General features: G+C 44.2%; 1 protein-coding gene across 1 annotated transcript; it reads right to left on the bottom strand.

The window, feature by feature from the left end:
- Positions 1 to 17,405: 17,405 nt before the first annotated feature.
- On the bottom strand, positions 17,406 to 58,762 carry gad3 (glutamate decarboxylase 3). Its single transcript, XM_041184156.1, has 14 exons — positions 58,738 to 58,762; positions 52,699 to 52,941; positions 49,750 to 49,840; positions 47,064 to 47,176; positions 43,890 to 44,005; positions 42,497 to 42,576; positions 40,675 to 40,729; positions 32,081 to 32,197; positions 30,630 to 30,694; positions 30,444 to 30,522; positions 27,844 to 27,993; positions 24,666 to 24,773; positions 20,394 to 20,483; positions 17,406 to 17,579 (listed from the first exon to the last, which is right to left on the bottom strand). The coding sequence occupies exons 2-14, from the start codon at positions 52,892 to 52,894 to the stop codon at positions 17,406 to 17,408; spliced, it is 1,434 nt and encodes a 477-aa protein (XP_041040090.1). The 5' UTR covers positions 52,895 to 52,941; positions 58,738 to 58,762.
- Between the last annotated feature and the right edge of the window lie 13,327 nt (positions 58,763 to 72,089).

Here is a 72,089-nt window from a genome sequence, read left to right as displayed (position 1 = left end):
AGGCAACATATTCCAGATCCTAACCGCTTGCTGTGTGAGAAAGGTTTTCCCTCATATCAACATTGCTTCTTTTGCTAGTCACTTTAAACCTGTGCCCTCTCATTCTCGATCCTTCCACCAGTGGGAACAATTCCTCGCTACCTACTCTCCACACCCTTCAAGCTTTTGAATGCCTCTATCAAATCTCCTCTCAACCTTCTCTTCTCCACGGGAAACAGTCCCAACTTCTCTGATCTTCCTATGTAGCTAAAATTCCTCATCCCTGGAAACATTGTCGTGAATCTTCTCTGCACCCTCACCCTAATACCTATTTTTACTAAGTAAACATTTCTATGATCTGAAGGCAAACCTAAAGCCTTAATGTGCTCTGTCCAAATTCATGGTCATGACAGAGAACAATGGACCATTGATTAACGCTGTATATCATTTGTGTAACTGTCAACCATAATGATAATCACACTTTTAAGTACATTAACTCCTATGGGGTAGAATTTCAAATGGCTCTCTCAACTCTCCTGCCAAAACTTTGGCTGAAGTTTGGAGGAAGCTCTGAAGAAACACAAGGAGTAGCTGTTTGAGTCTCAGTGCCAGTGTTCGGCTGATAAGCCGCTCTTACAGTTTGAGATGAGGAAAGAGAGAGATCAGGAGAAGACACCCAGAAATTACATACTGCATGACTCAGCACAGCTCAATTGAATATCCAGCTCCTACTTTCCCCTTGTCCATGAAATGCCCCTGAGTGGGGAATAAGTTTAAAATTTCTTTGGGTGTAAAGATGTTGGTTTTCAAGCAAAGATGTCCTGAATTTGGAGTGTAAATCAGACATGGCAATGTTCTAAAATACACATTAAGTCCTAGTAGAATTGGCAGCGGGCAATAAACATGCCTGCCATCAAAGTGCATGCAAATTAATGGAAAATGACAGCCAAAGCTGTTGTCGCAGAGGGTCTGTCTAAAACTTTCCGGTCCCGTTTGTGTTGGGAGTCATGGCAGGGGGAGAACAATATGGCGAGAAGGCCAAAGATTGGTTTCACACTGTGGTGACAGCACAGTGGGATCATCCAATGCTGTCTGTCATGGCCGGAATGCCAATCCTGCTGGAGGCTGGTGTGAACCCGCTTTGCACCCCTGCTAATGGGATACAACGTTGAGAATGCGGCAAGTGGGGAGGTCGGTGTAAGGGAAGGAGTTCGGAAAGGGGGAAGGAGATCGGAAGGGGGAAGGTGTTTGGAGAGGGGAAAGAGTCCAGGAGAGGAAGGAGTAAGGGTGGAAGAGGGAGTAACTGAGGGGGTGTCCAGGTGAACGTGCAAGGAAGGGGTCTGTGGAGTCAATGGCTGCTTGTTAGGGAGTGAACGGAGGGTGGGCATGGTAGGAGGGAATGGCGATTTTGAGAGGGGGCAGAGGGAGTAAGAAGTCTGGGAGGGCGAGGGTGCGATGGTAGCTGTAGAAGGGCTGACCGGGGTGGTTGGTAGGGACTTGAAGGCAAACACAGGCCCTGGAGGTGAGAAGGGGAGGGTGGGACGGTCAATGTGGATGGGAGTGGGATTCTCAAGGTTGTAAGGTGCGTGCACGTTCATCTGGACATCCTGGAAAGAAAGGTGTTGGTGTTGGTAGGTGATGGCGGGGAGGTGAAGGTGATGCCGGGTGGTCCACAGTGATGGGGGAAAGGACATGGGTGACTGGGGGAGGGGAAAGGACATTTATTTCATTGCTATTTGTGGAACCTTGCTGTGTGTAAATTGGCTGCTGCCTCTTCTACATTTATACCTTGAAAGTAATTAATTGGCTGTAAGACATTTTGGACAACCTGAATGGTGCTATATAAATGCAAGTTCTTTTTTTTCAGTATAACCAGAGGGGTCTGTAAAAGTTTATATACAGTCTGCAAAAGTTGTATACAGTAGGTGAATGTCCCTTATTTTGGAGCACTAGGACTTTCTTTGACTTGAACATATTAACCTGATGAGATTGTGGCTCCAATCTGTAGAATTGTGCCCGCTCTGCAGTACGTTGTGAGATAATTTGCCACAGCAACAATGAGACATTTTAGTGTGAGGAACAAGCAAAGTGGTGATAATGACATTTATTCCAATGAGTGACTGACAAACCCGACAATGAGCCAGGAAATAAATGATCTACTAAATATTAGAGATAATAGTCGCTTGGTGGTACAGAACTTGAGTATTGCTGAAAAATAGACATGCTATCAAAGCTTTTCATCTTGCACACATCAGGATATCTCGCAAGAAACTACCAACTGTAACGGTGAAAAACAATTTATACTGTATGAGAAGAGAGTGCTGATTGGTTGGTAAGTGGAAATGATTGTTGGAGGCATTGCCATGGAGAATGCAGCATGGAACAGTTAACTGCCCAGCTGTGTTCAAATTCAAACTGAGCAGGTCGACTCTGATTGGTCAAGGCATTGCCCTGGGGAATGACCCAGTGAATGACTGTTCTCTGAGGTTTTGCTTTGTTGAAAGAGGCGCAAAGTGTGTACATGTTCCTTCGGTCTGCAAAGGATGGGGTCCTGTGTGACGAACATGCGTGGCTTTGCCATGAGTGAGTGAGCCTGACTGACATCATGAAACTGGTTTTCAGTGTAATTCTCAGCATAATCAGGATTGTTTGGCAGGTGTTGTCTGCTGAATCACATCTAATGTTGGACACTATGGGCTGTGCCCACTGACGTCGGCCATGTTTGGTGGCATGAGCGGACAATATGGCAAGAAGGCCAAAACTCGGTTTCACGACATTGTGAAACCAGTTTGTGATTGTCTGCTCAGCATGTCGATGGCAGGTTTTGTCTCCCACCATCGGACGTTGGGAACCTCATCGTAATACATCTGCATATCATTATAACCCAGCCCGCTGGATTGTCTGCCTACATTGGCGTGACACAACAGCACATAAGCAACATGCACCTGGCGAGCTGCACTTCATTCGGGACTTTGAGGTTTGTTTGCCTACCTTTCTTCAGGCAGCACTCACAGTCATCAGCGCCAGGATTCACAGGCAGCACCACATGACTTTTAGGGGGCTCACGGGCAGGTATCTACCTACCAGACCAGCCATAAGGCTGCAGGGCTAGGGCTTGCTCAGGGAAGAGGGAGAAATGGCTTCAAGCAAGGGAAGCGGCTGCAGAGCGAGGGTTGTAGTGGGGAAGGGGGTCAATTCCAGGGTTTGTGTGGGGGGCACATGTTGATCTGTGCAAGTGGCCTCAAGATGGTGAGGACTGAGGAGGCAGTTTCCAGAGGAGATGAGGCCAGGTGGAGATGGGAGGGTGCATGTGAAAGAATGAGTGGTGATGTCTCTTGAGCTGGCAATGAGTGAGATGCCAGGGCATGTGCCTGAGTGTGTGAGTTTAGAATGATGAGATGGTTGCCTTACCTTGGCAGAATGGATGAGGTCATTTGTCCCCTATCGACATTGGATGACCAACTGCCTATGTGCAGCACTGGCACTGATCAGCACTGCCATCACCTCCCAGGCGGGACTGGTAATGTTGCTGCTCCTCTTGCAGCCAAAGTAGGGGTAGAGTACATCACAGCGAGCCTCTACGTCAACCAAAAGGTGCTCGAGGGGACGTGTCACTGAATCTGGGGCTGCAGTCTTTTTGCCTTTTGGGGCCATCCTGTCTTCTGTGCAGCAGGCATGGGCTGGAAGCACTGAGAAGCCTGCGTGTGGCTGCACTTTAAATAAGGTGCCCGGTGTGATGAAGCGGTAAGGTGATGATATGGTGGGCGAATGGGAGGCCACCCACCATGGAAACGGCATGTTTCCTAGGAATGGATAATTAATGCAGCGGCTTTGGGACAAAATAGCGTGAAAAGCCGCCATTGTAGCAGGTGGGTAATACACCATTTTATCCGCCCACGACCGCACTTAGGGCTGAATCGACCCAGAGTTGCACTATGTTCTGAGCTTTGCAAGTATGGGCTGGTTGGGTACAACCAGCACTTTGCCTGCTGAGAGCAGCTGAAGGGTCATGCTGTTTGATATGATCTTGCCAATCATTGGGACGCATGGCCTACATACCTGGTCACTGAAGGTGGGTGTGGCAGGAGGGAATGGTGTGTATGAGAGGGGGCAGACAGAGCCAGAAGGGTGGGACAGCGAGGGTGCTGGCGCTGAAACTCATACACCACTTTGCTCATTTGTCTGATAGGTGGAATGTCTTTTTGGCTTGAGGGCAGCATCCTGCTAGTGGACAATACCACTCGTGTTGATAATGCACAGTAGCAGCGTGAAATGGCTAGCTTCACCTGTCACTCAAATTTTTGAGACACCTTACCCTTCCGGGGGTTGGGTCTCCTGCTGTTCCTCATGCTAGAGTGTTGGCCTTTTCGGCAACCTCGTAAATAGGACCTGAGCTATTTGCTCACCGTGCAAGCTTGATGTTGAAATAGGACACGTCAAAGCCATCCTGTGGGATATTGGCTACCCTGATCAGATCATCGCTTGCTGTGTATCGCGCAAACTCATGAATGGACCCAAGGTTGCCACTTTCAGTCATGAAAAGTGCCCAGTCTACATCTGATTACCCTGGAAGATGGAAAGCTTTGATAGCATGTCTCTTTCTTTTAGCAATACTCAAATATTAGAAACCGCTATTCTATAAATAAAACCTTCACGAGTGCATTTTAAAACAAAAGTGGTGATTTTTTGTTTGAAAACTTTGCAGATATTTTCACTGTTTTCCCACACATATATATACAAGCTTTTGTCAGGTGCAACCACTGTCTCACAGCAACAGCTCCTGAATGAATCATGTGCAGAGTTCCTGGGCAATTAATTTTCAGACCAAGTAGGCGAGAGCCTGATTTCAATTCACATTCAAGAAATAAAAAAAAATTTAAAATAAGTTTAGAAAGGGCCCCATCGTTAAGTTTTAAAAGTAACCAGTGGACATCGCATATTTTTAAAATGTGGTTTGACACCTGGCTGCATTTTAATGCATTATTGTGATCTTATTCAAGAGCTCGTGCAGGCCAACAAACACAGGGGAGGTGATAGGCGAGCAGAACTCATGAGATCTGTGCAGCAGAGTTATGGATGAGCTCAACTTTCCAAGAGGAGGACAGCGACCAGGCGAGCATTGGAATATTCCAAACTCGATGTAACAACAACTCATTACAGACATTGTTGACTTTGGTGCTGGCTGTTTCCAGCCAATTCCAATCGCTGACTTGTAGATAAGAATTTTGGCTGTGGAGATTTGAAGCCATTCATCATAATTGGCAACCTGTTGTGCAATTTAACCAATCAGTGCTCTGTGTGGAGCTGTCGCAGCAGGACTGTGAATAGATCTGCTCTCGTTGTTATGATGTTGTGATGTTTAGAATTCGTACTCTGCAATTGAAGGAGCTAAAATTTCTCATGTTTAGAGGAGAGGTTGTATATAGCTACTGCTATGTAGATATTTGTTAGTTGGGAGGCACAAGGACTAAGTTGGACCATCTTGCCTCTGTCAGTATTGAGTCTTAGTAAGCAAGTGCATTGTGCAAAAGGAGCCGTGCAGACGAGAGGTATCCAACTTTCATTTTCTGAGTAACTCACCTTCTGACTCCCCAAAACTTTTCCACCATATACAAGCCCAGAGTGTGATGGAATACTCTCCACTTGCCTGGATGAGTGCAGCTCTAACAACACTCTAGAAGCTTGATGCCATCCAGGACAAAGCAGCCTGCTTTACTGGCACCCCATCCACAAACAATCACTCCCTCCATCACCAGCACACAAACTGACAGCAGTGTGTACCAAATACAAGATGCACTGCAACAACTTGCCAAGCAAGTCTTTCAACAGCACCCTCCAAACCCGTGACCTTTACCACTTAGAAGGGCAAGGGCAGCAGGCACTTGGGAACATCATCACCTGTAAGTTCACTTCCAAGTCACTCACCATCCTGACTTGGAAATATATCGCCGTTCCTTCATTGACGCTGGGTCAAAATCCTGGAACTCGCTTCCCAACAGCACCGTAGGTGTACCTACACCATATTGACTGCAGCGGTTCAAGAAGAAAGCTCACCACCACCTTCTCAAGGGTAATTGGGGATGGGCAATAACTGCTGGCCCAGCCAGCAAAGCCCACATCCTGTAAGTGAATTTTAAAAAAGCACAGTTTTCCCCTTGTGTTCTAGATGCCAGTGGAACTCTTGAGCTGCTCTTAGCTCTTAAGTGGTGATGTTCATAGGTACCTGGATTGGCAGGTGTGGAATTGGTTTTAGACCAGGCACCTGGACCAGCTTCCTGCAGACAGTGAAATATATTCTGGTTCGATATTCCAGCAGTCGCTCACACTCATTGCTCCTGCGACAGTTTGGACTAAGCAGGTGCCGTTGCTAAATCAGACTGGTGGCTTCTGGGATTGGGCGAGGGAGGTGGCCATCCAACCAGAAGCCAGTGATTTTGGAAACACAGGGTCCTGGAAAGGTGCAAGGCAGACTGGCAGCAAAGAAATGCAAGAAGATTGAAAAGGTTCGAACATTCAGGAGGAGGAAATTCTTCCTATCATTTCAGTGACAGACTGACACCAGTCTCAGAGAAATGGCACCAACAGGTGAAAATAGCCATTTACACAATTTGTCCCAAATTAATGGCAAGAAATTGGAAGAATTCCAATAGAATTTTTAATGGAAATTAAGTTAAGCAGGAAGATCCACTGAAGTGGGGAGGCGTTTTACCTTTATTATTTTTATATCAATTTTGTCAATTGAAGTAAGTGAATCTGATCATAATTGCGGCTCCGTATGTTTACCGTAGCTCAATAATCCAAATGATGGTTCCCTCACCGTCATTAACTGAGTCCACCTTCAATGAGATTGAAAATAGATACACGTTCAAAAGGCAGTGGTTCCGATCACAAACAGTTGCTATGATTACGTCCTTGTGCTGTGTCACCATACCAGTGGATTAATGACAACGTAGGTCACTGCCTATGAAGCAGGATACACATACCACTTACGGGAGCAAAAGACACCACTGAATGTAAGAGGTCAGGTATAGCAGACCTGAATTTGTAGCAGTCGGACTCTCTATTCCCACCATCCCTTGCCAACCACCCATCCACCCGCAACCCTCCAGAAAGTGTGAGCACTGAAAGAGTAACATTCTCTTGCCTGACCCATATTTACCAGCCTGAATCCAGATCTGATTTAAACAGCAAACAAGTACAATATTGATTTGTATTCTCATTACGAAAATCAATTGTGCGAAAGCATGGAATTGAATCTCTTCCTTGCGCTGTCCAAGGGGAGGTATGTACAGCTTCACTTCATTAACCGAATAGCATTGCATAGTCTGAGATTGAATTGGCTGTGGGAATCCACAATCCAGGAAGATAAATAATGATCTAAAGTGACAGACTCTATTTTATATTATTGACTAACTTTATGAGAAACATGCAGCAGGCATATTTGATGGTTACAGCTGGAAACATTACGGTATTACGATCCAATTTTGCCAAATCTCTGTGTTACTCCATTAAGGTTAAGTACTTTGCTTATGCATGGTGATGGATTTGTACATGGGAGAAATTTGACTGGAGTTAATTTTAATGTCTGAAGTTCTCTCATTATACTTAAATTAGCCCAGAATTATCCCTGCAAAGCAATACTCAGATAAATAAACTGTCACAGCCAGTCATTAGCGTACAGTGTAGATCTGAAGAGATATCTGCATAACCCAATAAACTAGCAAAAACTGACATAGCCCCAGAAAAATTGACGATTCAAGAAAAAACTGACTTAAAGCAGTTCTAAGTGTAAAGTTTTGACAAGAACTGTTGCGTTGTTGAGACTGAATAAGTTAAATACTATTTTTATAAAAATGTAAGGAACAGGAGCAGGACCAGGCCATTCGGCCCCTCAAGCCTGCTATGCCATTGAATAAAATCATGGCTGATCTGATGATTGTGGCATTAACTCCACTTGTCTGCCTGCTGTTCATTTCCACTTCAAAAATTCTTGCTTTTACCCTAACTCTTTGATGATTTAAACCTTGCCGTCAGACTGTCTTCAGTTTAATTAAATTAGTCACACACACACACCATACACACCATACATACAGCCCCCATAACCTGCTTCACAGTATCCCACAATAATATTGGAAAAAATGATATTTTCTTTACGAAGACGAAAAGCTTTTGCAACATGTCTCTCTTTTCAGCAATAAAATAAAAAATGGTGGAAATAGTTGGCAGGTTAGTCTGCATCTGTGCAGAGCGATATATCTGTGGCAAGCGAGAGAGAGAGAGAGAAAGGGTTTCTCACTCCACATACACTACCTGACCTGCTAAGACTTTCCAGCACTTTCTGCTTTTCTTATCCTCTTAGTCTTATATAATATGACTGGCCATCACTAGACTGCAGTGAAACATGACACCTTAATTTTACAGAGTCACCAATGGACATTTCTTTGTGATATATCATTGATGGTTTCACTCCTGTGTCAGGACTAGGACTTCTGAAGGATTTTATTGTTAAGGGAGTTTAACAATGGCAGAGACCACAGAGAAAACATTTCAGGCCGATGACCCTTCACCAGCTGTGATGAAAGGTCACAGGCCTGAAACATTAACTTTCTCTCTTCACAGACACTGCAAGACCTGCTGAAAATTTCCAGCACTTTCTGTTTTTATTTCAGATTTCCAGCATTTGAGGTACCCTGCTTTTCCATCAGTTTGTTATCTGATTCAAGTCTGAGTATGAAATTTAACATTGGGCAGAATTTTATGGCTCTCTCACGGTGGGATGGAGCCTGAAAATGCGGTGAGCCATTCAAAAGTCCATCGAGAAAAGTCCAATTATCCAAATATAGATTGGGATAGAAATAGCGCAAAGGGACAAGAGGGATGAGAATTCCTGGAATATGTTCAAGGTAATTTCCTTTAGCAGTATGTTTCTGATCCAACGAGAGGGTGAGGAACTGTTTGACCTGGTTCTGGGGAATGAATTGGCTCAAGTGGATCAAATATCAATGGGAGAGCATTTAGGGCACAGTGACCATTGTATCATAAGGTTTAGGTTGGCCTGGAGAAGGACAAGGAAAATTCCAGAGCAGGGATAATTAATTGGGGAAAAGCCAACTTCGATGGAATAAGAATGCAATTGAGTCGAGTGAGTTGGAATCAAGTGTTGGCAGTAAAGACGGTGGCCAATCAGTGGGCCACTTTCAAAGAAAGAGTGTTGCAGGGAATGTCAAGGTCTTTCCCTTGAAGGGGGAAGGTAGGATAAATAAATCAGGAGCACCCTGGATGACAAAAGAAATAGAGGTGAAGATGAAAAGGAATAAGTGGACATATGATAGATGTCAGGTAGAAAATACAATGGAGAATCAGGCTGAACATAGAGGACCAAAGCGGAGGTGAAAAAACTAATCAGAAAACCAAACAGAGAGCACGAAAAGAGACTGGCAGCTAATATAAAAGGGAATCCCAAGGTCTTCTATAAGCTTATAAGTAATAAAAGGCTGCTAAATGAAAGAGTAGGGACAACTAGGGATATAAATGGGGACATGTATGTGGAGGCAGGAGATATAATGGAGTTATTAAGCAAATACTTTGCATCTGTCTTTACAAAGGAAGAAGATGCTACTCAGGCCAAGGTGAGAGAGGAGGTAACTGGTACACTAGAAGTGTTTACAACTGAGAAAGAGGAGATGTTAGAAATGTATCTTTACTTAAAATAGATAAGGTGCCAGGACCGAATGAGATGCATCCAAGGGTAGAGAGAACTGAGAGTGGAAATTGCAGAGGCCCTGGCCTTTAGATACAGGGGTGGTGCCAGGGGACTGGAGAATTGTGAATGTTCCAGGCATTTGTCTGCAACAAAGCACCTCTCCACTGAAGAGTCTATGGAGATGGGTTTTTGAGTTCGGATATAGGGGATTATATGAGAAAATATACTTCCTAAATTATTTAAGAGTTTATTAAATAATTGAACATGCAATTCACTTTTGATGGTAATTCAGTTGCAACATTGACAGTTCTAGGAAAGGTAAGTATAATCGTTGCTAATAGAGAATCCAAGGGCCAAATTTGCTGCTCCTGAAACTAAATGCCATGGTGGGCGGGTTCTGTGTCATGATTTCTCACTCGTTCGAATGGTGGGAAATTGTGCCTGATTCTGCACTAGGAAGCTCATTAATTATGCACAGGCAAGTAGCTCTCAAAGCACCTGGCAAGACAGACACTGATTCATGCACCTCGCTGTAACCTGACAGAGTCGAAGGTCTGGACGCCATATTTAAATGCCACCCCAGTACACACATTGCACTCTCTGCAGCCCAGCCCAGTCTCCAGGAGACCCACAGAGATGTCTCTCAACCAGAGAAGGTGGCTGCAGGCCAGAGGAAGAAGGCTTCACCCAGCTTCTGCCTCGACACCCTCCAGGCCTTGATCTGAGGAGTGCAGCAGCATAGAGATGACCTTTATCTCAGGGATGGCTCCAGAAAGCATACCAGGCTCACCTTCCTGACCTGGGAGTCCATAGCAGAGGAGGTCAGCGTGGCCACCATGCCCACACCACCATCCAGTGCAGGAAGAGGATGAATGATCTCATCTGCTCCACCAGGGTAAGTCATCGTTCAACTCCCTCTAATATCAAACTCTCATCTTGGCATCATGCACTCAAAGGGCTACTCTCTTCAGGGATCTCACACAACCATCATCACTGACTGAGTCACGGAAACTTTCACTTCACCACCATCTCATCCATCATGTTGCTTACACTCTATCCTCAGCCCTTTCTGGAGGGTTCCCACACACAGGGGCCATGCATGTTTCCCAGCCTCTGTTCCACCCCTCTCATCACATTCCTTCCTCTTGTTTTCATCGATGGCAAAATGGCCCACAACAGACAGGAAGGGTCACCAACTGGGGGAGGGAAGGCCTACAACATACCCCTCACCCAGTTCAAAGAGGATGCTGACGAGCTGGCTCCTTTGGGGAGTGGGAGGTCCACGTTTGTACAAGCAACCTGGTATGGATGACACCTCCATGAGTTCATCACATCCTGACATTCACAGAGAGTGACATGCAATCTTGTAATCTGCCTGTCCATGACTAAAACTCTTCTCTCTCTTATAGGCATCAGCAGATCTAGGCAGGCGAGGAGGGCTAACATAAACCCCAGACCAACTTGGATGAGGAAGCCACCGAGGAAGAATTGTCACTGCGCTCACCCGCACCTCCCTACCAGCGCAGAGACACACACTTCGGTGGGTCATAGCTCTAGATTAGACTCAGGTTCATCTACTGGAGAACACCTCACTGACACGTCCCCGCAGCAGTCGGAGGCAGGGACAGCCCAGGTCTCCGGCATTCAAAGGGCTGCTGGGGACCAGCCACCCGCTGAGTCTGAGTCAGATGATGAGCCCCTGCGAGCGGCAGCTAACACGATGCTGGAGATGCAGCAACAGGCGGCGGAACATCAGGCAGAGATGCAGCAGTCACTCAGCAGACTAGAGCGAAGGATGGAGGAGTTTGTTTGCGTTCTGTCTGATGCTGTGGCTCTGACATGCTAGCGCCTCGAGGTCACCATGGGGAGGTTGGCAACCAACGGAGACCTTGGTCCAGCAGGTTTTGCAGGATTTGCGCTCAGCCCTCGACTTGGCCACACACACTGACGGGCACCATCAGTGTCTGGGCGAGAGGGGGAAAAGGCACCTTGACCTCCTTCCAGGTGCCCCTTCTCAAAGATTCAGGGAGGGGTCCTCGGGCACCCACAGGAAGGATGAACATCAGCAAGACACCTTGGGCACTCCAAGAGTGTCCAGCCGCTCCGAATCCCCTTTGCCTGTGACCCCATCCAGTCCAGGCTGGTCAGTGGAGGGTGCATCTGTCCCTGAGCAGGAGAGTCTTATCAGGCCAGGGCCCTGCAGGCCTAGGGCCACCAGAGGACGTTTGCCAAGGTCATCACAAACATCAGGACATAGCAGTCAGAAGGCTGCCTCCACCTCTGCTGCAGATGTCGGGGCTGCAGCCAGGTGTAGCAGTGGAGTTAGAAAAACGAAGAAATATCGAAATGATTTTTGGGTCTGGAATGTGCAACCACTGTAAAATTGTTACACATTTGGCTAATACATTTGATGTTCAGGTGAATGGCTTGGTCAACTGAAGGTGTTGTGATTATGTACATATGAGTCCTCTTATTTCGAGGTTTCGCCATCCTCCCACTCAGTGATAATCTCCCTTTGTGAGATTCACATTCATGTGATGTCAACCTCACTGAAGGTAGTTTCCACACCCTTGTGCGATGTCAGGGAGATGTGTTAAAATCTTTATGGGAAGTGTCATTAATGTGCTTGTAACCCTTCTTCCTCACGATATACCATCGTGTGAAGGCAGCTCATCAGCCTTGAAGGATTAACGGCAGTTGTGTCACCTCAGTGGTAATGCCAAAGAACAAGACCTGGATGGAGGATGATATCCCCAAACATGTCCTCATCTCACTGCCCGCTGTGGTTTCTCCTTAATGTGGTGGTGACTGCATCAAGTAAGATGCGGCAGCGTTCTTGCTGTTGTGCTGACTTTCACTTCCCAGAGCGAGCGCAGGCAGGGTCCACCGCCGACCTTCTTAGAGATCATGGCCTGGTCAATCATGAGGCTGGAAGGTGCAAGTCTGAATGCTGAACTTGCTCTCAATGTGACCGGTTGGACATCCCTTTCAATACAGTGGAAAGGCATTAAGGGTCAGGTTGTAATGACACAGCAGTTGGTAAAGGCTGAGTTGTTTAAATCCCAGAAGGAAACTTGGACAACTGTCATAACCTATATTTTTAATTGGTATGTTTGAGACGCAGCTCTGAAATCAGGATTAAAACCACCAAGACTCCAGAGGTTTTTTAATACAAAACTAAATTACACACCTATTAATTTAACAACAAATTAAACACAAACACATGTCTACAAATAACTATCATAATAATTTTTTAAATAAATACCCAAATTAATCACTCCCAGGTAAATATTTACCAAGGCAACAATAACCTATAGACTTTAAGCAGACACCAGGCAAAGCACATTTGACCTTACAAACTCAAAATGAGGTCCCTTGCAATTTGGTTCCTTTGCAGACAGCTGTTGGCTTATAGGCTGCTTAGATCTTAGATGCCTCTGACTCACACACACTCCTCTCGGTTTATACCTAGCTTTCCCTTTGAAAGTAAATTTTTCATTGTATTATTAGGTATTTAATTTTACCTCTCCTAATGATAATCCTTTCATTCCAACAATTTTACTAATAACATAACATTGCTTGGTGTCTCCTAGCTAGGTGCAAGATTTTACCCATTCTTTTGAATGGTTTATGGGCTCCATGGTAGCAGCCCCTACTGTTCCTCTGGGAAGTCTGCTGTTGAACCCCCTTCTCCTTTACCCCCTTGCAAAGCCTTTCTGCCCCTCTGCCTTCCTTAATTCCCCCTCCCCCAACCTCTTTCAATGCCTACCTGCCTTTTTTTCCCCCCTCGCCTGTCTGTTACCCTTTCCCTGCTACCACCTTGCCCCCGCTCGAAATGCTGGTCTCTGCCTGGTTGTTCAGCCCTGCCCGGGTACGGCTGCGCAGTGGTGCCCTTCTGGACGACAGAGGCGCCCACTAGGAGCAGAACAACCCAGCAGCGTGGCGCTCCACTGCCATCGCAGCGAGGCTGGCACAGCGCTGTGGCAGGTAGGCTACGAAGGTGGCACTCTCCTGGAGGTCGTGAGCACAGTGAGGTCCGACCGCCATACTTTGTAAAACACGAGTCAGACCGACGTGATGTCAGTGGCACGAGATTGGAAGGCGGTATGCGATTCCGGCGAGCAGCAGATCGAATGAGCGTTCGTGAGATGGTAATGCTTGAAAATGCCATTCACCACCCCCCCCCACCTCCAAGTCAGCGGGATACCTGATCCGCCATTAACTTGCCATCGGGGGAATTGCAAACTCTTTTCATGCCGATGGGATTCCCATTTTTGGCTCCCGCTAGCCCCCCCCCCCCACCCTCCCGGCCCCCCACCTTGAAACCTACAGCAGGCGGATGGGAAAATTCCACCTCAAGCATTGGCAATGTCATAGGGAGATACTTGCAGTGTCCATCAATACTTCAAGTAGTATTTACCTTAAATCTCCGAGTAGGGAGTAATCGAGTCAAGCAGGATGACCCCAGTTAAGAGGAGATCCATCTCACTACACTGAGATGCTGGAGTGAATCTAACAAATCTAAAAATCCCACTGTGTTGTTCTAATATTTATACCCCAAAAGAACTAAACCAGGAGGAAGCCTGTTGAACACTCATGCTGGATTACATCCTTCAATCAAACAGGATATTGAGATGTACAGACAATGGCCACTTCCTTGCAGCACCTCGTTTCAGTTAACAATTTCATTAAAGTTATCTATTGTTAGATTGTGGTAGCTTACAATATACTAATGCCTTGCTGAGGTGTTGTAAAGGCCAGTACCTGTTTTCTCTCAGAACTGCCTTGTGTTTGAGGATAAATCACAGGAATTTGTTGTCCTTATGCACACAATTATGCCCAGGAATTTTTAAACCTTTGTTCATCAGAAGAACTCTGATTTTAATCCCTAATTCATAGGAGAACCACTCCTTCAATCATGTAACTCTTTATTTATAGCTGGATTCTGTTATAACTTCACACTTATAGCTGCACTCCTTCACACATCAACCATGATTTTTGCACTCAAGCCCTCGAGGGGGACTCGAGCCTGGAACTTTGCAAAGTAGGAGCAAGAATGCTACCAACTGAATCACACTGCCACCACTACCTGTCACATGCCTTATCGAGGACCTCACTGTACAATCTGAATGATCGACCCATCCTCACAAACAGTGGACAATCTTCAAAACTGCCTCAGAACCGATCATGGTAAATGCTGTTACCATTTCCATGGACGGGTTATGATGTGGCAGATGACATGTGCCAGATGGACCAATCCACAAGGGAAACTTGGTCACACTGTCATGACAGTTTTATAATTTTATTTATTACAGTGCACATGTGCACTGAATTCAGAAGTAGTGAGCCCACCAAGACCTTTAGAGATTTTAAAAGTTGAATAAAATATTTATTAACAAAATAAAAGATTTCAAGCACATGTATAAGACTACAATTACTTACTACTGTAACAAATCCTAAAATTCCTCATTGACCATACTCCCAGTTATACACCCTCTTTGAGGCAACAGTCCAAAATAGATTTTAGATTTAAAACAAAACCAGAAAGTTAACACAGTATCCATTTGACAGTGGGATTCCAAATGGCTTTTTCCAATTTCAGTTATTGGACATAACAGACTTATGTGCAAATGGCTGGAAGCTTCATGAAGGCTGTTTCACAAACTCCTGTTACATTGTACATGGCCCTACCCTCACATAACCTTTCATTCTCCTTTATATATATTTACTTCTCTTTAATATGTAAATTCCATTGCTCCATATGTCTTTGGAATGGTACTTTTTTCATAATATAAAAAAACTTTCATGTTGCCAATATTGTCAGCAGCCTTTGGGAAAAATAAACACAGCCCTTAGTCTTGCTTATCGGGCTAGTTGTAAACAGACTAACTTGCTTTGAAATCTAAACCATCCATTCACTTATCTAAAAATGCAAATTCCCTTCACACTTTTCATGCTAAGCCAGCATCCATGTTCACTTATTAGCATTTCAAACACATTTCTACACCTAGCTTTTTAAGACAATTCTAAGCTTGCAGTCTACCTGACTCCAAATGTAATTAAATCATACAGACAGAACTAACTGTACTCAGCACCATAAACTTACTTTACAACAAACCAGAAAAATATTATGAAAATTACTACACTTTTGTAACAGATAGAAGATTAAAGCATTCCTATTCTGTGAGTATAGAGCTCCAGAAGCTTTGACCTGGATCTTTGAATTAGATATTAATACTTGGGGCAGAATTTTGCCCTTGGTGGGCACGTGGGCCCCACCGGCTTGGCGGCAGGCAGACAGCTGACCCCTGCCACCGAAACAGGGCCCGCCTCTATTTTGAGTGGGCGGGCCAATTAAGGCCCACCCAGTGGCCTGTCCGACAGGAAGCACTATGCACTTGCTGTGCAGGGGGGGAGGGAATCTCCAGCTGTCAAAATGCGCTCTTTCACGCATGTGCACGAAAGAGTGCACTACTCCCTGAGACTAAGTGCTGTCTCAGGGAGATTACTGACAGTCCAGAAAACTTTAAAAATAGAAAAATTAAAAAATTATTAACATGTCCCCCTCATGTGACAATGTCACAAGAGATGGGACATGTTAATAAATATCACATAAAATGTATTAAAGTTTTTGAAAATGGACATGAGACCTCATCTCGCCGGTGGATGAGGCTTCATGTGTTATCAGAAGCCCGCTGGGGCTCCTGGCCTGCTTGCCAGCCTTAAGGTTGGATGGGCAGGGTCTTTAATTCTCTGTCAATGGCCTCAATTGGTCATTGACAGGTTGGCGGACGGACAGCTGATTTTGCTGTGCGCCCGCCTTCCTAAAAAGTTAAAGGGACCGGGATGACATTGGGGGTTCCTCCCGACATCATCCCGCGTCATTTTCCCCTTGGCGAGCGAGCCCAGCCCCCAAATCACTGACGGGAAAATTCAGGCCTTGATTTGATTTTTGCCACCAATATGTGAAAAAAGACCCCATGTGTAGTAATTATGGATTTATTTATTGTGTAACGTACCTTTAAGAATAATACTTGTTAGGAGAGATCACATGATCTGTAGTAACCAATAGGAGAGTAGCGCGGGCTACCTCAGCAGTCAGTGTAGAGATAGAGTTGGAGTTGAAAGTACGCGTGTAGTTGCTGCTGAGTATATTGTAAATAAACTTGATGGTTTCACCCAAGAAGTGTCTGCAGATCAACTCTATCGTTAATAGTACAACTCAGCCATCCTACAACACCATGGCTTTTTAAAAGCAACCCAAGCAAGCAAGGGATGGCAGCAACCCAGAGGTGTGATCCAGTGATGGAAGTTCAAATACTGCCACAGTTGCTCTGGAATTAAAATTTAATTAAATAAATCACAAATGGTGACAGTGAAACTACTGGGTTGTTGTAAAACCTGATCTGATTCGCTAATGTCCCTTAGGGAAGGAAATCTGGCATCCTTACCTGGTCTGGCCTATATATGACTCTAGACCCACAGCATTGTGGTTAACTCTTAACTGCCCTCTTAAATGGCCTAGCAAGCCATTCAGTACAAGGGCAATTATGGATGGGCAATAATTTGCTTTGGCCTGCAAATGAACACCACAGTAAGTCAATATTTTAATTAATTAGTTTTAATTTGCTCAGAAATGAAGTGATTCACAGTAGAGGTAAGCAAAAAGGTTTCCGTAAACATTTTATGAAAGGCTGTGATCATTTTTGTGTCTGCTTAGAATTTATAAATCCTGCCCAAGTCTTGCAATTTCTTCAATCAGGAAGTCGACATCAGATGTGCTTGTAGCTGGATTCGAGAAAACCATCCGGAAGAAATTCACCTTGTCCCCTTGTGGTTGGTACCCAACCATTGACGATCCTTCCTCCATCATCCGAGCTTTAATCTTTGGCGCCACCTGAATATTGACAAGGAGTTAAGTTCATGATTTTGTGGCTCAGATAAAAGTTAGACATTGGAAAGGCAGCTGCCTCGTGACAGGAATTCTCAATCAGCCAGTTCAGATGAAAGATTATCGACCTGCGACGCTAAATTCTGTTTCTCTCTCCACAGAATGCTTCCAGAGCTGCTGAGTACTTCCAGCACTTCCTGTTTTCATGTCGGTTTGGAAGAGCCGGGGGCAGGGGGCGTTGTTGGGGAGGCTGGAGGCACAGTTTTAACTATGGGACAGATTAACTGGCAAAATAGTTATTCATTTTTCATTTGCCTTCTTGTGGATTATAAGAAAATAAAACAGACGAATATCTGCTCAGACTGGCAACAAAATGTATACGTGAGGTTCAACACACCAGGATGAAATTATAAAATAACCCACTGGAATATCAATTTTAGATATAAAGGCTACCATCACTAAAAAACTTAGACAGTCTCCAAGTACCTGTGATTTTCCCCATGACAGTTCTGATTTCTCAGGCAAGATCACATGCAATAAGTATTGAAGAAATGGAGAATCAGTGTTTTGGGTTCTGCCAGTCAGTAAAACCCCAAAGGCAGTGTACAATGTGTGAGATTATGGGCCAGGATTTACTGTAGAAATAATGACATTCACTGTAATTTATGTGCAAATCAGACAGCAACTTCCAACGAGTGTGGAAAATCTGCATGCTGATATCCAAGACTTGCCGCTTCTCTGTAAGCTTTGCGATCTCGCTGCCTAGCTCTTTACTCAAAAGTATTGAACGATGTGAAGTTCCTGTACAGATGTCATTGATATGGACTAAACTTGCCACAGAAAGTTAGGGCTGGTTCATTACAGTCTCAGAACCATTTTAAAAGGGCAATCAGTCTTAATTACCATTGGACAACTCTGGCACTAAAAATTAACTTTACAAGTATAGAACATTATTCCTTCAGGTTTTAATTACTGTTGGGGATTTTAGAGAATTTTATTTTACTTCCTGTCTCTTATTTCAAACTCTCTTAATTCCATCTTTCCTTTCCTGATTTTATTTTGTTTTCTGTGACTTATTTGAGACAAATTAAATATTTTAACTGACACGTGGTGCTTCAGACTCTGTGCTGCTCATTTCACAATACTTCAATCTGATTGCTTAAGGAGACACACAGTTGCCTACCTGGTTCGCACAAGTCCCAGTTGCCCTGTATAATGCACTGTGCTGTTTGGCTGTGAAACTTGCAGCAACTTCCAACACAAAAAAAAAGGTCACAGAAATGAACTGGGCAAGACAAGAACCATTCATTCATCCAGTACGGTAAACCTTGGCCCAATAGCACTTGTGCTATTTGAGAGGAAAACCTCCATTGGGAGCGGTGAGAAGCACTCTGCACGAAAAAATGTTTGATTGCATTTAAAATGTACCTCCTTTACTTTGCACGAAAATGATATATTGAACTTTAGAAATAGTGAAGTTTAAAGATGGTGATCAGCAAAAGTAAAATTGCTGAAGGATATAGCATTAATAACTTTGGGAGTTTCTGATTGTACTTTTCAGCCCAAATTTTCTCTCTATTTTTCTTCACAACCTTTCCTCAATAGAAAGGAAAGCTTCTTATTGGGCTACTCTTGTGACATTTTCTCAAGGACTTGTGACATGTTGCAGATGCAATCAAATCTTTAGTTATAACAAATGCTGATGGATATCCTTTATCTTTCATATTTTTATAGGAGATAAACATCTCTATGTGATTTTTAGTAGTTCAAAGAGATGCTGTAAAATAAAGCGTTGTTGTCAAAGCATAAAATCTCTACCACAGATTGGAGCCATACTCCTGTATATCCACCCAGTGCTGTTCCCTCAAATTGTTGCCCATTGGTGGCCATGCCTTCAGCCATCTAGTCTCACACCCTGGGATTCCCACCCTGACCCCCTCTACCCCTCTATGTCTCTTTCTTCCTTTAAAACCCTCCTTAAACCATAGTGCTTTGATCAGGCTCCTCATGTTTCCTTCTTTGGTTTGGTGTGAATTTTTGTCAGATGAAGGTTCTGAGGTGTTTTCCAAGTGAATTCAGCTGCACTTGCGCGAGTTGCTGTGCCTCTTCTTTGTACCTGTGATATCGATGATTTCATGTGGGCTTCATTCCTAAACACATCATACCTACCTTGGGAACATTCACTTCTTCATATCTCAGTCTTCAGCTGCATGGAATGGATTGTGAGGGTACAAACCCTGTTACATTTCCTCCATTGGGTTGAACTTAATGCTGGTGGTGGTGTTCTGACGGCAGGTTGGAAAACCGGGGGACTACCCTGCCACGGCCGACTCTGGGAGTGCTGACATTGAATCCGAACATTACTCCTAGCCATTGACAAGGATAGGCTACCAGTTCAATCGTGATCCAATGCAATCAGGAAAAATATTGTAGTCTACTGTCTTTTGTTTCAAAAAGGGGTTTGGATCATCCTTCTGTAATTAAGTATGTCTGATGTGGTGTACGGAGACCAGATATATGTTTTGATTATGAGTTTAAGGGATTTTCCTGACCGCCAGACAAAACATCAGAGGAAGATGGGCAGAAATCTTCGAGAAAAGATACCATTTATGTCATTGTTCCAGGTTTCTACTGGCCCTCTGCGGTTTCATGTGGGAGGTTTAGGGAAAATTGGCACATTGTTTTATTTGAATTGCGTCTTCTACTGGTTGATTGAATTGTCTTTGGCCAAGGAGAGTAACACAGGCCAGATATCCAGCTTGCTCTTGCATATTGCCAAACAGTGAACGCTTTCGTAAATAACGTCAGATTGAAGCATACCTGATGAAGCTGCCCGCCCAGCTCTGCATTTTCAGGCATTCCTCGGAGACTTGGTGGAACGTACCAGAAACACACGTTGGTATGCTCGGGCTGAGTGGGAATGGGAAAGTAAAATAGACAAAATGCTTGTTGTTATTCAAAAGTAGTTATGGAAAACCGCTGATTAATGCATCAGAATTATTTTTTTCTTGCCAACCTGAGGAGTAAACCTTTGCCAAACTCTGCGTCAATAATGTATCAATCCAAATCACAAAACAACATAAGGAAGCAGACAGGTTTGACACTGTGGATGGTGAAATTGGTCCTTTGCAAAACTGCAAAATGGACGACTGCCAGTTTAGCTTGCTTTATAATCCGACCTGCAATGTCCTTTTGCCACTGATTTCAAAATATAAAAGCAGGGTCAAATCCATGTCGCCTTGAAAGCTTTCATCTGATAATAATACTGAATGGAAAAGTGGTCCCATTTTTTTGTCTTTTTTTTTGGCAATACCAGTGATTCAACAGTGATCAGGTGTCGAGAATGTGCTTTGCATTGGGAGTAGCGACTTCCGCAGGTTTATCTGATTCACTACAACGTTGTGATGCACCTGCTTCACCAAAACCCAACAGTGCTCTTCTACCGTAGAACGGATACTTTACTTCCACACTCTGCATCCCGGTGAAGGAGCATCTTCGGAAGGCGTGCTTGTATTATGGTCTCGTACTCAATGGGATTTGCGTCGAGCCTAAGAAGTCATTCCATTTGGTCAGCATAGAACACTATTTATATTGCTGATCAGACCTGAGATCCAACAGGCCTTTGAGAATCAAAGCCAATCAGAGTCATGGGCTGGGCTGTTCTGATCCCACCCACCGCCGGGATGTTCCAGTCCCACCGAAAGTGCTTCTGGCTGGGCCATCGCATTCCCTGCGGCAAGTCCCACAACAATGGGGCCGGAAAATCCCAGCAATAGAGTTAGAAAGTGTTACAGCCCAGGAGGAGGATATTTGACCATCAATTTCATGCCGGCTCTCTATAGGGCGACCCAGCCAGTCCCATCCCCCCGCTATATTACCGTTACCTCAAAAGTTTCTTTCCCTCAAATGCCCATCTCAATTTCCTTCTGAAATCATTGATCATCTCGGCCACACTCATAGGCAAGGAGTTCCAGGTCATTATCGCTCGCTGCATTTAAAACAAGGTCTTCCTCACAGCCTGCCTGTGTACCTTGCCCAAAACCTTATATCTGTGATCCCCCTAGTCCTTGCACCATCAGCCGATGGGAACAGCTTTTCTTTGTCTCTCCTATCTAAACCTTCCAGACCTCCACCAGAGCTTCCCTCAACCTCCTTAGCTCAAAGGAGAAATCCTCCAGCTCCTCCAGCCTAACACTGGCCCTAAGCTTCCTTATCCCTGGAACCAATTCTACCCAGGCACAGTGGCAGGCTAAAACTTGTTGCCAGTTTCAGGTGCACAGCAACGCCAACTGGAGAAACCTGACAGAATTCTGGCAGAATGGCTGTTGCTCCAATGCCATGATAGTGGCTACTGTTTGGGTAACAATTCGAATGCAATATACCACCCAATGACAGATCATGATCGGTCGATACCTACACTTGTGCACATGGGCAGCTGTGGGAAAAAGCTGAGCAGTAACCAGGCATACTCCTCATACAGCGGGCAGAATTTTCCCTCCATTGGTGGGGGGTGGGGCGGGGGGGGGGAATTCAAGAGCTGGTGCATGGAGGCGTGCTGCCACCATTTTACGTGGGTGGGGCAATTAAGGCCCGCCCAGCATGATGTCCGCAAGGAAGCTCTATGCGCTCCCTGTGCGGGTGAGGGGTGATTCCCTCAGCCGGGAATACGTTCTTTTGCGCTTGCACACGAAAGAGGGCACTGATCTGCTACCTGCTGCCTCAGGGAGATCGGCTGTACATTAAGAAATATTGAAAACAGAAAACAAAAATTCCCTGACATGTTCCTTCATGTGACACTGTCACATGAGTTGGGACATGTCCATCACTTTCAGTTTCACTTTTATTACAAATTTATAAACATACATGAAACCTCATCCCGCCCATGGATGAGGTTTGATGCTTTTCCCATTGCCCGCCAGAGCTCCCGGCCTGCCCCCTTAAGGTTGGATGGGCAGGTCCATTAATTACATTAATTACTTTGTCGATGGCCTCAATTGGCCATTGACAGGTCGGTGGGCGGACAGCTGATTCGGCTGAGCCCCCGCCGACCTGGAAATTGAAATGGGTGGCGGTGGGAGTGGTGGGGGGTTGGGGGGGGTGGGGGGCGGGGGGATGACGTTGGGAGTTCCGCCTGACATCATCCCCCATCATTTTACGCCGACTGGGAAATCCTGGCCAGTGTGATGGGAATTATAAGGGACAGTCTCCGCAGACACGCACATTTCCCAATGCTACTGATGAAAGCCGAAATAAAAGACTTCAGCCTGTCCTCTTAGCTGAAAAGGTGAATAGTACGAAGAGATATAGGATGGGAGAAGATTAAAAAACAAGTTATTTTCAACAATAATGTCGCACAGCCAACATGCCCCAGGAGACAAGCTCCAATCAACAAATTGGTCTGCTGATTGAAAACCAACATTTAAGGGAAGACAGCAGTACACATCTGAACACTGTCATGAAAAGCTGATTACAGCCATGAATTACTTACCGGCATATTGAACTTTTTAAGGAAACTTGTGTTGTTTTTAAAGAAGTACAATAATGACACTGAGCAAAAGATGGCTGATAATGTAAAGTGACCACTTTCTGGAAAATTCCTATGTGAATTATACTGACAGACCTGTCCTGAGAGAACATGGAATGTGTGCCTGAAAAGGTGTCATGGCTTTCTTCAAACAGAGACACTGGAAAGGGAGATAGGAAATATGCAAAAGACTGAAGTTTAATCTCCTGTGGTTGAAGAGACGAAAGACTGATTTGCACATCACGGCAGTCACCCAAAAATTCATCTCCCGTTGATTTACATCTCAGAACGTGTAAATAGTTCTGAGGTGGATGCAAGACAACTATTTCCCTCATGGAATACACAGAGAAAATGGGTTAAAAAGCTAACTGCAGGGCAGTGCAGGATATACTGGCGTGCTGTGAGAGTGACAGCATAAGAAGACCAACTGCACCCCTGCAGTTGCAGGTGAAGTCTCTCTCTGTCTCTCTCTGTTGCTGGAGGAAAGGCTGAGCAGAAGCCACAATCAAAAAAGAAATAGGACAGTCCATTCAGCTTCCCTGTAGAACCAAGTGTCCCCAAAATTAACTGTGAAACGGCCAAAGTCAGTTCTACTGGAATCACCCAACCTAATAGCGGCAAAGTACCACCATCTACCACTCACAGATAAGACAAAGACTGATTTGGGTTTTTTTTAGCTTTTATTTGGACTCTTAACTTTTCATTTCTGATGTGTGTGTATGTGTGTTGCGTTTTTATTATTTACCTCGGATTTTAGTAACTAATAAACTTGCTCTTTCTTTGACTCAAGAAAGCCTGGTTAAATTGGCTCCTTCTAAAAAATAAAATACATGTGGGCTGGGGAAAAATATCCACGTTGGGGAAGGGATTTGTTTTAAATTAACCTTGTCGCGACCAACCGAGGGGGTTGAATAAAGAAGGGGAGCCAGCTCATTCCCCCTCACCCGGGGGCATAACAAAATTGGGTTCCTGTTCAGGAAGTTACCAAACTGGAGGATCTCGCCCGGGGACAAGTTGTAGCAACGTTTAAGGGTAATTTTACGTATGCATTCTCCCGGTTTGGATCTTCGCAGATCAGAAGCTGGCATAACAGGGTGAATGACAAGGGTGAGACACACTCCCCTCCCCCCACCCCCCACACACACCCCCCACCACCATCACCACCACATTTTGCTGGCTTTAGCTTTCATGGATAAATAATCTTTTTGATATGTAGCCCCCCGGGAGGGCAGAACTTGCCGCTGAGGTCATGTCCACATAAAATTGTCCCTTTAAGATGGCACCAGGTACAGAAGAAAACAATGGGTAATTTTTTTCACTTTTGCAATCTCTTTATGCCTGATCTTTTGTTAATTATTTTAATTAGATAGAAAATTGGTCAGGTTGCATCATGAGCATGCTATCTTCTAGCTCAATATTCCAATATGTGTGCATAGAATGTGATCCTTACCATTGGAACTTTACCCTTCATTCATCCCTATTTATTGGATTGTAATCCAAGGTACTGTTCCAATGTTCTTTTTCACTATGTACCGTATAAAATAAAAGCACAATGCTTGGAAACTTACTTTATCATCAAACACCAGCCTAAAATCATCTCTTCCTTTGAGTTTGCTGTGGAGATACTCTGCAAGTTCAAGGCATTTATTGATTTGCTTCTCAAACCCTGATGTACCCTGTAAAACATAACAGGAAAAGTTGATTTCTATCACACTGTGCTCTGATATCGCATTTAGTAACTTCAGTGACAAAACGGACTGCTCATTAGAAAGAAGGATTTGCATTTATGTAGCACCTTTCACAACCTCAGGACTTTGTTTCATATGCTGGCTGCGTAGCTTACCTTATCTTAATGAATTGTGGCCTGACTCAGGTTTATTTGCACTATGTACACTACATACGTAATGAGCTACTCAGTGGGCACAGCTCTCTTGAGTACAGGCGGTTCCATCTTCTCTACAGAGTCTCTGTAACAGTGTCACTGTTACATCATGATCCACATCATTAATTCATGAGCATAACTACTCTATTAACTATTATACTACACTTCCCAAAGCACGTCATAGCCAATGAAGTGAGTACTTTTTGAAATGTAGTCATTGTAATGAAGGAAAAATAGCAACCGATCTGCACCCAGCAAACACTCGCAAACTGCAATATGATAAGGACCAGATAATCTATTTTTGCAATGTTGATCAAGGGATAAATATTGAGAAGATAACTCCCATGCTCCTCTTCAGGATAACACTGTGGTGTCCTTCACACACAAGAGAGAACAGTCAGGGCTTTAGTTTAACATCCCATCTAAATGACAGCACCTCTCAGAGTGTAGCACTCAGCCTTTCATTAGAGTAACAGCCTCGATTTTGTGGTCAAGGGTGGGATTTTCCAGCCCTGACACTTGTGGGCATCATCGCAGGCAGGATTGGAAAATTTGGAGAGCTGTTAAAAGTCAATGGCTTTCCTAATTTTCCCATCTACCCACACCCACTGCTGGCGGGGCTGGAAAACCCCAGCCTAAGTTTCCAGAATTGGCCTGGGACCCACAGCTTTCAGGACCAGGAGGTGTGAGTGCTACTAACTGGGCCACAGCTGCTACTCATTGAGTAGTGTAGAATTCTACTCATTTAACCCAGTGGGAGATGATGGTGCACTGGTAATATCTGTGGGCTAGTAATCCCAAGGCCTAGATTAATCCTTCAGCAGCATGGGCTCAAATCCCACCTTGGTGTTTGCTGGAATTGAGAAACTAGTCTAAGTGATGGTGACCAGGATGGCTGTAAAAAAGCATTGTTCAAAAATCCCCTATGTTATTTAACTTTTGGTTTTACAATGGGCTTCAAAGCTGTAATGCTTAACATTTTTAAAAATTCAATTCCTTCTCTTTATTTTATACTGACTTTTAAATTACTTTTGAATGCTGGGAACTTTGACAGTACAGATTTTCCCGCTGAGTTTAACCTGTCAACATTGTGAGGAGATGGTGGCTTAGATGTGACTCCAGACCCACAACAATGTGATTGACTCTTAACCCAAATGCCCTAGCAGGCCACTCAGTTCAAGGGCAATTAGGGATGAGCAACAAATGCTGGACTTGCCAGTGATGCCCACATCCCATGAAAGAATTAAAAAAAAAGAATAAAGATCTTTGGCTGGCTTAGAATCCTTAAAGGTTATGCTGATTGGATTAGATGAAAAGGAGGTGGATGAAGGCTCATAGGGGCATGTACACTGGCACGGAGCTGTCAGGCTGAATGGCCTGGTTCTGTGCTCTACATTCTAATTGTATGCTAATATTCCAAGCCTGAATGATACTGGTCACCATACCAGGTTACCATTTTTTGAAACATAGGCATTTTCCAAAAGTATGACACAAATTTGACATCTTTTTGCAACTAAATCAAATGGACCTGTTGGGCCAAATGGATTTGAATAATGACATGATTCACCATAAATGATATTAAAATAGACCTGCAAGCTGTATCTATCCTGAGTTTAGTCCCTTATCTTTGAACCTCTATTTCAGCCCGTGTTGAGTGGTGCGAGTGGGGGTCCCTGTGGAGGAACAGCTTCTGCTTTCTGTGAACTGATAATCATATATATAAATGATTTGGAGTCAGAAATTGGAGCCTTGCTGTCACAACTTGCAGATGATACCAAATGGGGTGGCAAAGCTAAGGAGGCGGAGAATTGAACCGAAATGCAGGAAGGCATAAAAGGGTTTGGAGAGTAGTGGGGTAAATGACAAATTAAGTTCAATACAGTGAAATGTGAGGTGGTTTCGGTAGGTGGAGTGAGGAGAGGTAAGAACCAAATGGGGTAGGTGTGCAAAAAGACCTGGGGCTACCAATACACAAATCACTAAATATAATGATACAAGTTGCTAAGACCATAACTAGCACAAACAAAGTACTGGGGCTGATTTCTAGAGGAATAGAACACAGAGGCAGGAAGGTCACATCTAATATATACAGAGCCTTGTTTAGACAATGCTTGGAGTTCCAAGCATAGCTTTGGTTCCCACACGATAAAAAGGGTGTTAAGGCACTGGAGATAATAGAGGAAAGAAGTTACAAGGATGATCACCAGAATTGAGAGGACACAGCTATGAGGAAAGGTGGGAGCTCTTTTCTCTGGAGCAGAGAAGAGACCTGTCAGACGTCTTTATAGCTATGAAAGGGTTCAGTAGTGTCAATGTAGAGAGACTGTTTCACCTGTGGGTGAGTCCAGAACAAGGAGAATAAACATAAGATAGTCACTAACAGGTCAGAGGAATTTCTTTACGCTGAGAATGTTGAGAATGCATGACTTGCTGCTGCACGGGGTGATTGTAGCAGAGAGGACTGATGCATTTAAGGGGAGGGTTGATGCATTTAAGGGGAGGGTTGATGCATTCAAGGGGAGGGTTGATGCAATTAAGGCGAGGGTTGATGCATTTAAGGGGAGGGTTGATGCATTTAAGGGGAGGGTTGATGCATTTAAGGGGAGGGTTGATGCATTTAAGGGGAGGGTTGGTGCATTGATGAGGGAAAGGGAATGGGATATTAGCGAAGGTTGGAAGGAGGTAATTTGCTTAGAGTATCAACAGCAGCAGTGATCAATTGCGTTGAATGGCCTGCTTCCGCGCTGTAGATTGTGTGTATATCTATGACAATTGTAAAATAAATGAGAATATTAAGTGTTCACATATTAGCATCTCATAGTTTATTTCAGAATTAATCTTCACTTTCTGCCAATCTTCATTACCTTTGCTTTCCACATCAACCAGAATTTGAAGACATCTACGTGACGACCACACTGAATTGTTTTATCTCCTGTATCATAGGATGTGTTATATGGTTTGTCATCCTGAAACAGGTACTGTGCACACATTTTATTGCAGTTCAGGAGCAAACCCTGTTAAAGATCATAACAGTTGATACAATATCAAGGCAATATTTTCTTCAACACGTAGTTCTTACTTGCTATATGCTCCATTCTATGTTACAGTAATTACCCTTTATATGATGTTGGCAGCTTAGATTTTGTTCGTCCGTGTACGCCCACTATTATCCTGCCCCGAAGATCCCTCCTGTGTGTTGGGCAGGTTAGGAGCAATAGTTGTATTCCTTTGAAGGAGAGGGGGATAGGATTGCTGCATCAATGTTAACATGCACTTCCTTATCTCTCATGCTCTTTCCAATCATTGACTGGGTGTCAAGGAAACACACTTACTCAAAGTGAAAGCTCTGGGAATGATTAATTAAATCTCCACCATTCATTCAGCTCACAATGGCTGCTAGTCTTGATGGACAAGTTACTTAAAGAGACGATGCACCTGTGTCTCTCGTCACCACGGGATGGCACACGCTCATTTGGAAGTCATAAGTGCCCCATGCCACTCACATTCCCTCTAGTGTTGTTCTCTCTCACAATCAAGGTCTCAGAAGGTCAACAGCAGAAACTGGAACTGGAAGAGGAACAACACTGCTGTAAATCCCCAATGCATGAGCAGGAAGCTCTTTATATAATAAAATTAGATTGCAGGTACACATAGCACAGTTCTCCTTATGTAAGTGATCTGCCACTCATCAGCCAGCAGGTGACATAATTCTCATAATTCCCTCTGAGGGATGAGGCCCAGCTTTTGAGGTAGTTCAGAGAAATCTGAACAAGGTCTTTGATGTATCATGCTAAGTACTTCCTAACTAGCCATTCCATATTGCCCTCCACTTCAATGCATAGGAATAGCGGAATTCCCATCGGAATAACATATGTGCAATCCACAACTGTATCTTCTGAAGTGCTGACTGCTCCAGAGAGGCAGTTTGGAACTTTAAAGATGATAACGAAGATGCAAGCCTCATCTTATTCTGCTTTTTGAGTTTACCTGTTGTTGACTGAATTTCCAGAGTGTCAGGAAATCCTACAGTTACACCAGGCAAGGCCCTGTCGGATCCTGGAGGTGCCTTTACACCAACATCCTGGATATAGCATGCCAGCCTGATTGAGGAGCCTCTGTGATTGGTCACTACCCACTCGAGCTTCCCCACTTCCCCAATTTACTCCCCATCTCCAAGGCCTTCGATCCTGTCCCACTAAGAGCTCGGATCTACCGCCTGCAGGCTTCAATCTCAACCCCAGGGCTTCGATCCTTTCCCCCACCTCCCTCACAGCTCTGATTCCCCTGACCTCCCTGCCAGCCCTTAAGGCAACACACCAGCCAATACCCGCCACTCCCCCCAAACCCGGACAATGGGCCTCCAGTTCACCCCTGAACTCCCCCCCCAAATACGCATCTAGCCACCTCCCTTCAGGCCTCCAATTTCCCCGCACCTTCAGGCCTCTGTTCCATTCCCTATGACCTTGGGATTGGCCTCCCCCAGGGGATTGCACCCTGCCCCACAATCCTTACCCCTTCTGAGATCAACGCGTTCCCCCGCAGATCAGAGGTCGACTCACTGTGCCACACTCCCCCAGTCTGATACACCCCTCGCTGTCACGGGTGTATCTAGTCCTGAGGCCTTCACTGACCAGTTCCCTGCCTGACTGGAATCCACCCTGTTGATCAGGCTGGTATCTGGGTGAGGAACCAAACAGCTGCATCTTGCATACATGGTGGAGTTAAAATTCCACAACCTCCGGGTGGACTCCTGACTCTGGGTTCTCTGTGACTTTCTGATCCTTCCTCCCGCTCAATACAGAATATGACAATTAAAATCTGGGCCTTAATGCTTTTTTCTGCTCCCCCCGACTTCTGACTTTAGTAAGAACAGCACTCCCCTCCCCCTCACTACAGTGATGCCCAATTTTAAATGATCACAACAAGCTTCCAGGATTTGTTCATGGGATGTGGGCATCGCTGGCTAGGCCAGCATTTATTGCCCTTGTTCAGGGGGCATTTAAGGGTCAACCACATTTCTGTGGGTCAGTCACATGTAGGCCAGACCAGGCAAGGACGGCAGGTTTCCTTCCTTAAAGGACATTAGTGAATGAGATGGGCTTTTACAACAATCAGCAATGGATAATTCCAGATTTTTATTGAATTGAAATTCCACTAGCTGCCATGGTGAGATTTGAACCCAGGTCAGCAGAGCATTACCCTGGGTCTCTGGGATACTAGCCCAGTGACAATACCACTGCCTTCCCTATTCCCCATTCCTTTCTCCATGGCAATGACTCAGCCAATCAGAGATGACTTGCCAACCAATCAGCACCCTTTTCCCCTGTAGTATAAATTGTGGCGATTGTTTTGAAGTTTGAAATTGGTGCATTTGTCCTGAGGAGTGCAAGATGTAAAGCTTTGGCAACATGTCTCTCGTTTCAGCAAGATTCAAGCTCTGTAATACCAAGCGACATTTAAATACCTTTGCATGGATCAGAATTGCAGAGCACTGCAGGGGAACACCCAACATCTTGTGTGGATTCCAGGTTACAGAGTTGGCCCTAGTACAGAGAACAGCCTTGTAGCAGCAGGAAAAATAAAATTGTCACATATATATTTTATATTCATAATGATTTCTGTGGGCATTGCGAAATGCGTAGAAATTTACCTTTCAATCCCATTTAACTTATAACGATGCTTCTGTGACATTAATAAACCACCGCCCCAAGCTGCCTGTTTAACAGAAAAAACAAAGATTACTTTCATGGGAAAGGGCAACGCATTTGTCATACAAAACACTAGTGATGTTGTTTTATCTAAAGCTGTTATGGATTTTAAACTACGTACTCAGAAAGCTACGTCAGTGGACTGGTGATTCCGAGGCCCAGGCTAACCCAGATTCAAATCCCACCATGGCAGCTGGTGGAATTTAAATTCAATCAATAAATCTGGAATTGAAAGCGAGCATCAATAATGGTGACAATGACAGCTATCACCGATTGTTGTAAAAACCCATCTGGTTCCCTAATGTCCTTTAGGGAAGGAAATCTGCAGTCCTTACCCGGTCTGGCCTACATGTGACTCCAGACTCACAGCAACGTGGTTGACTTTTAAATGCCCTCTGCAATGGCCTAGCAAACCCATTTGGGGAGGGCAACAAAATGCTGGCCTTGCCAGTAATGCCCAAATCCCCAAAAGAAGCTAAAATGACACACCGCTGGAAATACTTTCTCCTTACGAGTGCCGTCTCTGTGTGTGTGTGGTGGTGTTTAAGTACTGAGGGTCTCCTAAAGAATCGCACATTGTGGCAGAGGGTCTGAAAGGAAAAGCAGTCACTTATTATAGCACATCATTTGAGTGTTTAGTCGAAGGTAGTAAATACCAGCTCTGCGACAGAAGGTAATTGGCCAGCCAGCGTGAAATCACAGTTGGGGGCCGATCGGGGGTGGTGGCCTGATTCCCGGCTGCTTCTGGGTGCAGTGGCCACACCCGCACGCCAAAAAACAAAACCCTGCCCCAGGACTTGAGAACCAAAACCAAATGCTAACATTCCAGTGTAGTACTGAGGGGGAGCTACTCTGTAGGAGGCGTTGTCCTTTGAATGAGATGCTAAACTGACACCCTGACTGCCCTGTAAGGTGGATTTAGAAGATTGCGTGGCACCATTTGGGCAGAAGAGCAGGGGACTTATTGCTGGAGTCCTGGCTGATAATTATCTCTCACTCATCATCGAACATTATCTGGTCATGTCACATTGCCGTTTGCAGGAGTTGCTGTGTGCAGACTGATTGCTCTGTTTCCTACAATAGTAACTGGGCCGTAGGGTCCAAAAGTACTGCAGTGGCTGTAAAACACTTTGTGGCCTGCTATGCTTGTGAAATGTGCTATAAGAAAACAAGCTTTTCTTTCTTTATTGGAAAATGGCGGCTTGCAGGGAAATACTGGGATGCGGCTAAGCTGTGTGGAGCCTTCAGCATCTGAGTCACTTCTTTCTGTTTGCTTTCCAATGCAAGAGTACTTCTAGCATTTTCTGCCCTGTATTCATAGCGAGTGGATTATGGTATCAAATCTTCAAACAGGTGTGATTAAACAATCCTATTGTATTTGAAAGATCCTTACATCAACATGCATCCAAAGGCTGTGCCTTTCACAGATGTCTGCAATGTCATTGAGGGGATCAAAGGCTCCAAACACAGTGGTCCCAGCTGTAGCATTGACATACAAAGGAACAACGCCCTGTAAGAAAAACCCATTATTAGTTCCTTGCTTTATGTGTGCGTGCTCTATACAGCTTTAAAAAAAATGGCTGTTCCCTACGATTGAAAGAATAGTTTTTGCTGTGGGTTTAGTCAGGTTTTCATTGTAGGTTTGTTTCTAGCTGTTGCACGTATAATTATTAACTTAACTAGACAAATTCGTTGCTCCCGAAAATGAGTACAACAAGGCCCATATTTCAGTGACCCATATCCTGGGCCCCACGGTCACCCGGGGAAGAAATTTCCCCCATTGTGGGGGTGGTTGCGCGGGGACCGGCGCAAACCTGATCAGGGGCCGTGCCGCCATTAAGTTCGGGATGAAAGTCTTTATTAAAGACAGAAAAATTATTTAGACATGTCCCCTCATGGGACAGGGTCACACGAGGTGGGACATGTTTATCAAATGTTTGAAATTTTAAAATTTGATGAGTGAACCCTTCATGAAACCTCCTCCCGCCCGTGGATGAGGTCTCATGAAGAATGTGAAAGCCGCTTGGGCTCTTCGCCTGCCCCACCCACCACCCCCCCCCCACCCCCGCTGACCTTAAGGTTGGACGGGCAACTTTCTTAACAACTCGAATTACTTTGTTAATGGCCTCAATAGGACTTTGATAACTCGATGGGTGTGCAGCTGACTCGGCTGTGCGCTTGCCGAACTGAAAAATCGAAATGATGCGTGGTGTTGTTCGGACCCCCCCCACCGCTCCCCCCCCCACCCCCAACGGCCAACATCACCCCGCGTCGTTTTATGCGTCAGAGAAGCAGGGCCCGCCCCGCCCCCCCCCCCCACCCCCTCTCATCAACCCAAAAATCCTGCATCCAACCCTAAATTTTCCATACCCTGCTGGGTGGCCGCTTAAGCCAGTGCTGGGTCCATTAACACATGCAAATGAAGGGCCCAACATCTGTTTTAGGAGCCCCTTCCAGAAATTCGATATTTGCAGAGTGAGCAGGTATTAGCCTGGGCTGCAGCCTCCATCAAACAAAGCAAAATTACTCTTTTTTTGCATTTTTAGAACACGTTGCCGTGCAACCAGCAGTGCTGTCTTGACTCCGCCATATCCCGGTTGCTTGCTCCCCACCTCCGATACTGCTCCAGACCCCCCTTACGGGACTTGAGGTTTTGAAGTGTTGGTGGTCAGACCAATGAGCCGATACTCTCTTACTCAAATGGACGCGTTGCCCGTAGAGAAACGATAGCTCGGGTGGCTTGCTCGCTCCATTGACGTCAGTGAGTCTTGAGGCCCAGTTTCAGTCGGGGATCAGGCCTCCTGATTTGGGCCTGTGTTCTGCGTGGCCTCATTGCCAATCAGGCCCGAATCCAGCACCACTCCCAACCCACCCTGACCCCACCTCCAACCACCGCAACCCCAACCCCCCACCCCACCAGACCCCCTCCCCGCCAGCCCACCACCCCCCAGAAAGAATTTTAAGCTCCATATAGGCCAGAATCTTCGGGTAGGCAAGCAGTGGGAGTGGACCCCACTCGCCAATGCATAAAATGATGCCTGGTGACGTCGGCCGTGTGTCCAGATGTCGCCGCGCGCCATTCTGATCCTCAGTTCGGCGAGAGCCCAGCGAACTCGGCTGCGCACCCGCCGACCTATTAAGGCCATTTAAAAACTAATTAAAGTGATTAACTGAGCTGCCCGTCCAACCTTAAGGTCGGCGGGGGAGAGGCAGGAGAAGAGCCCAGGCGGACTTCGCATTTCTCATGAGACCCCATCCACGGGCGGGATGAGGTTTCATGAAGGGTTTATAAATTGAATGAAAGTTTTTATTAAGGTTCATTGACATGTCCCAGCTCATGTAACACTGTCACATGGGGGGACATGTCTTGAAAATATTTTTTTTTCCTTTACTAAATCTTTTATAAATCAAACTAATCTCCCTGAGGCAGCTCTGTGCCTCAGGGAGATTTCTGCGCTCTTTCGCGTGCATGCATGAAAGGACGCAGGCCCCAACTCGGCCTACACCCCTCCCCAAGCCCGCCCGGGGAGCGCACAGCCTTAATTGGCCCGTCCACGTAAAATGGCGGTGTGCAGCCGATCGCGGGTGGGGAATGGTTTCGTGCCCGATCGCACCCACTCCTGCCCAACACCGCCCCCCCCCACCCCCCCCGCCTCAGCCAATGGGGAGAAAATTCTCCCCCATATACTTAAAAAAAAAAGGAACTATACTGCAGGCACAAATTAAATGGAATGCATTTGTCAGAAGATGACTGGCAAACCTTGTGCCAGGGCCAGGCTGGACAGTTTTTCAGCTGAGCCAAAGTCTGGAGGTATCTCAGACGGTTGCTGAAAGGTAGGATGATGCAGTCCCAATAAGTTCCTGCCCACCCCAATGCAAAAATATAACTAAAATTGGTAAACCCATCCAAAAATAACCACAGTTGTGGTTTGCAATAACTCTCAAACCTTGTATACCCAGGCAGAAAATTGCTGTGTTGTTATAGATTGTGCTGTGGCATAAAATGTAGGAAAAGTCATGTTAGTTTGCTCTATGTGTTTCTGAGATGTAGAGGCTCTCAGCCTTTTAGAATCCCAAAGGGAAATGTCCTTCATTGATAAATAAAGTGGAACATTTTGGCCAAGGACAGTGAGATCTTCTGGTGTGACCTATACTCTTTGGTGTTTAGTACAATGAGAGGTGATCTTATTGAAATGTATAAGATTCTTAGAGGGCTTGGCAGGGTAGATGCTGAGTAGATTCCTGGCTGAAGAATCTAGAACACGGGTTCATAATCTTCAGATAATCAGCCATTTAGAACTGAGATGAGAAAAAATTTATTCCGCCAGAGGGTTGTGAATCTTTGGAATTCTCTATCTCAGAGGGCTGTGGATGCTCTGTTGTTGAGTATAACTGAGATTGATAGATTTTTGGACACTAAGGCCTGAATTTTTCAGGCAGTGGGTAGGCTCGGTGTGATGGGCGGGGCAGCCGTGGAGCTTATCGCCGCCCACGATCGTCCCTGCGCCGCCATTTTACGCGGGTGGGCCAATTAAGGCTCGCTTAGCGAAAGGGCACTTCAATCTCCCTGAGGCACGGAGCTGCCTCAGGCAGATTGGATCGATGTTGAAAAAATTAAATAAATGGTTGGAAGATTTATTTAAACATGTCCCCTCATATGACCATGTCATTTATGAAAATGTTAAAATTTAATTAATAAACGCTTTAGGAAACCTCATCCCGCTCGTGAACGAGGTTTCCCAAAAAACGCAAAACTGCTTGGCCTTTTCACCTGCCCGCCAACCTTAAGATTGGACGGGCAGCGTTAACGATTACCTTCACTGGTTCCTTAATGGCCTTAATAGGCCGCTTACATATTGGTGGGTGCGCAGCTGACTCTGGCATGTGCCTGCCGAACGAAACAGCGCAACTCAGCACGATGACATTGGGACGCACGCCTGACGTTATCGTGCACCATTTTACACGTTGGCATGTCAGACCTGCTCCTGCACGCTGACTGAAAAATCCTGCTGTACGGGAATCAAGGGATATGGGGATATGGCGAGAAAATGAAGTTGAGGTAGAAAATCACTTATGATTGAATGACAGAGCTTGAAGGTCCTCCTCCTGCTCCTATTTATTATATTCTTATGTATACCAGGCAACAACAAGGGTAATCAGGGATGGGCAAGAAACGTTGGCCTTGCCAGCAATGCTAACATTCCATGAATGCATAAAAAATGTTTTCTTTATATGCTGCTTTTGATATATTGAAACATCCCAAGCTGGTTCACAGCGCTATTATCAGGCCAAATATGACACCAAGGTAGAAGATGCACAGTCTGGTCAAAGAGGTAGGCTTTAGGTAGCATCTTAAGGAATGAAAGAGCTGTCAAGAGGTGGAGAGGTTTAGCAGGGAATTCCCGAGCTTGGGGCCTTGTCAACTGAGGACATGGCTGCCAATGGTGGAGCGATTAAAATTAGGGATATCCTGAAGACCGGAATTAGACGAGCGCAGATATCTCGAAGAGTTGTAGGGCTGGCGGAGGTTACACGCAAGGCCACGGAAGGATTTGAAAACAAGGATAACGATTCCTCTCCCAGCTACCATCGCAAAAAAAAAGAGTAGCAAGCCAATGATCTCATTGCACCTTTTGTGACCTTGATGTGTACAAAAGCACCACCTTGTTAACAACACTTCAAAGTAATTAATTTTATTTCAATTACTTTGATGTAGTTCTAAGGGAGAGGGTAAACAGCTGTATAATGTATAAATACAAGTTTTTTCTTTGTATTTTATTGTAAGCAATCTGTCTTGTTTTCTGCCTGCCTTTAACTCTCCTGTTGAAGTGAACAACACTAACATTGGTTAATTTCCAGTAACCATGCTGCACGAGTGACAATTGCTGTTTCTTAAAATCACTCTTCAAAGACCTAGTAGTTATTCTAGTATCAGAAAAATAATGAGCTTCTATGTTTTGCCGCACCTGTGTGAATTATAAAGCAGTTACAATATTGTCAAAACGTCAACAATTTTCTCAACTGAGAATAAAAGAAAGTACAAATTATTCAGACGTTGAAACTGCATAGGAAATGTCTGCTTCAAGTTTTCTGGGCTTTGTATTACTGGGGCCTTTCATAAGTGGACCATATATCCCTACAGCCTGCAGTACACCTTTACTAACTTTTTCCTTTGCTTTGCACGATATGTACTGTATTACCTTGCATGCCATCAAACGCATTCTCATGTCATTACTGAAGACAGAAAGCATCTAGAGAGATGAGGCATGACTGTAAATCAACAGATCAGTTTAGTTTACATCAAATACAGAAATTAATAGAATAAGCTTTTCACAACAATGCCCGTTAAATTCTCATTGTCCCTCATCTTAGGAAGAACAGCAAAAATAGCATGTCCATTCTCAGTGGAAATCAAACTTCAGATTAGCTGTCCCTAAACTAGCTGGCTCTATCTTTTCCATTATAGGCTATGCACTCATAATAAAACAGCAATCTTTGGCCAGAGAGTGAGAGTGAAAGAGGGCGATCCCTCAGCCCCATATAGATTTTCAAATCAATAAAAGCCTTTTTTAGTGTAACTACCCACGAGGACCCTTCCACAGGCTGATTGCAAACAAAGAAAACCAATTATGTTGATGGCTAAAGAAGATTTTACTCAATGATGTAAGTATTTTATCTAACTGACTTCCAAGGGTTTCCCCATTGTTTAAAAGTTCCAGAAGTGTTCAAAAATGAACAATTTCAGGGCCAAGAGCTGTTCTATCATCATGCCAAGAAATGCCAGTGATTGAATTCAATTTTTTTTGGTATTAACATTTTCATCTGCTGTAGCAGCAGACTACAATGCAATGCTGCTGGCTTTGTGGGTTTAGCTCTTAAAATAAGAATTAGAGCAATATCATAACACAAATTGCAACAAAATCCTTCACAGGTCATAAGTGTAAGTGTCCCAAAATGTTACAGGATCAATAAAGGAAAATGGGTCACGTTGGAGGCTTTTAAAAAAATTCTGCAGATGCACGAGATGAAATTCAAGCAAAAAATTCTGAAAACAAGCAGTAACTTCAAGCTCAACAAAGAAACCACAAAGACATAGACATAGTCCTGGCTTGTGAGGCAGAGTCTATGTTTTGACAAATGAGAGCACATGGTCTCCATTCCTTTCTAAAGCTGATAGTAGCACCTAAGATATCTTAACAATGTCTGTTGCACAGGAATTGGCAGACCTAGCTAAGGGCCAAGCAATTTAGATGAATGTTCATGTTAGAAGAATGTAGAATACGCAGGAGAAAGACAGACTGCTCTTTCTTAGGCTTCTGTTGAACTTGGTTGCAACATGTCCTTAGAGCCCTGTGTATTAATATATGTAGCTTCCAGTACACACAAATGCTCCACACTGCGAGCCTAATTGACAATGTTAAATTGGTTGTCAGTGTAATTTTTAGCTCACTGAGGATTATTCATCAAATGATGTCCAGTCACAGAATCACATCTAATGTTGGGCACTGTGATTTGAGTTTTGCAAGCACGGGCTGGTTGGGCACAGTCGATACCTTGCCTGTTGTGAACAGTGGCTGGGACATGCTGTTTGATATGATCCGCCAGTCTTTGGGACGTATGGTATACATAGCTAGATTCACACTGTACATCACATGTACACACACAGCGCCTGTTTTAGCTAAACAAAGTAAGTGACAGTCATTGCTAACTCATTCCTTGGGGCAATGGCTTGACCAATCAGCTCTAGCTGCCTGGTTTAAATTTCAAACAATGTTTGGCAGTTAACTGTCAGTCACCATCAGTTGGTGCAATCTCCATGGCAATGCCTCTGCCAATCAGAGTCCACTTGCCAAACAATCAGCACTCTTCCCATGCAGTATAAATTGTTGTTTCCCCTTAGTTGGTATCCTTGCTAAGTGTCCTGATGAATGCAAGAGCTTTAGCATGGCTCTTTTTTCAGCAATACTCAAGTTCTGTACAACCAAAAGGACTAAATACTGGTCTATGTGACCTGGTTCCCTTGACATGGAAGCAATGCTAACAGGAAGGAAGTTAACAAGTGAAAGCCATGTGACCAGACAGAAAGGAAAGCTTTAGAGAAAGGAGAGCTGCAGCGGATAGGAGAACAGAGAGGGCACCTTTACAAGGAGCTCTATGTGTGTAATACACTTAAACAGGGCAGAAAACTGAAGACAGGATTAGAGCAGAGATTGTGATTTAGGCAAATTTACTTCTGCTGCTTCAGTTTTGCCAGAGGTGACCAAATGTTTAGTGGAGTTTATTAAACAGTTTAGGTAAAGGAGTCTTTGGGGAATATGTGGTATTAAGACTGTCATGAACCTAGCTAAGCAGGTGTGTGCCGTCACCACCTCCTGCGATGGCAGGAATACAGCTGCTGATGAACATGACTCGAGGACTGATCAATTGAGTGGGAAAGGGAGAGATTCTATGTACCAGAAGCAAAGTTAGAGAACTTTGTAACTGCATGTGATGTCACATGTCTATGGGGAGTAATGTGGATGCTTGTGGTTGTATAAAATGTATCTTTGGTGTATTGACTATTTAAAGTGAAATGTACCTTTTTATTTGAAGTATCATGTGCCTATTAATTCATATTTAATTTGCATTGGTTCCGACTCATGTTAAAGTAAAAGTTACAAGAAGTGAAACCTTGTTTGGTCATTTCTTCATTTAGGGGTCATTTGGTAAATTTGATTATTTTAGTTTACGGTTGCCCCATGGGGATCATAACAGGTGCAGCATCTTTGACAATGCAGGTCTCCTTCAGTACTGCCTTGGAGTGCCAGGCTTGATTTTAGTGTTCAAGTCCTGGAGGGGGACTTGAACCCACAACCTTGTGTTGGAAGATGAGAACGGAAGAGACCTTATCGTGGGTGAATGAAAAGGTGAGGGGTGTGAGCAGAAAAACTGGAAATAAATTCAGGGGCCCTATCAACCTAAACACCTTCCACCATTTCCACCACCCTACAATACAATTTCACTACCCATTATATCTTATCCTGCACTCCCCCGATACTTCTTCTGTATCAGTTCATAGAATTAAACCTTAAACTCTGTTCACCATATTCTGTTCACCACTTGCTCTTTCAGAGACTGATGTAATTGGATTGTTAGGTACCTGCACACCCTCCAGTACTTTTTCCATTTAAGTGTATACTTCCCTTCCCTGTTTTTCCTCCCAAAATGTGTCACTTCAAAATAGATTGCATTTCCCAATTTGTTCACTTACCTATGTGTTCCTGAAGTTTATTTAAGTCCTCCCTACTCCTCACCAAACTCCTACATTTTGCATTATCAGCAAATTTCCTGCTTCTCTTCTCCAGTGCAAAAAAACGGATCTAACACTGACCTCTGAAAGTCCCACCTCCACCCCTTCTCCAAGTTTTAACAACAGCTATTTACCCTAACCCCACCTGTCAACCAACCTTCTGCCTAAGCTATTACATTTGCTCTTAAATCATCCATATCAAAATCAAATTATTTGCATGGGCATCACTTAGTCCATTGAGTTTTCGGTAATTAGGGAATGGAGTGTATCCCATTTCCCTTGAAACACATTTCCCTAAATTGGGAAACACAATCTCTTTCAGTCTTATGGGCGAATTGCCATTTTTATATTCTAATTTGATCCATTGAAGTAATGAGCACTCCATGGCTTGATTACAGAGAACCTAATTGAAAAGTATATGAAAAACATTATTTTTACCTCCTACTACCTAATTTGTATCGCACACACTCATCTGCAGCCAAACTAAACACACCAACCATTTCGATTTGCCCTATTAATGTAATTAACATACAGGCCAATTAACCTTTCAATCACAAAATGAAAACACATCCATAGTACTTACATTAACTAAATTATCTTAGTTTGAAATTCAGTTTTTCATACTTTCATTAGTCAAGGAAAGATTAACAGCAAATGTAAATATTGGACATTAATTCACTTTTGTACAAGTAACAAACCTTTTCTTTAGCTTCAATTATTTTTGCTTCTAATTCAGCTGAAATTATCTTCCCTCTGTGAGCATAAGTAGAGGAATATAAAGATTTAATGGAAAAGCTTAAAGTGGTTCTTATTTACATTGCTCAATAAAATTACAAAATGTTCATTGCATATTATAGCAGTTGAATATCCAGTTATATCTTGATGTCATCTGAGAGCTAACATCAACTTGCATTTATATGGCACTTTTAACATAGTAAAATTTCCCAAGGTGATTCGCAGGAGTATTGTCAATCCAAACAAGGACAAAGTCTTATCTACAGGCCTCTAGAGAGAGATGTGCAGAGAGACTGACAAAATGAAACAAATTGGGGAGGAAGAGGGGGAAGTGGGAGAGCAATCCATCAATGGGCAAATATATCAGAGTAAGTTCTTTTCCATCCATTGGGTTTTGGATATTCCTGGAAATGCTTCGTGAAGACAGCTATGGTAAAGAACTTTGGAATAGCCAATTGTAGGGAATTGGGAAAAGACTGACTGGTGAACTGGGGAGAACAGTGATGCCCGTCAGAGTCTTCCAGCTGGAAAGCAGCAGCAGGCTGCAATAGAAGATAAGTAAGAGAGAGCGCACTTCAAGATGGAGGTGCCTTCTCTCCAATTCCCTTAAAGTAAGTCTGTGAAGCGTACTTTCCACTGTGCTAAAAGTAAAAGGGGAATGTTCCGTTTCGTGGTTTCAGGTATAAGTTGCCTACGTAGTGGGCAGGATTTTCGGGTCGTTGGGCGGGTGCAGTGGGGTGGGGGGGCCTGGGAGCGGTTGGGAAATGGGGTCTGGCATCCGCGATAGGCCCCCCGACCGTGATTTCATGTTGGCTGGCCAATTAGCGGCCGGCCAGCGTGAGAGGCGCGCTGAGAAGTTCAGCGCTACCGGGGTGGAGGTCGGTGGAGTGCGAGCGCAAAAGCCTGCGCATGCGCAGTCGAACACGCACGGAAAGCTCCCTGAAGGCAGGAGCTGCCTCCAGGGAGCTGAAGAACATTAAAGTCAAAAATAAAGAATCTGAAAATGTGCAAAGCATGTCCCTGCATAGGACTCACTGACATGAACATATAAGCGCTATAAATATTATGTCAAAAAAAATTTTTTTTTAAATGAATGTGGAAAACCTTATCCTCCTTGTGGATGAGGTTTCCTAAAAAATCCAAAGGCCGCCTGGCCAATTCACCTGCCCGCTAACCATAAGGTTGGACGGGCAGCGGAAAATAGGCTTAAGTTAATCGATTAATGACATTACTAGGCCTCTTAATTGTCGGCGGGCACGCTACAGACTCTGGCACCCGCCCGCCGACCAAAATATCGCGTGAGTGCATGATGATGTCATCACGTGCTATTTTACGCTTGATCGGGTCGGGCGTGCACCTGCCCGCCCTCAGGGCATAACATCCTGCCCAGTGTTTAGTCAAAAAGTGTTTTTAGCCTTTTGTTACAGTAAAGGATTTAAGATGTGAAATCATGTCATCCTTTCAGATTTTAACTAAAAGTTCAAATTTCTTTTTAAAAATTATTGGTCTCTGTGGAGATTGTAATATTTATGGCATTAAGGGTGTTGTGTAAATATAAGTTGTGATTTTAAATTGCTTTGGGAAAGCTCGTACTATAACAGTTTAGCGTCAGCCTCTGTGAACTTGCTGTGGTTGCCAACATGACTCATGTGTACTTGGTGTAAATTCTTTCAGAAATTGATGACACCTCCCGAAATTCTTAAGTGACTAAAAAGAAAAGCATGGTAATTGTTGCCTATTTTATATCTTTAGGCAGAGTTATCACTATTACATAATGGTTATTACCTCCCATTGCATTTTACCAGAATGACATTGTCTGTGCCAAACCCAAGCACTCCGGCAGCTTTCATGATTGAATAGTGGCTCTAAGGCAAATCAGAAAGTAAATTATTATTTAACATGGGAAAAGTAACATCTGTGACCAGCAGTGTAACACTTTCACTAACAACTGTTTTCTAAAATTTCAAGTGTCCTTCAATCATCACCATCTTTTTCTGGCCTCTGCAGGGTCAGCTCAAGAAAGAAGTAGGTTTCCATGAAACACAGCTGGATGGAGTGGATGTCCATCTGCCCATTGATTTGCATCTATCTCACTTACTCAACATGACACCGGCTATTGAGCTCTGGCCTTATTCAAGCAGGATGGAGATGCATAATAGAATGTTTCTATCTGCTGATCTTGGAAATCTAACCTCAATATGTGTCATCTGGATCTCCAAGGTAACAGGAACAGGTACTGGACCTTGGTGCACATTGTATGACTATAATGTTTGTTTCGACATAAATGGAGTGAAATTCTTTATTGTTGGTGAGGCCACCAGAATAATTCCCAATTGTCACTCACACCTGTCAATGTTTGTTTTGATGATCAAACCCACTCCTGTTCAGCTGTTTGTTAAGGGTCTTTAGGACCATTTAAAGGGAAGGTGCATTTTCTGATAGAAATGGTAAGCAAAGCAACATTACCGTGAAGACCAGGCAGCATGAATACGCAGCTTAGAGCAGCAAGCATATGAGTATTTTAAACAATTAAGGTGCAAAAGCTACAAGTGTCTGCCAGAAAAGACGTCTCCAAAAGTTTTGTCCAGTTTTCCCTGACAGCAAATGATGATCCCTTAAGTATCATTGAAAATGGCCACACCTGACTTGTCTTGTCCACAGTTTGAGTAAAAGCAGGAATAGTAACATAGTGACAGTGTTACTGGACTAGTAATCCAAAGGCAGAGGCTAATGCTCAAATGGCTTACATGTGACTCCATACCCAATCAATGTGGTTGACTCTTAACTGTCCTTTTAAATGGCCTACCAAGCCCATCAGTTGTAGGTGGTTCACCACCTATTTAAAAGCAATTAGGGATAAGCAATAAATGAAGTCCTTGCCAGCGATGTTCATATCACAAAAATGAATATTAATACAGAAAATGCTAGAAAAACTCAGCAGGTCTGGCAACATCTGCACAGAGAGAAACGGAGCCAATGCCTCAACTCTGTATGACTCTCCTCTTCTTTAGAGTCTAAAAAAGACTTTAAAAAAACTGATGTTGGTCACATGAAGAGAGACCAATGTGCATTGGGGTCTAAGTGCTATCATTTGACTCCTATATGCATGAATAAATAAGTGTCTCTTTTTAGATAAACTTCTGGTTAAATGTCTTATCCTAGACTGCAAAATACTTACAAGTTCTGAAGTAAATAAGACCATCCTGGGAAAGGCGGCTACACCTTGAGTCTTCACTTTGGGAAAGCGCTTGTAGCGAGCAACGAGGATGCTGTATAAGTTTGACATGGCCCCCCCTATAAAGCAGAAACTAAAACATGTTTATGGTTTGTCATCTTTGAGTTTGGTGCCAACATGCCCGGATACACCACAGGTTTCCCCCTCAGGATCACGTAGTCTGACTTGATCATACCAACAGGAAAATAATTTCTGAACTTTCTTTCCTCGGTCACCAAAAGTAAGGATGCTTTTTCTGTCTGAGAGGGCTGTGGATGCTTAGTCATTGACTATACTCAAGACTGAGATCAATAGAGCTTTGGACATTAAGTGGATCAAGTGACATGGATATAGGATGGGAAAGTGGAGTTGAGGTAAATTGGCTATGATATTATTAAGTGGGGAACAGGCTCAAGGGTCAGTGTGGCTTGCTATTTCTTATGTTCTTATTGTGATCTTATTGCTCTTTGAAGAGTTCCCCCACACTGCATTCGCCTTCCCAAAGTCTGGGGATCTACTCCAAGACATTACCAATTCTGTACTTTGACAATGTGAATGCCTCATTGATTATCCAGCCTCTCATATAAAGAAGTACCTGTCTAAAATTAACCAGACTCAAATCCATGTCTTAATGTCCAGCCAGGTCATAAAAATTAAAAAAAAACCCATTTATCTTTGCAAACAAATCTATTAGAATTCTGTTGGACATTGTCAACAAGGTACTTTGATTAATGTTATTTTTCTTTGTGCTTATGATTGTTTATATGATGTGATACATTTTAGATAAATGTTTACTTCGAATATTTCTGGCCTCAATCTATTGTGGCATATTTAAATTATGCTCATTAATCTGATGTGATACATTTTAGGCAAATAATTATTTGAAATATTTCTGGTTGTAATTTAATTGTGGCACATTTAAAATAAGTGCGGATATCTCACTTTTAAGTATATATCTGTACTCAATTTTCTCTTTTTCCCCCATTGGTAAGCTTTAGCTAAAGACATATTCCAGTGACACAGTTTGGGATTTTTGGTCATTTTCTCAAAAGGAATATTTTGACGCAAGCTATGTTCCTTTTTAGCAAAATACTTGCCAGAAAGGCATTAACTTCAGTCAGTTGATGAATAAAAATGAAGGTGATTCTATCAGACACCCAAATAATAGACAATATGTTTGCCATCTCTGATTATTCATCAAGTTACTTCACACCTTAGTGTTGGAAGTCAACAGGCATCGGAGCAAAAGGCTCCGGAGAGATTCAAGCACTGTGCAGAGCAGGGTACAGAGAGATTGTACTTTTCAGTGAGGAGAAAGAAAGACTTGCAGTTGTATAGCACCTTTCATGACCATAGGACACCCCAAAGTACTTTATAGCCAATGAAGTACTTTTGAAGTGTAGTTGCTGTTGTATTGTGTGAAATGCAGCAGCCAATTTGTGTGCAGCAAACTCCCAGAAACAGCAATTTGCTAATGACCAGATAATCTCTTTTAGTGATCTTGATTGAGGGCTATATTGGCCAGGACATCGGGGAGAATTCTCCTGCTCTTCTTTGAAATAGTGCTGTGGTATCCTTTATGTCTACCTGAGAGGGCAGATGGGGCCCCAGCTTAACATCTCATTCAAAAGATGGCACCTCTGACAGAGCAGTGCTCCCTCAGTAATGCAATGGAGTACTGGCCTTGATTTTTATGCTCAAATCCTGGAGTGGGACTCGAACCCATGGCCTTCTGACTCCAAGCTGAGAGCTGTATGACGTACCAAGAGCATTCTTCATTTTTGTAATAGTGTATGAAAAGAAGTTACACCATGGGGAGAGTTTTCCCGGCGGTGAGTGGGGATGGGACCCACTTGCCGATGCATAAAATGATGCGCAGTGATGTCGGGCACACATCCCGATGTCACCGCGCGTCAATTAGATTTTCAGTTCGGTGGGTGTGCTGCTGAATTGGCTGCGTGCCCGCCAAATTGTCAAAGGCCTATTAAGGCCATTTAAAACCTAATTAATTCGATCTAATGAGCTGCCCGTCCAACCTTAAGGTTGGGGGGGAGCAGGGGAAGAGCCCAGGCGGCCTTCACATTTTTCATGAAACCTCATCCACGGGCGTTTTAAAATCTAATAAATTTATTCTTTGACATGTCCCAGCTCAGGTGATAGTGTCACATGAGGGGACATGTCTTAAAAGTGTTAAAAACCTTCATTTAAAACTTTAGCACTGAAACAAATCTCTCTGAGGCACCTCAATGCCTCGGGGAGATCTCTGCGCTCTTTTGCGCACATGTTCAGTGTCCTGTGTGTGTTTCACCTACTATAGAATGAAACAACTTATGAACAAAACCAAACTCTGTCTCAATTCTAGCAATTTTAGAAAAAATGAAGGAAAACATTTGCATAAAGCATGGAAACATGGTCCAGCGAAGAAGGGAGTTACACTCCCTTTTTACACACTTGAGTCCCTCTATTGTATATGTGGATATAGCATAGTGGGAATCAACTTTTATAAAACGTTAGTACTAAAACTGCAAGTGACATCACTGTACCCAAGAAGATAGTAAACATAGTCCTGAATTTGTTATGGCCAGGATAAGATTATTTGACATTTTAGTTTGGGTCTACGAAGCAATTTACCTTAAATGTTCTTGATTAAATACCTTATGAAAATTGTAGCTTTAAGTTGACACCATTTGCCCACCAAACAATAGGATTGACTCTACGTGACCAACAGACAATTCCAGTCACAGTTCAACTACCTCATCAGTTATTGGAAGACAGTTAAATGTGTTTAGGTCGACGCACACTTTCATCAGAGACAGTAAATCAATGCAGTGGGTTAATTTGGATTGTGACGTCCCATTGGGAAAATCCCCTTTGGTAACTGTAGTAATAGCAATTAGCCGCAGTCCACAAAAGGCCTGAGGCATCTCACTCCATTGGAGAGAGACAATTAGCTGTCTAGCTTGATGGGCAGACTCCACATCAAGCATGGGGCGAGGCAAGGAGGCAGCTCTCCGTGAATTACCACAGCCAGTACGTAGATTGAACCATTGCTGTTGGCGTCATTCTGCATCACACTTTGGCCAACTATCCAACTGAGCTAACCGACCCCCACAATCGTAGACCTTCTGGCAAATCTACCAGGTAAAAAAATGCCATCTGCTTCATTATGTGACCATCCAAGCATCGTAGACATTTTCTTCAAAAGAATTTCTTCCATGATGATGAACACTGGAGCAATTTCATACGTGAACCTATGTCAAAGTTAATAAAAAACACAAGTGAGACTATGAGGCAATAAAATACTTGGAAACTCAATTACGTTAAAGCGCAGGATATTCAGCAGGCAAAGTTAATCTGATGGAACCTTGTCATATATGATGTTGAGCTACAAGCAGAGCATTTTCAATAAAATAATCCTCAAAATTTATCTCTTAGAAAAAGGTGATACTTTGATATATGAGTTTGACTTGGAACTATATTGGTGTTCCTTCACTGTCGCTGGGTGAAAGTCCTGGAACTCCCTCCCTAACAGCACCAACAGCATCAGGAACTGCAGCAGTTCAAGAAGGTGGCTCACCACCACCTTCCAAGAATAATTAGGGATGGGCAATAAATGCCGGCCTAGCCAGGTATTCACATGAACAAATACAAATGTACATATTTTATATTTTCTAGGCCTAAACCTGATGCTGAGGGCCTGGGTGTTAAAATCTCCTGGTCCTCATGTTGCAGAGGTTGAGATTTGCCATGTCTCAGCCTCTAACCTATTACAAGAGCAGGTCAGAGGTTGAGTTTTCGGCAGTGAGTAACTCATCTCCTGTCTCCCCAAAGCCTGACCGCCATCTACAAGGCACAAGTCAGGAGGGTGATGTGTGATGGAATACTACCCACTTGCCTGGATGAATTCAGCTCCCACAACACTCAAGAAGCTTGACACCATCCAGGACCCTGAAATTGCCCTGAAATCCTGATTTGGTGGAAATTGTGTAAGAATTTTTTGAGGTTCATCAAAATGTGCCCTGTTAGGATTGATTGGGAATCTGTAACTTAATTTGGTGTTGCTGAACAGAGTTTACTGTTGTTTTTTGATGTAAGGGACCTGCTTAATTATATTTTTATTTATTGAGTCAAGTGTTCTCTGGCATTGAAATGTTCTTTTGTACTGGTTGGTTGGATTTCTCTCCACCACCTTACATATTCATTCCCTCCACCACAGTGGCAGCAGCATCTACAAGATGCACTGCAACAATTCGCTAAGCCTCGTTTGACAGCCCTTTCCAAACCTGTGACCTCTACCACCTAAAAGGACAAGGGCAGACGTATGGGAGCATGACCAGCTGCAAGTTCCCCTCCAAACCACTCACCATCCTGACTTGGAACAATGTGACCGTTCCTTCACTGGCCAGGATTTTCCCGTCAATGATTTGGGGGCGGGGCCTGCTCGCCGAGGGGAAAATGACGTGGGATGATGTCAGGAGGAATCCCCGACGCCGTCCTGGTCCTTTTAAATTGTTAGGAAGGAGGGCGGACAGGGAAATCAGCTGTCCGCCCGCCGACCTGTCAATGGCCAATTGAGGCCGTTGACAGGGCCATTAAGATAATTAAAGACCCTGCCCGTCCAAGCCTAAGGCTGGCCTCAGGACTTTGCCTCAGGGAGCAGTGTGCGCATGCACAATAGAGTGCACTTTGACAGATGGGGAATCCCTCCCCCCCACCCTGCACAGGGAGCGCATAGCGCTTCCTGTCGGGCAGGCCCGCTGGACAGGCCTTAATTGGCCCGCCAACTCAAAATGGCAGCGGGCCCCGTTTCGGTGGCGGGGGTCGGCTCTCCGCCCGCCGCCGAGTCGGTGGGGCCCGGCCGCCATTCGAGGGCAAAATTCTGCCCCGCCGTCGCTGGGTCAAATTCCTGGAACTCTCTTCCTAACAGCACTGTGGGTGTACCTACACTACAGAGGCTGCCGCGGTACAAGGAGACGGTTCACCACCTCCTTCTCAAATGCTGGCCTCGCCAGTGACGCCCACATCCCATGAACGAATAAAACAAGAAGAAAGATCATGGCCAGGGATGGGAGAAGGTGCCAAAACAGCCTGCAGAGATTCAGAATGAATATGAAAGACTTGGATACTTGATAATTATGGACGTTCTGAGGAAAAAAATCTTTAATTGTGCAAAAGTGAGAACAGCTTCACCACTGAGGTATTGTGCAAGCTTCACTTGAGTTGGGAGAGACAGTGAGTCAATGAATGATAATAAATAAAAGAGGTTTAAGGATGGAGATGTTAATCCTTTGCCTGTTATTTCTATATTGGCAGCTTCAAAGCAACAATAAGGCACTTCCACAAAGCAAAATACTGCGGCTGCTGGAAATCTAAAAATGACATACAAAAAAAAATGCTGCAAATATTGGTTTGGCAGCATCTGTGGAGAGAGAAACAGAATTAACATTTCAGGTCATCCAACACTAAGTTTGTTTTTCTCTCTGCAAACGCTGTCTAACCTGTTGAATGTTTCCAGCGCTTGCTGTTTTCACTAATGCAGTGTTTTCTCTCCTTTTCTCGATCTGATTTTGCATAAACAACCACTTACATGTTGGTAACAAAAACAGAATTACCTGGAAAAACTCAGCAGGTCTGGCAGCATCGGCGGAGAAGAAAAGAGTTGACGTTTTGAGTCCTCATGACCCTTCAACAAAAGGGTCATGAGGACTCGAATTGTCAACTCTTTTCTTCTCCGCCGATGCTGCCAGACCTGCTGAGTTTTTCCAGGTAATTCTGTTTTTGTTTTGGATTTCCAGCGTCTGCAGTTTTTTGTTCTTATACTTACATGTTGGTGTTGGCAGCAGCAGTCAGCCACTCTCCTGCCAACCCTATGATGTCCAGACCACTGGAGAGCTGATTGAAAAAGCGAGGATGTCCTGTAGAAGGAGAGGCTATGTCACACACCTTATTCTACTACTGTGCAAACGCTTGCTTTATTTTCTTTGCCAAGGGAAGCATTTCATTTACAGTTGGTCTTTGAATTTTCGTTTGTAGGTACAATGGGAGCGAATTCGCAAAAGCTCTCTCTTGTTTGTCTGCCTCAACTGCAGAAGCTGTGGAGATCTTGGCAACTTAATGCAAATGGTTATCCAGCCAGGGCTCTTCAAGTTACTTCAGGTGATTGGGAGAACCTCTCTGGGAATTCACCCTTCACAGTTTTGCTAATTTTATTTCCTTTCCATTGAAAGCTTACACTGAAGCATGGTTGACCATTTCCTAAATTGGTGCACCCACTGTGCCTGCATAAGTAATGGGTGACATGGCACTACACAAACTTGAGATGGTCAGGCTTTACACAACAGTTTGGCATGTTGCATTGGAATGTTGCCCTGAAATTCTGAATTGGTGCAAATTGTGTAAGAATTTTCTAAGGTTCATCAAAATGTGCCCTGTTAGGATTGATTGGGAATCTATAATTTAATTTGGCGTGGCCGAACAGATTTTAACATTGTTTTCTGATGTAAACTACCCGCTTATTTATATTTTTAATATGTATTTATTGAGGCAGATGTTGTCTGGAATTGAAAAAATGAACTGTGCACTTTAACATTGTCGTTGTAGCCTGTGACCTGTTCGTTGTCCCCACCCAGCCCCACCTCCTTGATGTTCAGTTTAAAGTGGTAAATAACGCAGTGCAGCTAATTGGTTGAAGGCACTGATGTGAGAGTTATCGGAAGTACGCTGTTGTACAATTGTATCTATACTATTTCATTACAGAGCGGCAGTTGTGAAGTGTTGAATTTATCATGTGCCTGCTGAGTTGTGGTGATGCCATTAGGTTTGAAGTGGGGCCCTGGGCGTAATTAATGTGCCGCACGTGACATTGTCCCTGTAACTGATCTGAATTTAAACATCATATCAAATCTCAGTCATCATGGTGCACTGATTAGCCTACCTACTGCCAAAATTTGCATTAAATTTAAAATGTGCACTTGTGGACTCCCAAATGATGGATAGAAATTTACAATGTTCTTAATGTTGCTTTCTATGAATTATTATTTAGTTTCTCTATACCAAAGAGCAAATGCCTTTTATATTTGTGGCATTTTTTGTGAGGCTATTGCATCTTAATGTCAGGACAGCAATCAGAAATCCAAATTTATGTAGCAACTGTACTTTACATTGTTTCATAATACAGGATACAAAACAAACATGTAGGAGTGTTGATGCTTGAGAAAACTAAGACTCCAGATCGGATGGTCCAGCAAGACACCTACTGAAAAAAAAAACTAATAAATTTGTAGTATGGGCACGTAATTGGCAAATGAATTTCAATGTAGAGAAGTGTAGGAGGAATAGGCAAGTCATCTCTTACTTTGTGAATTACAAATCTAAATGAGGTAGAGCGACACAGAGATTGATGGGCACAGATTCATAAGTTATTAGAAGGAGCAAAGCAGGTTAAAAAGGCTATAAAAATGCAAACAAAACCCTGGGGTTCACTTCTAGAGGAATAGAATTAAATGAAAAGTTATGTTCAACTTGTGTAGAACCTTGGGTTGACCACATTTGGAGTACTGTGCACAGTTCTGGTCTGTATATTAAAAAAATGTAATAAAGGCACTGAAGGAAGTGCAAAAAAGATTTACAAGGCTGATACCATTGCTGACAGGATATAGCTATATCAGAAAAGACTAAGCAGTTTTCTCTGGAAAGCCTGATAGAGGTCTATACAACTATGTAAGGGCTTGATAACATAGCTGTGGAGACGATCTCTCCACTTGTCGGCGACCCCAGAACTAGGGGTCATCAATATAAGATTGTCAATCATAAATCCAAGAAGGAACTCAGTGGAAATGTCTTTACCTAGAGAGTGGTTAGAATGCCACTCAATGCTACAGGGAGCAGCTGAGGTGAGTACTATCGATACATTTAAGGGGGAAGCTGGATAAACACAAGGAGAAAAGAAACAGAACGTTAACTGACTTTTGGCTGCTCTCCAAATTTCCCCATCCTGCCTGTGACGACCTGGGACTGGAAAAACCCAGCCTTAGGGCAGGATTTTCCCAGTCGATGAGCACACATGGGGCACACTCGCCGACGCCTAAAATGACACATGGTGACATTGGGTGGAACTCCCGACGTCACCCCGCCCCATTTAAATTTTCAGGAAGGCGGGGGCGCAGCAAAATCAACTGAGCGCCCGCCGTCCTGTCAGTGGCCAACTGAGGCCATTGACAGAGTCATCGAAGCAATTAAAGGACCTGCCTGTCCACCCTTATGGTTGAGATTTTTAAAAATTTAATTAAAGTTTTTTTTAAAAGCTATGGACATGTCCCAACTCACGTGACAGTGGCACATGAGGGGACATGTCAGGGAATTTTAAAAAAAATTTTAATTTTTTTTACTGTAGAGATGATCTCCCTGAGGCAGCACTTAGCCTCAGGGAGATGAGTGCGCTCTTTTGTGGGTTTAGGGAATCCCTTCCCCCTTCCACCCGCACCAGGAGTGCACAGCACTTCCGTGCGGATGTCTCGCTGGGGGTGGGCCTTAATTGGCCCGCCCACATAAAATGGTGGCGCACCCCCAATCGGGGGCACCGATTGGAGGCACGCTTCCACGCACCCGCCCATCAACTTCGCCCCAGACAGGGGGAAAATCCTGCCCTTAGTTTTTAAACGAGAAATTCAGTTTTGCCACTATGACTGTTGCTGCAGACAGGACTCTTTGACGCGCAGCACTTATCTTCCTCAGTCTAATTGTAGGTTGTGATCAGGAACCGGGCTGTGGTTACCTGTTTTGACTCCATATTTTAAAGTGTCTCTGCAGTCAACAAGAATTTGCTTGAGAGATTCTGGCTGGTCAGACAATTCCAGGTTGAAACCTTCCATTCCTTCGAGGAACTGGTGGGGATGATGGAAATCCAGAACTTTTGATGTTCTGTCAAATGTTTCTCTGGTGTAATTCAGGAGAAGTTCAAAAACGTTCATTAAAAATTGAACAGTGTGTTCTTCTCCATTTTTATCTGGTAGCAAATCTATGAACAAATGTAAAATTAATTATTCATTTGCAGCAAAGCATGTGAAAAAGAATTCCATGAAGCCGGTGAATGTGGAAATGAGGACTTTGTTTTCGGTCACACAAAAAAAGCTATCCTGTTGTTGTTCTGAACTTCTACAACCTGAAAATGACTAAGGGCTGAATTTTCACTCCCAAATTGGTTGCCCAAACCTGATTTGGGGGGAGCTTCCCTGAATGTTTTCATTCCAGATTTGGGGGTGGTGCCGGTTGAAGGGGGCGGGTGCTAATTAGGGTTGAGCCCACTGACCCCGGAAACAGTAAGGAGGCAGCCACAGGGGCTGTCAAGTGCTGAGGCAGCCTGGTTAAAAGGCCTGCCTCTGTGCTCTGGTCTTTGTTCCAGTTAGAATAAAAACAGTAAGACCCTTTAACCCTCACTCCTCATAGCCCCTCAGCACCTACACACTTCCCATGCCCCATACATCCCAACTCATGACACCTCATGTCCTTCACCCACCCCCACCCCCCATGGTCCCTCATACCCTCCATGACAACCTATGCACCTATACCCACCCCTATGGCCCCTTATACCCTCCATGCTAATCTATGCCCCTCTACCAATCCCCATGGCCCCTCATACACCACCCACCACCATAGATCTGACACCTTCCATGCCAACTTATGCCCCTCTACCCACCCAACGTCCCCTCATATTCTCCATGCCAGCCCATGACTCCCCACTTATCCCCCTGTTTCTTTATAGCCCCTATTCCAACTTAGTGCCACCTAATGCCAATGCATGTCCCACACACACCACTCTTTCCCTTGCACCCTCCATACCAATTCACTCAGTATCCACCATGGGCAAACCTTAGAAACCATCTGGAGATGAAATAAAATAAAGTTCTAAATATCTATTACAGACTTCACTATATTAAAAATACACTCATTAATAAAAGCCCAATTAAGGCACTTAATCCCTTCAAGTACTTAAACCTTTATAAAAACAGACATTTGTATCTATAGCCCCACATCAAAGACAACTAATCCCTTTATAACTACTTAGAGCTGTCAATCAAGCTGTGAGCTTACAAATCCCCACTGTGATAATGATAAGTTGTAGAAACAATCAACCCATAATAATACTATAGTGAAAGCCCTCAGGCTTATGTCAACAGAACATATATTGAAATTGCAAGCACCATTTTTTTTCAACTGCAAGCTTTTTTTCCCCCCAAAATTTAAAGGAAAGGGGAACTAAATGACTTGGCAGCTTGATAGGATCACAGACCTTATCCACTTTTTATGCACATTCATGTCTACTCTTAATAATCCCAAAGGGTACCTGGCCTTTCCAAAAGGGCACCTGATCTCTTGAAGGAACTCCTGTACGTTTAGGCCTTTTCCTCAAATTTGTAAATGCCACAAGCCATGTTTCAGAAACTTCGATGACGAAAATTGCTTCTGAGTGAAGGCAGCTTACTTTTTAAATGTGTCACTGTCTCGGCGCACTGCAGATGTGTGAAATACATCCTGTCTCCCTTCCCCCTCCACAGAGAAAATGGTGGGTGCTGCCTTTGGGGGCGGGACTTCCAGAATCAGGGCTCTGGTGTCATTTTAGCCAAAGCCCATAGCAACTTTCTGAAAATTCGGCCCTAAGTATCAGCTCTGGAGAGACGCATGGTGAAGACCAGCCTCATTTTGCACAAGTGATTGATTTCCTGATATCTTATTCCCCATGGCTGAGATTGTCCTCTTTGGGATGGGACTTCTTTCCCTTTCCTACTAACCGACTCCAACCCTTCCCATTTCCCTAAGCTGTGGTTTATCCTGTATGCATAGTAGGTATCTGGTGGGATTCCTGCCATTGTGAGTCCCACAGTGCTAATAGTGGAGCTACAATGGCAGTGCAGAGGGACACCATTACAATGACAGATCTTAAAAAGATTCAAAAGGAGAATCACGGTCCTAATCTCACTTTACTTTCAGCAGGTAAGAGATTGGGCAGAAACTGGAGCAAGACTGTGATCCCATCACTGCTAAAGCCAATGTTGGCCTCCACTTTCCCTATGGTGGTCCTGGGATGCAGAGTAAGTGTAGAAAATAGAATGAAAATCCTCTAGGAACCTGGGTCCCATTCCCCAGCAGCATGTGTCGGCTGGGTAAGGAGTGACTCAGTGATGGTTCCGCAAAGTTTGAGTCTCCTGACTAGATTAAGACCCTCTTGGATGATGCATCTGATTATAATGGTTGATATCAGAAAATGAAGCAATGAGCAGGAGTTTACATTCTCTATGATCTGCTGCCAACTTAATCAGCAAGTTACACCTTGGGCGCTCCGTATAATCTTCTTGCACCTTCTCCTTCTTCAGTCCTCATGCCTATCAGTTCAAATCCTTCCTAAATGCAATGCTAGCTTCTTTTCCTGAGAGACAATCTAGCTTCTTTTCCCTTTGATTCAATACCAGCAACTTCTCATCTCTGGTGATTTCACTCTAAATCATAAACCTTCCCCCCCTCCTTCCTCCAACTTCACTGACCTCTATCCCCCTTTCAGTCTCACTCTTCAAATGAACTTCTCCACCTGCATTCCATCTTTACCATCATCTGACCTTATCACCCTTCATTAGTGCTCTAAATACAAGCTGTCAGATAAAGAAATTGCTGATCATTGTCTTGACTCCTCTTTCACTTACATCCCTCTCCTTTCTCACTAACCTCACTTGCCCCCCAGCAACTTCCCAAATGGACTTTCTAACCCCCAACTCCTTTATCTTTGGTTCCCCACCTGACTCGAAGGACTGGATTTTCAAATGTCTGTCGGGTTGGGACCTGGTCCAGGGGTAATTTGAAAATTGTGGTTCCTGAGGTTGTCTCATGATCCTGTGCCTCCAAGACAGTTCCAAATTTTCAAAGGGCTGGTAGGGGTGGAGGGAATGTTTAACCTACTTGCAGCCTATCACTGAGCCATTAAACTCCTCAAAGAGTTTGTTAAAGGGCAGAAACATGATTTTCAATCTTTTTTCCAGGGAATCCAGACAGTCTAGTGCTTGTTGGTGCCCAGATGGCAGATTCATTGTGGAAACATTTGAAATTGTATTTTTATTTGTCAAAAATAGCTGAAGGCTGATGGGTGAACTGGCGTCAAGTCTAGGGTTGACTGTTAAGTTTGTTTGGATGTCTACTTCTGTCCATCTTCCAGTTCCTGGCCTTCTAAGGAGCTGTCTGTTCTAATCAGCAAGACCACAGTAGCCCCTATCATTGGGACTGGTATCAGACAGGCAGCTCCCACCTCCTGGACTTGCTAGGTGCCTCTAATTTGGTGTCAAGTTCACTTCCTGACCAATTAAGCCATTTACATTTGAGTGACATGTCTTGGGTGCAAGGTCAGTACTTGGAATTCACCTGGGTGTTGGGTTCCCAACTTCACCTTGAAAATCCAGCCCCATCTCTCTGCTGGTGTCACAGGTTTTTGAGGCTATTGTGCCTTTTATTTCAAACACTGTTCCCCATGCCGATTGCTCCCCTGATTACATTGCCAACCTCTGTTCGAACTTAACTTTTTGGACTAAAATTGACCGAGTCATTAGGTCATCTAAGTGTACTGCCCTATTAAGCAGCATCAGAAATTATCCTCTTACAAGTAATTTCAGATCCTGTCTGATTTTTCTCCTTCCTTCATTGTATTGGAGGGGAACTGCAGATCCAGAGAGAATTCAGGACTTTTGTTGCCTTTGAATTATCTAATTGACTCGTTGCTTCTTAATGTTTTGATTTCTCTTCATTGACCTAGCTTTAAGCAGACCTCTTCCTGGGGATTAATCGAAACAAAGCCCACTTGTACTTATGTAAACATATGATTACTAAGGTTGGGGTTCCCTGGCCCAGCCCCATCTGGTCAATGCACTTTTGGTTGGGCTGCCAAATCTCCTGCACTGGGTCCCGCCACAACGGGGCCGGAAAATCCCAGCCTAAGTTTGGGAATGCCGGTTCTCAGGAGTGGAAAACTTTTATCTCTGTCAGTACTGAGCACTGCTCAATTTTGTAAAGCATGCTCCGAACCAACAATGATTCAAAGGGACCTTGTACCCCGGAGTGATTCCTTTTGCATGTCTCATGCCAACCCGCTCCATGGGCCCTCTGAGCATGAAGCTTATTTAACAGCAATTGGTAATTGTGAACAGTTTACATTGTGAGTTTTCCAAAGGGAGATTTAAAATAAACTCAGGCCAAATGTTCTCCTGGCCAAAAACTGAGTTTCTTTCAAGTAAAATATTTGCACAGCTTTTCAGCACAGTCCAAAACACACAGGAGTTGGCTTTCAGTGGGACTTCCCAGCAGCAACTCACTACAGCTAAAACCCTGTTTCCATAAATGCCTTTTCACTCCTTTCATCTTAATTCTCCACTGTCTTTAAATATTTCTTTGAAAACTCAGGTTCCCGAATGTCAAAACCTTTTATGTTCCTATTTTACCTCTATTTCAGGTCAATAAAATTTAAAATGCCTGCCCCTGTTTACTCACCAATCTCCTGTAAAATGCAAATACTCTTTCTTACCTTTGAGACTCCTTTGAAATGCAACAGCTACAAATCAATTTCAAAACTTATTCCACCCACCATAAGGCCTCACTACACAATGCAAGAAGATAACACCTTCAGCCTTTCATTTCTTAGGTGCTACGGACAATCAAACTCTTTGATTAACCCTGGACACACAGAGATGCAGAATATATACATAACTACAGAAATATAAAAATGTACACATAACATCACAGTTGCTTAAAATCATTTCAGCTGGTCGGAGTCAAGGCTGGATTCACTCTAATTGCAAGTTTGAAGCAAGTCATCTGCTAATAGCTATACTAACAACCAATTTAAGATAATCTATCGAGTTTTTAATGTTGTTCGTTTATGCTTGCTGGGAGCAAGGACCTGTTCATATGCAGGGACTCGTTCTCTGCAACCTAAAGGAATATGTTCAAGTCTTCCAACCTATCTGAATTACCCAGGAGCCTGGGGAGCCTACCGTTGTTTTTGCCATGGCAATGCCTCGACCAACCAGTGTCAACTTGACAACCAGTTAATACCCTTTTCTCCTGTAGTATAAATTATTTTGATCATTTGAAATTAGGCATTCTTGCATTTGTCCTGATGACTGCAAGGTGAAAAGCTTTGGCATCATATCTCTCTTTTCAGAAATATAAAAGCAAGTCATTACTCCCCTGCACTAGCCAGCCACCATGACATCACCTAGTACAGGCTACCATATTTTACAAGCATTACTTTTAAAGCAACATGTTGTAATGTGACAAAATGTCAGTGAGCTGAAATGTTGATCCTGTCTCCTCTCTTCACAGGTGCAGGCATTTCATAGGATGAGATGTAGATCATTTAACCCTTGGAGCCTGTTCCACCATTCAATGAGATCATAGCTGATCTGTGACCTAACTCCAGACACCTGCCCTTGTCGCATATCCCTTAAGACCTTTGACAGATTTTTGTTAACCAGTCTCAGATTTAAAATTAACAATTGATCTAGCATCGATTGCCATTTGTGGGGCAGAGTTCCAAACATTGACCATCTTCTTTGTGCTGAAGTATTTCCTATCTTTATTCCTGAAAGGTCCAACTCTAACCTTTAGGCCATGTTCCCTATGTTTAGTTTCCCCAACCAGTGGAGATAGTTTCTGTACATCTGCCCTGTCAGTTCCCTATAATGTCTTGAAAACTTAGACCAAATCACCCTTACTCTGTTTCTAGCATTTTCCACTCTTGTGCCACAAATGTGGTACAGCAAAAGACAACACATTGTACCTTGTGCAAAAATGGTGGAAAAATCTGCAACATTGCATCTAGTGATAGGGTCTCTGTTGTCTCTATTCTGACACGCATAGTAGGCACTGGACCTTGGCGATATCCTCAAAGAGGTCGGATTCAGGCCATTATCTCCACCTTTAGATGTTCTTTCCAGGAACCCTGCAACATTACAAACTGTGATGGAAGCTCAGTTCTTAATTTTCAGATTTCAAATGTATTAAACTGTACTTTAAACATCAGTTCATACCAAAGTGCTTTACAACCAATGAAGTACTTAGGAAACGTAGTTACTGTTGCAATGTAGGAAACATGGCAGCCAATTAGTGCACAGGAAGCTCCCACAAACAGCAATGGGATAATGACCACATAACCTGTATTTTTCTTAACAATATTGCCTGAAGGATTATCCTTCACCAATCAGAGGGTTTAAATCTTTGGACCTCTATACCCCAGAGGGTTGTGGATTCTCAGTCATTTGTCACGAGTCAATGCCTGTTTACTTTTTGAAAACATGATTTTTCTGCTTTCAACTGACTGGAAATTTTGCAAATTTGAACTGAGACAGAGAAAACTGCTTAAAGCTGCAAAGCAACATTCCATTGTGAAGGTGAGAAAAAAAACAAATCACCCTCTTGGGTTTGGTGGTTAATAAATTTGCTCTTCCTTTGACTCAATAAAACCTTGTTTGACTGGCAACTTGCTGCTCACAGTTTAAATAGCCAATACATTCTGATTTGGAAAAGACATGAAAAAGAAACTTAAACCTTTGTTGTGACCAACCGAGGAGGTTGAATCGAGGGGAGCCAGTTCACCCCTTCTCACCTGTTCGTAACACATTGAGCACATTCAAGACAAAGGTTGATAGATTTTTGGGTACTAAGGGAATTAAGAAATATGGGGATAGGGCAGGAAGGTCAAGTTGAGGTGGAAGATCAGCCATGACCTTGGTGAGTGCCGGAGCAGCGTTAAAGGGCTAAATGGCCTACTCCAGCTTTTATTTCTTATGCTTTTGTCACGACGATGGGAAATCGTGACTGAGTGAGAGCTACCTACAACTTCACCAGCCAACAACAAACATATTGATAAAAACAAAAAACTGCGGATGCTGGAAATCCAAAACAAAAACAGAATTACCTGGAAAAACTCAGCAGGTCTGGCAGCATCAGCGGAGAAGAAAAGAATTGACGTTTCGAGTCCTCATGACCCTTCGACAGAACTAAGTAGAAATAGGAAAGGGGTGAAATATAAGCTGGTTTAAGGTGTGTGTGTATGTGTGGAGTGAGGGGGGGGCGATGGGTTGAGTCGGGGGAGAGAAGTGGAGGGGCGATGTGGTTGTAGGGACAAGCAAGCAGTGATAGAAGCAGATCATCAAAAGATGTCACAGACAACAGAACAAAAGAACACGTAGGTGTTGAAGTTGGTGATATATATCTAAACGAATGTGCTAATTAAGAATGGATGGTAGGGCACTCAAGGTATAGCTCTAGTGAACAAACATATTGAACTGTTTATAGAAGACCTGTTTTAAAAAAACAAGAAAAGGCACTGATCAAAATGGTTGCCACGAGTCACCTGATGTCTGATACTGTAAGTTAACCATTTCTCTGGAAAGTTTCTTTATTAATTGCACTGCTGCATGGAATTTCACAGCTGGGGGGGTGGTGGTAAAGGTCCACTTTGCTAAGTGCTGGACTTTGATCAGCTGTAGTTCTATCTAGACAATGGAAACTGCTAACCAACCAGATAATCATCAGACATTCAAAACCCTAGTTCTGTCGAAGGGTCATGAGGACTCGCAACGTCAACTCTTTTCTTCTCCGCCGATGCTGCCAGACCTGCTGAGTTTTTCCAGGTAATTCTGTTTTTGTTTTTGTTTTGGATTTCCAGCATCCGCAGTTTTTTTGTTTTTATCTCTCAGTACCTACCCTGTCAAACGCTTTCAGGATCTTGAATTTTCAATGAGATCACCCCTCATTCTTCTAAACTTCAGAGAGTATAGGATCAATTTGCTCAGCCTGTCATCCTAAGACAACCCCTGCTCCAGGAATCCATCTAGTGAACCATCGCTGTACCGCCTCCAATGCAAATATATCCGTCTTTAAATATGGAGACTGAAACTGCGCACAGTATTCCAGGTGTGGTCTCATCAAAGCCCTGTACCTGTAGGAGCTGCAAAGCTCCCTGAAGAGAGCGGAGTGGGAAAGGGGGGAGAGTGGATGTTGGGAAGGTGGAGGGGAAGAGGAGTAATGGGATGGGGGGGTAGTTATGGGGGTATGGACAGGAGGAGCAGGGACAGGGAAATTCCCTGACTAGGGAAAGGGAAACCAGTAAACTCTCCCATCAGGAAGTGGGTGTGATTCCCTTCCAATCACAGGGGAATTGCGGTGGGATGAATAATGGCAAGGAAGCTACCTCAGCACCAAAGTGACCCCTCAACCTTCTCTCCTAAAGGGAGTTATGATTTTCCTCTCGGTCACTCTCCTTCTCTTCCCTTGGTAGATATTTTTCTTTCAAAGGAAGGGTGGGATGGAGAGGGAGGGATAAGCTGGCGTTCATTTTTCGCCAAAGCTGGGATAAAAGGGACTTTCGTTCTCAGGAATGACAATGACCTTTGGGATTTAGTGAGAGCAACAGTTATACAAGTTCAGCTGCTCAGTGAATGGCACTAGCCATGCTGCTTCAGGCACTCGGGAATGGGCTTAGTCTGACTTGTTACATTGCTCAGTGGGGCAGGATCTTCTGGTCAGTGAGCAGGAGCGGGGCCCACTGTCCGCTGTGTAAAATGATGCGGGATAATGTCAGGTGGACCTCCCGACCTCTCCCCCTGTCATTTCCATATTCAGGTCGGCGGGGGTGCAGCTGAGTCAGCTGTGCCCCCGCTGACCTGTCAACGGCCTATTGAGGCCATTTAAAAAGTAATTAATGTCACTAACGGACCTGCCCGTCCAGCCTTAAGGTTGGCGGGCAGGCCAGTAGCCCTGGCGGGCTTCAGAAAAAGCATCAAACCTCATCCACGGGCGGGGTGAGGTTTCATGAGGGTACTTAAATTTTAATCACATTTTTCAATGAAAGTTGTGGACATGTCCTAACTCATGTGACAGTGTCACATGAGCGGACATGGCAGGGAAATTTTTTAAACCTCTTTATTTAAAGTTTTAAATCAGAGTCGATCTCCCTGAGGCAACACTTAACCTCAGGGAGAGCCGTGCACTCTTTTGCGCGCATGAGTGAAAGAGCACACTCCCGGCTCAGGGAATCCCCCCCCACCCCCCCCACCCCCAACCCCACATCCGCACAGGGAGCGCACAGCACTTCCTTGTGGATGTCACGCTGGTGGGCGGGCCTTATTTGGCCTGCCCACGCAAAATGGCGACATACCTTCCCCCCAATGGGGGAAAGAATTTTCGCCTGGTTTTTATTGGTGAGACTGCATCTGAAATATTGTGCACAGTTTTGGTCGTCTTATCTAAGGAAGGATACACTTGCCATTGAGGGAGTCCAACGGGGATTCACCAGACTGATCCCTGGGGTGACGGGATTGTCGGATGAGGAGAGATTGAGGCAACTGGGCCTGTATTCTCTAGAATTTTGAACAATGAGGGGTGATCTCATTGAAACTTAATTAAGTTCTTACAGGGCTTGACAAGTTAGAAGTAGATAGGGTATTTCCCCTGCGTGGTGAGTCTAGAACCAGGGGATACAGTCTCAGAATAAGGGGCAGGCCATTTAAGACTGAAATGAGGAGCAATTTCTTCACTCAGAGGGTGGTGAATCTTTGGAATTCCCTACCTCAGAGGGCCATGGAAGCTCAGTCATTGCGTATGTTCAAGACAGAAATCGATAGTTTTTGGGAGACTAACGACATCAAGGTATATGGAGATAACGCGTGAAACTGGCACCGTGGTAGTTGAATAGCCATGATTCAGTTGAAAGGCAGAGTAGATTCGACAGGCTGAATGGCCTACTCCTGTTCCTTTGTTCCTTTGTTCCTAATCTCCATGTTGGTTTAAGGGCATCATTGGTCGTCCTGAGACTAAACGGCACATAGGAGCCAGAGTAGGCCATTCAGCTATTTTATTAATATTATTATATTATTTTGGGGGAATGGGTTTGGAAAGTCTACTTAGTTTAATGGCTCAAAGTAACTGAATTAATGCTAAAAACAGCAACATTGATCTCGAATATTAACCTGCCTGGATGAGTGCAGCTCCAACACTCAAGAAGCTTGACACCATCCAGGACAAAGCAGCCCAATTAACTGGGAAGCCCACCCAGAAACATTCACTCCCTCCACCACCGACCCACAGTGGCAGCAGTGTGTACCAACTACAAGGTGCACTGCAGGAATTCACCAAACCTCCTTAGACAGCACCTTCCAAACCCACGACCACTAGAAGGACAAGGGCAGCAGCTACATGGGAACACCGCTACCTGGACATTCTCCTCCAAGCCACTCACCATCCTGACTTGGAAATATATCGCTGTTCCTTCACTGTCACTGGGTCAGAAACCTGGAACCCCCTACCCAACAGCACTGTGGGTGTACCTACACCACACGGACTGCAGCAGTTCAAGAAGGCAGCTCACCACTACCTTCTCAAGGGCAATTAGGGATAGGCAATAAATGCTGGCCCAGCCAGTAGCTCCCATGTCCCATTACTAAATTAATAAAAAAGGATGATTTGGTGATCTTATAATTTCATTTATATTAGCTCAGCTTTCTAATTCTAAATGACATTAGGTTTTCAGCTAAATTTCAGCTACGCCCCCATTAAATCGTCAGATTAATTAAGTTCCTTCCAAACTATGTACTTAATTACTTCAAAGAAGAAAAAAGCAACAGAAACAATTACAACTAAAAGAAATTTAAGCATAATTAATTTTAGCCAGTTATATTTTTAAACAGATTTCATTTTAAAGGCTAGTATTCCTGAAAGAAAGGAGAAGGCACCTTTATCAGTTCATGGTAACACGTATCATTCAGCATTACACAGAAAAGCTTTCGATCAAAAATATGGCAAACACTCACTTGTTGCAATATTTGCAGCCAGTCTTTTCGTATTTGGCTGTTCACTTTCTCCCATTGGAAGGTATTTTAAATGCAATCATGGAACTGATAAAAGCTTTTTGCTTATCCCTCTTATATGTAAACGGAACTGTGTGATTGTATCCTCTCAGCCAATCAAAGTCCCTCTTTCATGAGGTAGTTACTCTCTGGGTGGAGACTAGCACAGGTTAATTTCTATGATAAGGTTCTCACTCTGTTACCTCTATCCTGTTTTACAATAATTGAGAATGTAGGCAAATGGTGAATGTATGTTTCTCGACAATGGAAGAGTGGGTTAAGGTGCCACCAACAGCACTGAATCATATGGACTGGATGGTTCTGTATTCAGCTACTGATAGCCCCAATAGAACTCAGGGAAGGGAAGTGGGAGAAGTAATATCTTGGGTTCCTGTTCCTGATTTCAAGCCAATAACCTCTGGGAAAACGTGTTTGTGAATGGATATGTGTGAATGGGTATGTGTGAATGGGTATGTGTGTGTGTGTGTGTGTGTGTGTGTGTGTCCGTGTGTCCATGTGTATATGTATCCATGTGTGTGTGTGTTCTTGGGAAAAATTTCCCCTCCACTGGGTGGGGGGGGGTGGGTGGGGGTGGGTGGGGGGTGTTTGGGAGGCGGGGGTTGCGCAGGGGTGGGCGGGGGCGGGTGTGAACCCAATCGGTGCCCCCGATCGGGGCCGCGCCGCCATTTTACGGGGACTGGCCAATTAAAGCCCGCCCAGTGTGACGCACACCCGGAAGCGCTGAGTGCTCCCTGTGTGGGCGAGCAGCGGATTCTCCGAGTTAGGGCCCGCGCTGTTTCACGCGTGTGAGCAAAAGAGTGCAGGGATCTCCCCGAGGCACCTGCATTTAAGTTGTGAAATATTTAGTAAAGGTGAAAACCATTTTTAAGGGCATGTACCCTCAAGTGAAACTGACACATGAGCTGGGACATGTCCATTAACTTTTTCAAAAATTTTAACTTAATGAATAAACCCTTCACTGAAACCTCCTCCCGCCTGTGGATGAGGCCTCATGAAAAATGCGAAGGCCGCCTGGGCTCTTCGCCTGCCCCTCCCCCCACCGCTGACATTAAGGTTGGACGGGCAACTTTCTTAACAACTTTAATTACTTTGTTAATGGCTTTAATAGGCCTCTGACAGTTCTGCAGCCGAAGCAGCTGTGGGCCCGCCAAGCTGACAATCTAAATGACGCACGGTGACATCGGGATACCCGCCCAGTGCCACCACGCGTCATTTTACCTGTCGGCGAGCAGGTCCCACCCCCACTTGCTGATGGGAAAATTCTTTCCCATGTGTTTGTGTGTGTGTGCATGTGTTTCTATGTGTCCGAGCATGTGTGTGTGTGTGTGTGTGTGTGTGTGTGTGTCTGTCTGTCTGTGTGTCTGTCCGTATGCGTATGTGTGTGTGTGTGCATGTGTTTGTATGTGTCCGAGCATGTGTGTGTGTGTGTGTGTGTGTGTGTGTGTCCGTATGTGTGTATGTGTGTGTGTCCGTATGCGTATGTGTGTGTGTGTGCATGTGTTTGTATGTGTCCGAGCATGTGTGTGTGTGTGTGTGTGTGTGTGTGTGTGTGTGTCTGTATGTATGTATGTGTGTGTGTGTCCGTATGTGTATGTATGTGTGTGGGTATGGTTGTGTGGCCATGTGTGTGTGTCCGTCTGTGTGTGTGCATAGTGTGTGTGTGTGTTTGTGTGTTTGGCCACATGTGTGTATGTATGCATGTGTGTGAATATCCGTGTGTGCTTATGTGCCTGTGTGTCCATATGTGTGCATCAATGCATATGTGTGTGTGGTCTGTGGGTTTGTGTGTGTGTGTGCACATGTATGTGTGTAGGTATGTGTGTGTGTGTGTGTGTAGGTGTGTGTGTGTAGGTGTGTCTGGGTGTGTGTTTCTGTTCCTGGTTCCAGTTCTGATGAAAGTTCATTGACCTGAAACGTTAACTCTGTTTCTCTCTCCACAGATGTTGCCTGACTTGCTGAGTCTTCCCATAATTTTCTGTTTTTTATTTCACCATCTATGTCTAAGATGGTGCTAAATTATTAACTTTGGTTCACTTGACCCATCTACCATCAACTGTCCAAGAAACATTACACAACCAATCACCCATCAGCAGACTTGTCCATTATTGAGTGAATGAATTAATCAAGAGGAAGTCAGTCAATGAAGCTGTAAATTAATTTTCTTTATTAACACACTGATGATGCCTTTAGCAGGATATTAATACTAACTGATGAGTGCCTAATGCACGCAGGTTGATATGGTTCAGACCTTCCAGTAAGCACGATGCTGTGTGCATTGCTGCTAACCCTGAAGATTACTGTAACACTACCTTTTTGTGAGTTTTCAGCCGAGACCTCCAGTCCTGGCTGAAGCATCGAGGGATCTGTGTAGACATCCATGGGGAGACTGCCAAGTGAAAAGAAAATGGACGTATAGAGGACACGCCCCCTTTTTATGACAGTAGCTGCAGTATTCAGGTAAGGTTTTAAAGCACTCAGTTTTTTTCAGTGGGTTATTGAGTGGATGAGGAAATGGGTGAGTGGGTGGGTGTGTATGTGTCTGGGTGAGTGGGTGGGTGTGTATGTGTGTGGATGGGTGGGTGGGTGTGTAGATGAGTGAATGGGTGGGTGAGTGGGTGGGTCAGTGGATGGGTAAATGGTTGAGTGGTTGAGTGGGTGGTTGAGTGGGTGAGTGGGTGGGTGAGCGGGTGGGTGAGTGGGTGAGTGAGTGGGTGAGCGGGTGGGTGAGTGGTTGAGTGGGTGGGTGAGTGAGTGTGTGGGTGGGTGAGTGGGTGGGTGAGTGGGTGGGTAAGTGGTTGAGTGAGTGGGTGAGTGGGTGAGTGGGTGGGTGAGTGGGTAGGTGGGTGCATGAGTGGGTGAGTGGGTGGGTGGGTGGGTGAGTGGTTGAGTGGGTGGGTGAGTGGGTGAGTGGGTGGGTGAGTCGATGGGTAAATGGTTGAGTGGTTGAGTGAGTGGGTGAGTAGGTGGGTGAGTGGGTGGGTGAGTGGTTGAGTGGGTGGTTGAGTGGGCGGGTGAGTGGATGGGTGAGTGGGAGGGTGAGTGGTTGAGTAGGTGGGCAGATGGGGAGGTGAGTGGGTGGATGGGTGATTGTGTGAGTGGGTGGATGGGTGAGTGGGTGAGTGGGTGAGTGGGTGAGTGGGTAGGTGGAGAGTAGTCAGGGAGTAGTCAGTGAGTGGGGGAGGGGTGCTAAGTGGGGCCTGGTCTGAGATGTAAGGTTACTACCAAAATACCAATTGTTGAAATTTATCTTATTATAAGAAACTAACATCTGACCTTATAGTTTACAAATACTTGACTTTCTTAGGTACTCTTCTTTGTGGGATAGTAAAATGAGAAAACTTAGAAATAGGACACAGTATAGAAAGATTCCAAGGTAGAGAGATTCTGAGAGTTTCTGCCAAGTTTTAAAAGCACTAACTTGTAGCAAAAGGTGGAGGCTGTCTGTGAAAAATATGCTTATGTGAGAATGTAGATGTCTTTCTCTACCAGAGAAGGAATCCTCAGCGTGTGAAAGCACTGAGATACTACAGTAAACACATACTTACAGAAATATGGAAGGTTAGCAACAGCCACATAACCTGCTCCTGATTGTTCAAAGGAAGCATGCTCATGCACAGGGATAAGGATGATTGGGGAAAGGGAGGAGTTAATTGGATAAAAGCCACAGTGGAGAGAGACTTTTGTTCCATAAGACCATTTTTGCCCTGAAGTATCTTTGACATTCTTTTATTTAATAAGCTGTATCGTTATTAGGGTTTTTTTGAACCATGGTTTGTCTTCCCCTCTTAGTATGGCTCTACTTTTTGCTGATGGACCTCTGGTTGTCTAACTGTACCACCTTCTCCAAAATTAAGTCCACTTTGGATTGCACTAGGCCAGAAAGGGCGTCATCATCTACCCCGGCTATGATGTGGTCTGGTATCAGCTCAGATTTAAGATCACCATAATCACAACCTTCAACCAGTCGATACAGGCCATTGATAAAGGTATCAATGGGTTCTCCAGGTTCTTGGACCCTTGTGTTAAACTCGACTCATTCGAAGACCTTGTTACTCCGTAAATTAAAATAATTATTAAAAGTTTTTAAGAACTTATCGAATTTGTCTGAAGTTTCATGACTGCCTTGTCCTGCTATCACATCATCAGCAATTACACCAACAGAGTACAATAAGATAGTGACCCGTTCGGCCTCGGCCGGGATTTTCTGGCCCCGGCCCAATGGCTCCCACCATGGCGGATGCGGTGAGCCATTCAAATGTCCATTCACTTCGGCGAGGCTGGGCGATCCCGCAGGTGGGAGGAGCCAGAAAATTCTGGCCATCGTTTAACCCGGATGCAATTTTGAATCTTAAAAATCTCTTCACCCACAATGTCCAACTCTGTGCCTGATCATGGCTTTTCCGTGTGCCCAAATTGGTCCGGCAGGGTGAATTTGGGATCCGTAGCTGTTTTAAGCTCTTAGGAAGTTTGCCCGGAGTTTTGAAAGCTTCTATTGCGGTAATGGAACTTTCCCCCTGTTGATCAGGCTTTCTCCGATATGCGCTGATGCTCTTTGGGAGTTGCTCCTAAGCTTTGCAGAACTTTGAATTGAAATTGCTGGAAGCGATTATTGAGGTCAGCTCATCGCTTTCCTCCCATCGGGGAATTATTTTGAGCAGACGACTTTTCTTTTGAACACTGCGGCGCAATCGCCACGTGGAATGGTGCCGATCTCGGACCCAGGCTGCAGGGTGTATCGAAACCCACATTCCCTAAAAATGGAATTTGCCAGTGTTGCCTGCTCACTGCGCCATTAGTTTGAAGATTTTGAGCCCTTTCCCAGATTTGCCCATCCTTCCTCGATCGTCATTAGATCTGTTGACCCTGTTTCTGGACTGGGACATTCCACAGGCCACTATGTTCAATGTTGTAGCCCTTACTAAGCTGAGCAGCTGTTCTTCTTCTCTGCTTCTCAGCCTCCAAGTCTTGTGTGGAGCTCTTCGGGTGATTTTCAATGGATTCACTGAAGTCTTCAGTTTTGGCAACTTTATTCGGGTCAGAATTGGAAAGCCTTTTTAAAGTTGACTTTTGGGGATTCCAGGGTCCCTTCACTGCTGCCACCATGTTATATGTTAGTCTTGGCCGGCTAAATAAGGCTGCGGAGACATAGAGATGTTGAACAATCATTGGTTTGTTGTATGATCATAATCATGTACAGATTATAGAAGACCAAAGGATTACTCAGTCTAGGCCATTGGCTTTCTCCTTCTAGACTCTTAGTCCTGTGAGTCTCTCTTACATCATCATGTGGGCAGTGCTGTTCCTCCAGTCCCACACATTAACTTGGGCACAAAATTGCGCGAGATGACGTCGGGTGAGGGTCGCGATATTTCGCTTCCAACTTTTGCGCGCACCCGCCAACAATTAAGCCCATCAACGGCGCCAATTGTCTGGGATTTTTCAAGGCCGGTCCAACCTTACGCTTGGCGAATGGGCGAATCGGCCCGGCGGCCTTTACATTTTCCATCAAACCTCATCCAAGGGCAGGAAGAAATCTCTGTTGGGAAATAAAATAAAAGTAAATATCTGTGGACTGCATTTTTATGAGGTGGGCTTTCAGATGCTGGATTGTGATGCAGGGGCATTTTTTTTTTAAGTGTTTTACACATTTATTTTGTCATTTTTGCAGGTCTGCAGCTTCCTGAGGAAGCTGCCTATCTTCAGGGAGATCTCTCGCCGTGCTCACCCATGCCAGCGGTGACATCATCGCCTGCCCTCTTCCTGTTCTCCACCGCACCCCCCCCCCCCCCACCCCCACCCCCCCGGCAGCGCTGAGCTTTTCAGTGCGAGTTTCGGACTGGCTGGCTGTTAATTGGCCAGCCGGCGTGAAATCGCGGCCAGGGGCCAATCGCAGTCGGAGGGGGCCCGTTTCTCGGCCCGCCAATCTCGCATGCCTGACAACCTAAAAATTCAGGCCATGGTCTTGCTAACCTGTGGGCCAACTTTTAGTGATCGATGCATTTGTACTCCAAGATCCCTTTGTTCCGTAACCTCACCTAGACTTGTACCTTCCAAGGGATAAGTGACCTCCCTATTCTTCCTACCAACTTATTCTACCTCACGTTTATTTGTGTTACACTTCATTTGTCGTTCATTTGCACATTCTGCAAGTTTATTAATTTCCTCCTGTAATTTGTTGCAGTCCTCGTCAATACTTACCTTCCCCTTCTATTTGGTATCATACAGCATCTTTCACAACCTTAGGTTGTTTCAAAGAGACTTGCAGCCAATGAAGCACTTTGGAAGTGTTGTCACTGTTCTAGTGTAGGAAACACAGCAGCCTATTTGAGCACAGCAAACTCCCACAAACATTGGGTTAGTGACTAGATCGTCTGCTTTTTCATGTTGATTGAGGAATAAATATTGGCCAGAGCACCTGTGAGAGCTCTCATTTCCTTTTTTTTAGTATTGCCATGAAGCCTTTTACACCCACACGAGAGAGCAGAGGGGACATGGTTTACATCCAAATCAAAAACAACACCTCCAACAGTGCAGCACACTGAGTGCCAGCTTACATTTTGGTGCTCAAGTCTCTCGGATGTTTTCTTTTTGGGTTTTCTTCTGGTGGGCAGATCAGGATCACAGGAAGGGAACTGTGATAGTCACATTTGTGAGGTAGTTTCGATTGAATGGATCCCTGCCTCTTTTTATTTGCCACTACATTGCCCCAAGAATGGGAATTTTATTAAAGGAAAATCCTGGCTAAAAGATTAACATTTGGAAATAAGATTAATTGTCAATCCGCAAAGCATTTAAAAATAAAACTGGAGAGTGAGTAGCATGAATAATTATGGAGAGATATGATATAGTGAAAGGAAAATTCAATTTAGAAGAAGCATTAGAAACAGATTTGCATTTATATTGTTAGGAATCTATATCTCCAAGAATTATATGCCTTTTAAAAACTTGGAAGGACATTGTAATATTTAGGCACGCTACAGAGTATTTTTCCTAAAAGGCAACAAGTTCACTTTGGCTTGACAGCACGTTGCTTTTTTCAAGAAATCACATGTCTTCAGCTAAGTGATGACAAAACACCTGAGGAGATAAGAGTTATTTTATTTCCTTGCAGTAAAATTAAAAAAAAAACTGCTATTACCAGGCTGTGGGGTCCTGCTAACTGGCTGAAAAATACCTGGCCTGGGAGAAGTTCTGTCTGAAAGTGCTTTTTGAATTTATTGTGTGTCTTGGAGCAAACTATGAAGGAAGAATCCTCCTCTCTCTCTCTGTCTCTCTCCTTTTCTCTCTCTCTCTGTTACCTGCAGTCCAGACTGGGTGTTCCCCTTCAGCTAGGAAATCCTCATCTCAGTATAGCTCGTCTGTATTTGAAAGCCTGTGAGGCTGCGACAAGTGAGAGTTTCCAAAGACTGTTTCACCGAAGATCCTTTGGAAAAGGCTTCCAGGCAACTACTGTGACCAGCGCTCTGTCTTCGCATGCAGGAGCATCAAGTTGACAACATCAAGACCTTTTCGAACTTTACCTTTCTCATTAAGTGTCCCCCTATGCCAATGTCTGCAGAGATATTATTTGTTTTGCCCTTTGTTTTTTGTTTGTGAGTGTGTGTGCGTGTGTGTGTGTGTGCGTGTGTGCATGTGTGTGTGTGTGCGTGTGTGCGTGTGCGTGTGTGTGTGCATGTATGCGCGCGTGTATGTGTGCGTGTGTGTGTGTGTGCATATATGTGCATGCGTGTGTGTGTGTATGCGTGTGTGTGTGTGCGTGTATGCACGTGTGTGTGTGTGTGTGTGTATGTATGCGTGTGTGTGTGCGTGTGTGTATGTGCGTGTGTGTATGTGTGTGTGTGTTTGTGTTGGGATTTTAAGAGGTAAATTGTTACACTTCTGCATTGCAAATTGTGTGTAACCAGTTTTGCAACTTGTTATAAAAAGAAGTTTTGTTTCATAATAAATAAATTATTCTGAGTTTATTGAAAGAAGCCTGGTGAAAGACTTTCTTATTCTGAGCCTAATACTAGCAAAGGCAAACAATTGGCCATTTATGCTAAGCAAATTAAATATTTAGACTAATGGTGTGACCTGTGGAATAGTGGGCTAGAGAAACCGCACACTCCCCCTAACCCGGTCATAACAATATAGCACCTTTTATGACCTCAGGAAATCCCAAAGTGCTTCACAGCCAATTAAGTGCACTTTTTGAAGTGTAGTCACCGTTGCAATGTAGGAAACGTGGCAGCCAATTCATGCACAGCAAGCTCCCACAAACAGC

This window comes from Carcharodon carcharias, chromosome 3 (genome assembly GCF_017639515.1).
Source record: "Carcharodon carcharias isolate sCarCar2 chromosome 3, sCarCar2.pri, whole genome shotgun sequence".
NCBI lineage: Eukaryota > Metazoa > Chordata > Chondrichthyes > Lamniformes > Lamnidae > Carcharodon > Carcharodon carcharias.
This window is presented reverse-complemented; position numbering and strand designations above follow the sequence as displayed.

Coding starts and splice junctions, on each gene's coding strand:
- gad3 (XM_041184156.1), bottom strand. CDS start 52,894: ATGAACGTTTTTGAACTTCTCCTGAATTACACCAGAGAAACATTTGAC. Junction 40,730..42,496: donor CTGGTAAAATGCAATGGGAG/GTAATAACCATT, acceptor TTATGCTCACAG/AGGGAAGATAATTTCAGCTG. Junction 27,994..30,443: donor CAATTCTGATCCATGCAAAG/GTATTTAAATGT, acceptor GATCTTTAACAG/GGTTTGCTCCTGAACTGCAA.